Below are 72,089 nucleotides of genomic sequence, written 5' to 3'. Positions count from 1 at the left end.
GTCCAGCTTGTGATTGACAGGAGCTGAGAGGCTGGGGAATTCCAGGAGCCAGGGTGAGTCTGCCCGGTGGTGAATGGAGAGATCTACATGTAGATGGGAGGGACGAGTTGCACCTGGGACTTGAATAAGACTGTGCCTTCCCTCCACAATGCCGGCTCCGCCCCCTGTGGTGCGTCTAATCCCTGAGCACCCACCTGACAAAGGAGAGAGGAGCTGAGCAAAACAAAGTGCTCCAAAACTCCCCTGAACCAGTTTTATCTGGTTTCCCCAAACCCTGCACCTTTGCACAAAGGGAAAATGCTGTATAAATATAGGGGCCGTGACCCCATGTAAATGTTCAGTGTTCCTGTTCCTGACAGAGGGGGGGTTTGCTGCTGCTGGGGCCCAGGAGGGACCGCCATGGGGGCTGCCTCCCTGCTGGAGGACCCTGTGTGCTGGTGCCTGGGCCCATCTATGCCCCCTAAAACCTTAAGGACTTATTTCTGCCTGCTGGATTCCTTGAGGGACATCAAGCGCCTCATGAGCGCTTTATTCTAATTTCCCCAGGAAGAGGAGCGGGGGCTGTGCAGCGTCGCACTGCCTAGAGAGAGAGAGAGAGAGGGAATCCCCAGATTAGGTATTCCCCCGTGACGCCTGCAGCGCGGGTGCCCACCCCGCTTATTTCCATGATTTTAATCGGGTGCCCACCCCGCTTATCTTAGCTTGATTGCGGGTGCCCACCCCGCGTTATAACTATTTTTTGAATGGCGGGTGCCCACCCAGCATTATGGTGCTTTGTAGAGAGAGCAGGTGCCCACCCCGCATTCACCGAAGGAATCACCGTCACGGCCCGGGATGAGGAGCGCCGGAAGCAGAAGTCCGGCCATCCGCCTGGTTGTGGGCAGGGCCGGCGACGCAAGCCGGAGCCTCGCGGGCTCCACTTCCGCTTCCCCCAGCCGGGGAGAAGCCGCACAGAGCATTGCGGGCTCTTTTTTCCGCAGGACCCAGCCTCCGGTGTTGCCGGTGTGCGGGGCTCTCATAGTGAGGAGAGAGCCCTGCGAATTCCCTGCGCCAGCCTGAGAGGAGTCCCAGGTCCCGCGAGGCGACCCGGGTGAAGAGGAGACCGGGAGAGGCACCAGTGAGTCCCGGTAAGTGGGGGCTCGAGTTTTGTGGTGCCAATCGAGGCCCAGTGTACAGAGCCCCTCTCCTGAGCGGCGCCGCCTGACAGAGGGCCGCTCCAGCGATGCCGGGCATTCCGTGCGTCGAGCCCCCAGGGGAGGGGTACATCGGGGCACATTGTCGGTGCCCGTGCCGTAGCCCAGTGGTGTTTCACAGCTGCCCCACTTGCTAGAGGGCAGCTCCAATGATAAGGGGGCATAAATATTTTAGAGCCCCGTGCGCTCCACTGAGGGCCCCGTAGTTTAGGGGCCCCTGCGGGCCACAGTGCTTGGCGGCATGTTTATTCTTAGAGCCTAGGTGGCTCCAACGAAGGGGGCACATTTGTTTTAAGGGCCATTGAGACCCCATGCCTCATTTTAACTTTCCCAGCTGCCCAGCAAGTAGTGGACAGCTGCACCGTTTAGGGGACAGGGTGAAGTTGGGAGTGAGACGCACTCCTTCACCTCCATCTATTCCCAGCTGTGCAGCACTTAGTGCCAGCTGCAACATTTAGGTCTGCGCAAAGTGCGCACCCCTGACTCATGCTGTATTGGCAGCGCGCCCTGACTCTTTTGGACATAGGGCATTTGAGCTCCCTTTTTAGATGGCCAGTTGGCCAGGGGGACTGTAAGATTATAGGGTGCCAGGCCCTAATGTGATTGTGGTGCTAGGAAATGTGATTCATGTAGTATGATTTACGCACCCTGTTTTATACCTCTAAATGTGGTTCTTGTGAGTTTGAGGTTGTTTTGCATATTATGGTTTATGCTAGTGAGATTTATTTTCTAATGTAGTTATGCTTAGGAAGTTAGGGTCTAATGCGTTTTAGACTTATGAGAGAATTGCATAATGTGTTTATGCTGGTGAGGTTGGTGCAGAATGAATTCGCGCCTAATGTGATACTGTGCATAATGTGGTTTATGTACAGGCTGATGCTGAGTACAGTGGTTACCAGTAGTGACTGGTTGTGTTCTATTTTTATGATAAGTTCTACATCTACTAAGTTCACTTTGTGATGGTTCTGACAGTGGTCCAGTTGGCCCTGTCAGGTGTAAATAATCCCTTGTAAATATGACCTAGTGTCAGGTGGCACCATGTATATTATGTGATTACTACTCTAATGTGTTATGAGAATACAAAGGCTATTTTTGATATAACCTTGTGTGGAGTTCCTTTTGTAGTGTGCCTGGGATGTTGTTGCTGTGTGCGTGCGCAAATGCTTTACATATGGCCTCCGGGAAAAGCCTGACTGCTCGTGCCAAGCTACCAAGTGGGTGAGCAGGGGTTATCTTTGGCGTGTAACTCCCTCGCCCTGACTAGAGTGGTGGTCTCTGCCTGGCTTTGGCGCAAGCCTTAGCCAACCAGAGATCCCATTTCTAACAGTCCTGGTCAAAATGTCCAGGAACTGGAAGACTTTTTGAATGCTCTTAATGACACATCGAATGAGAATGAGAATACAGAAGTGAGTCAGGGAACTTTACAGTCCACACCGAAAGTACATTTGGTGCATGTGGAGAAATTAAATCTGGAATTGGACAAGATGATAAGTGGATGTATTACATTGGACCAAATAGAAACATATCAGCAGAATAAGTTTTTGTTTATGAGTAAGGATGCTTCTAGGAGGGCAAGACAAGCTCATGATAAATTATCTGATTTGGCTGAAAGATATGAGTTTGATTTGGAGCAAACAAAGGCTTTACAGAAAAGCCATTGTCTCACTTTTAATGAACAAGACATAGAACACGTGAGAGTATCAAGAATGAAAATGCATATTCCGGAATTAATTCACAGCATTAGAATTTGAAATCAATGAGAGAAGTGGGAGGCTAAATGGTCAAAGAGTGTAACTCCCAAGAAAATGGCGGGAAAGATACCTCCTCCTGGAAGTAGAGAGAAGGGAGCTATTAACTTCCCTTTAAGGGAAGTACCGAGTGGAGGAAATGACTATGTACCTTGGAGTAGGAGTGATATAGTGGCATTCAAAAATGAATTTCCAAAGTTGAGAGAGAAGCCTACTAAGAGGTACAAGCAGGTGGAGCGATTTGTAAAAATATTGAAAGTTTTGTGACCTGATTTGATTACTTTCTTTGACATTGTGGTTCTGAGTGATTTATGGACAGCATGTAAATTAGACATACAGTGGCCTGAGAAAAAGCCAACAAGATATCCTGTGACTAATGGTCCCTCGGTTATAGTGATGAGGAAATATGACCAGGTAATGATATGGTTGAAGTCTAAGGTGTCACCTCAAGATATTGATTGGGTCAAGATTGATCGAACAACCCAGGAACAGAAAGAGATCATTCATGCATATTATGAGAGACTGTTACAGGCTTTCAATCAGTATAGTGGAATGGAAACAATGGAGTCCAAAGATTTGGGGCACTTTGTGTCTAGGTTTGTAACGGGGTTGAGGCCTGAGATTAGCATGATGAGTCAACAACATTTGATTCGTTGACAGAATAAGTCAATGGACGAAATCTTGAGCTACGCTAAATATTACAATGATGAGATTGAGATGAGGCAGAAAAAGTTAAAAGAGAAGCTGAAGGTGGTACAAATTAAAGCTGCACCGAAACCCCTAAACCGGTCCTAAGATGCTTGCTTCTGGTCCAGGGAGAACATGGCTTGGCAGTTCGGGCTGGACTGTTCCCATGAGGCAATGGGTCAAGACTGATTTGCATATGGCCAGGTCTAACCCGGGGTGGCATGGTGAGCAAAAGAATGATGGGTTTAACCCAAATCTCTTGACTGGGGGTGAATGTTTTGATTTGTTCTGCATTCCGTCCATCGATTGTGTGTCTTTTGCTTTCTCGCCCTAAGTGCACTGTGTCTGCCCAGACGTGGGTCCCGGGCTCACTGTGCCACTGGATTCAACCTATCCTAGCTGATGAGGGGTGAAACCCTGAAACCAGTCCTAGGATGCTTGTTTCCAGTCCAGGGAGGACCTGGCTTGACAGTTTGGACTGGACTATTCCCATGAGGCACTGTGTCAAGACTTATTTGCATATGGCCAGGTCTAACCTGGGGTGGCATGGTGAGCAAAAGAATGATCGATTTAACCCAGATCTCTTGACTAGGGGTGAATGTTTTGATTTGTTCTGCATTCCGTCCATATATTGTGTGTCTTTTGGATGCTTTAAGTTCAGCAATGCTGCACTTATATCCCAGATAAGAGGAAAGACTTGAAGAAGTATATGAAAAATATAACTGGCCTGTCGAAGGATTTGAAGGAATTGGAAGTGAGAGGTGCATTGCTGCGAGTCCTTAATTTGATCATGTGAGGCTCATGTACTTGCACCCTTTGTAGCCCCATTTCTTCAACCACAGAAGATTGTGAGAGGCCAGTGTTGCTCTACCCTACATTTCTTTGTTTCTTTAAGTGACTCAAGATAGTGAGAAGCCAACAAGCCCGCATCCTGCATGGCTGCATTCCTGGAAGTCATAAGAGGCACTCGTTCTTTCATTGCTACATTTCATTTCTTCAAGCATCTGATGATTGTGAGAGGACCTTGTGCCTACACCAAGCATGACTTCATTTCTTTAAGAGCTTGATGATCCTGACAGACCACGCATTCCCACATTTATTAGAGTGACCAATGTTAGTGAGAGGTCTCTGTGCTTGAACTGATAGAAGTTTCTTCAATTGAGTACACATTGGTGCCTGAACTGCACTTCCCGTATGTGTCGCTGGAGACCCTGACCTCTCTCCAAGCTCCTGACCATCTGCCCCCAACTGGGGTAATCATATTCTTGCCTTGCTGCTGCTGGGTCTTCCCACAGGCTAGGATTCGGCTCCTGCCTACCCACAACCAGCACACAAGGAATTCGGGCCATCAACCAGATCACATTTCCCCGTAACCGGTTCCCACAGTCATTCCATGAGAATATGTCAGGTAGCAAAGTATGCTAAATTAACAGTTATAAGAAGGCATGGCTCTTGGCTATAAAAGTTGGTATAACCCCCATTATTCTATTGATTGTCCCCTGCTCACAAGACTGTAACATGCAAAAGGAACAGAGTATTGAGATGCGTTCTTGATTAGGTGATCATCTTCTAGACAGGTGTTCGGCGGTGCTACCTAATCCTACTCATTGGCACTAGCTTGGGCTGTTTTTTTAAGATGTCATGCAGAGACTCTTCTGTCCTGTCACTAAGATAGTGGTAGTTAGTAGTATTAGTGATTTAGGGTTCTCTCACTTCTCTATGCTTTTCTTTTTTATAGTTCATACAGTCCCAACCCCAGGCAAGTTCCCAGTGATGTGTAGTATGCATACATCTATGCATTAAAAAATGCAGACTGAGTTGGCCCATCCAAGAGGGTTGAGACTGAGAGATTGAGAATCAGATGAGAAGCAAAGATCATCCATTTAAATTTACTAGTAGTTCCTAAATGTAGTTTAGGAAATTTGGAAAAAGGATAAATTTAGGAAATTAGGAATAGGTCCACAAAACTAATAGAAGATCTGATTTAGAAAATGTTACTGCGTTTGCCTTTCCCTGTCAAATTATTTTTGGGGAGATTATTAATTGTACCACTAATCTTATTTTATTTTGTTTATTTCTTACATCAGCATCCAGGAGCAAGAGGGAAACTGCTGAGGTGGGTAAGGGAGCTGGAGGTGCCTCCACAAGTGCCACTGCGGATGGCTCTGCTGGACCCAGTAAGTCCTCATATTGCTAATATTATTATTATTTCCCTAACTTTTACCACTCCATAGCATTATTTTTCCTTCTTACTGTGCCTGTCTGCTAGTTTTTGTCCAACTCCTCTTTGTTCTATCTGTCTTTCAAATTCTCATTATCCCTGCATTACCCTGGCTACTAATTTTATATATTTAAAGTTTCTGTACTTGACTTCAGACAGTCTGTACTAGTCTGTCAGTAGCTTCCTTTCTTCTGCTTTGTCGGTAGGCTTTCACTCTCCCCTTAAACATCTTGTGGACAAGTGGTACTCTAAGACTCAGAGAACCCATTTTAGGTCAGGTACTCACTCTACTGTGAAGCTTGCATGCCCAAGTAAGGTAGTCTACAGATATTTGTTGAGAAGGCTTTTTTTTCTTGCTTAAACAGTAAACTGAGAGAGTGACCATGGTCATCGTGGACCCCCCCCAATGTTGTGTATGTATTATTATCATAGTATATCAGCAGTCGATGGCAGTGCAGCATGGCTGGAAGTATGAGGAGGACAGCCCCATTGGATTTGCCAACCAAGAACATATGTCCTTCATTGACAAAGTATTGCACCCCTTCATTGTACTTCAATAACTCAAATTCATCGCAAATTTGCCCCTCCATTACATTTTTTTGCTTGACTACCTGGCTTTTCACACATTTTCAACCAACAAAATGGCCAACAGAATATTTTTATTGAAGATGCTGTAACTGAACTGTAGTGATGTTTTGTGGTTGTATTTTGCTTGAAAAGAAATATCAGGGGGTGGTGTATCTGGCATCTAAAGTGTGTAATGTTTTTTCTAGTTGCTGTGAGAAAGAACGAGGAGTTGAGCAGAAATCTATCATGGCTCACATCCTAGGCCTTGCACACGAGGCTAGCAGTGTTCCCCGAAAAGGAGGCAGAGGAGTGGCCACCTGCGCAGCCACCTGTGCAGCTAACTCAGTAAGGCTTGCATCAAATTGCAATTTGCCCTGCGGGTGAGCTCAAAGCCCTGAGGCCTGTGAGGTAACCAGCTCATCAAAATCATTGCTTCCTGTGCTAAGCAGCAGGAAAGATTGTCCCTGGCGTTTCTGGCTGAAGCCCTGCGGCTTCAGGGGCTTCAGGTCCATCAGGGACTCGTCACAGGATGGGGTGGGAGCAAGCCTCACTGACCACATCCTGTGACGAGTTGTGAGAGGGTGGGTAGGGTTAGAGGATAGCGGCGGCAAGCTCAACCCTGGAATTTAGTCCCTGGCGCTGTTTATTTTCTACAGATAAGTAAGTGTGAATACATGGCTAGTTATCTGTGCAATCTCTCTGAATGCAGAGCAACTTCTGCAGCACCGATCAGCCTTTTCAAGTGAGCTTGATTGAGATCTTGCAGTTGTCAGTGCAGACAGTATGCTGTGGCACAATTGTATCAGGAACTCCTGGCACCTACTTTTAGTTTGGGATGCCCACATATGCGCATTTAATTATGTGTGACCAAAGTGACTTCACAACAGCCACACTGTTTGCTTTTCCTCACACCAGCCACAGTGCCTGTTTTTCTCTCTCTGACTTCATGGTGCTGCTGTACGCTAGCAATTATTTACAGTCAGGATAGAATGTTGCCAGTGAAATGGGTTTCAATACTTAAAAACAGATGCACCAATGAAGTGCCACTGCGTGGTGCGTGCAGCCTGCTTTTTCCATTAACCATCTGAGGAGGTGCATTAAAAGAGCCAGGGTTGCAGCGAGGAATCTGAACACCAACCATAAGAGAAGGATTGGAATTGTCTGTCTGACTGCAGAACACCATGCAAACCTTTTGACTGTCTCTTTGTGCTTGGCTGAAAGTCAACATATTTAGGTCCTGGTGAGCTTTTCCTTTGCAGTTTAAAATATTGCTGGCATTTCCCTGGCTGAAATGTTAAATGGCTGTGTGTGTGTGTGTGTTTTCTAATGAAGTGATTTGTAAGTCTTTCTTCTCATCGCTTTGCAGAGCCGAAGAGAGGAACTGGGTTAAACAAGACATATGAAGTGCAATAGGATGTTTTTGTCCTCTTGATCCGTCAAGAGTAATATGCTGGTTGACCCATAAAACGTATCAGTCAGTCAGTCATATCCACTTTATTCTGTTAATAAAAATAAATAAAAGTACACTACAAACATCTTATACAACAACAATAAATCCTATACAAAAGTCGTACCAAAATAAACTTAGAAACCCTAAAAATATAAGCAAATAAACAGTCCTGCGCCTTTTTGTTGTTTTGGAATAAGCATATACAAAAATTCATCAAAAAAGACTTTTCTAAGGCACAGAGGACAGTCATTCTAAAAAAACATTTCATCATGGCATTCATGAAAAGGATACAATTCAATTAAAAAGGACATCAGTTTAAAACACAAATCATCATAGTAGTAAAAAACTACAACATTTCATGACACAGTGGTCCTTCTTTTTCTTTCCCTAACGGCCGCAAATAAATAATTCGCAATATTAAAACTTTCCCAAGTATTCTTCAGCATCTGTAAGTAGACTAGGGCAGGCCTAATCTGAATAAAACTTTTTTCTTTAAGATAGGCACTAAAAAACTTTTACGAATAAAATGAAAATGGTCGCAAAACATAATAAAGTGCAAAGTGTCTTGGGTAGAAAAAGAATCGCACGAACAGGGGCCCAAATCTTTCACTTTTCTCCAGCCCTGAGGTTCAGCCAATATGCAGTGCAAAAGATTAAATCTGAATCTGGTTAAAAGAAAATGGTTGTAAGGCTTTGTTACTACACTTAAATAAGGTTCTATTGTTGGAGCTGTTTTCAGCAGAAGATAGGCTCGTACCGTGGGTTTCACTAGCTCTTTTGTCTCTCTTTCCATATGCATCATATTTAAAAAATGTTTTTTGACCCTAAGTAAGTCCTGTTTTCTAAGGTTTTCTGGGGACTCAAAGATATTGAGGCGCCCAAGTTTTTTTGTTATGTTCTTTACCATACCCTAACCACGAGATACTGCTGACTCTGAGTAGGGATAGACAATCTCAGGCAGTCTCACAATTCACCACCAGTTCTGTATTAACCCAGATTGATAACCAGCTCGTGAGTAACGCTAAACCTATCAAATCAGAAACAAAGCCTATGCCTAGTTCTTGATGGACAATATAAGTGGAAGTTGATTGCGGGACCGAGAGCAGATTTCTAAGAAACTTGTTTGCCACTGTTTATAGATCCTCAGCGTCCTTGTAGCCCCATATTTCAGACCGATATTTGGAAATTGCTACACATTTAGCTCTATAAATATTAAGCATGGCTTCTATTGGCTTGGCCCGAGCCTACCTGCAAAGCCCAGGACTGCTACTGTCGATTTTACCATGGCATGCCTTTTAGCTTTCTTCTGCAGAGCCCATGTTCCCCTCTCATCAAACAAGACCCCTAAATATGTGAAAGTTGTTACCCTTGTTATTTCAATTCCTTCACAAAAATACGTTTTTAGCTTTTTCGGTCTCAGACCCAAGGTCATTGTATGCAATTTGGAAAAATTAACGCTTAAATCCAGGGATCTCATAAAGACCGCATAGGAATCCAGGAGGCTCTGTAGCCCCACCGCTATGTGAGCTAATAGAACCTCATCATCTGAGTATAACAGGGCGGGGATTAGCTGATCCCCCACTCAGGGAATGTCTTTGCAGGCTGTACACAGAGAGAGGTTTAGATTATTTATATAAAGATTAAAAAGAGGGGGAGCTAAGATGCAGCCCTGTCTGACTCCCCTTCCAATGCGAATGCGCTCGGTATGATTACCTCTCTGATCGTATCTTACCATGGCGAAGAGGTCCTTATGCAAATCTGACAAGAAATTTACTATACTATACTCTGGTCCATTCCCATTTCAATTTACAGGACCCATTATTTCGATCTATAAACTCAGTCAAAGGCCGAGGACAGGTCCATAAAGGCCAAGTGTAAGGTCCATGTCTTCACAGCTGTGTATTTCCCCACTAATAGCTGGAGATTTAGGCATTGGCCCGTTGTACTCTTACCCTTTCTGAACCCATACTACAGATCTGATAATTCACAGCTCTCTCCTAGGCATTCTGTTAGTTTGTAAGGATCACTCGTCCCAATACTTTCACAGCAGAATCAATCAAGGATATGGGCCTATAACATAGTGGATCTCCTCTCTGCCCCTTCTTAAAAAATTGTTTTCTGTGTTTAAAAAAATTTTTTTTGTGACTGTATTTAGTAGATAAACTGAAGTGTTGTATATAAGAGTATGTCAGATAAAGAGGCACCTCTCTACACTGAGGAGTATATTGCAAAGGTCATTAGTGGTCCTTCACTCTTTTCCACTACTACACAGTTGACTAGTACTAATCCCAGAGTGGTTTTATTAGATAAGTTAGAACGGGCTAAAAAGAAACATGTCCGTACAGAACTACATGCCTGAATGTTAACTGAGTATTTAAGAGCTAACAGCATTCCACAGGGTTTAGTAGTGAGGAACATTCCAGGCATTTTCAGAGACGACAAAAAATTCAAAGGAGGTTTTTCTCATATATCAATCACATGCTCAAGACACTGGATGGTCCTGGGCATTGAGACGGCTTTAGAACACAGTAAGCAGGATTTGATTGAAATCGAGAATTTAGAAAAGGAGCTGTTCGGCTGTGATAACATTGAAGAGTCGAAAGCAGCCCTAGAGAAATTGAACAAAACCATACAAGAGTTCAACTCCTTTGAATTAAAGAAAAAAGCAGATAAGGTCCAGAAGGATATTAACGCCTATAGTAAAGAGAAAGCGTTCCCTTACCTAGTAGAGGACTTTTACGTCCAACCACAACAGTTCAAAAAGAACGTGACTTGGGGACGTTTTAAGAACAACAACCTGGTTGGTTTCTCAGAATCATCGGCAGGGTCGGAATCCTCAGACGACGCAGAGGAAGGCACCAGTGCACAAGCAAGGCAACAACAGCAACCTTTTTTAGGACAGGCTCAGAGGGGAAGGGGGTCCAATCGGAATCAGAGAAGGGTCTGGCACCAGTTTGCCGGAGAAAGACAAACGCGCCGCCAATACTACACATAGGGCCCCAACAGCTAATAACTCTGGACAGGGGAATAATACAGAACCTTGGCTCTGAACACACGACAGACATCTACACCGGAGATGTTGATCAACATCTGGGTCATGAGGTCATGGTAAGACCAACCAATCGTGATATCACCATGCCAGTTGAAACAGTATTTTCACATAAAGAAAAGGAATGCATACCAATTTTTAATCTGACCACGCATGTTATGAACATCCATGAATTATCGCTCCTGAGCAAGGGCCTGTCTTTTGTCTTGACTGAATCAACCAACTTTTTCCAGTTACAGACAGAATTACATAAATTTTTCAGATCTTTACGTCTGAGTCTTCTTCAGTGACCGTGAAGAAATTCCTATTCCCCCTAGATCCCAGATGCGCCCTAAATCCACCTTCATTCCAACTAATAATATGATGCCACCTGAAATTCTGGCATTTGAAAAGGGTGTCTTGGAAGATATTTCAAAATTGAAAGATCAGAAGAAATTCACCCCTTATAACATCTCTAAATCTGAACGTGATGCCTTGACTTCTTTAAAGAATAATGATATCATTTTGAAACCCGCAGATAAGGGGGGTGGGATCGTCATTCAGGAAAGATCTAAATACGAGGCTGAAATAATGAGACAAATAAGTAATGAAGAGCACTATAAAAGACTGCCTCGAGATCCCCTAAAAGATATCCAAAAATCAATAAAATCAATAACAGTGAAGGGATTGGAGGATGGTTTCCTGACGAAACATGAATTTGACTTTTTGAATAAATGCAGCCCAAGGACTCCGGTTCTATATACTTTACCGAAAGTACATAAAGATTTAGAGAATCCTCCAGGACGACCAATTCTTTCTGGCTGTGGATCGGTAATGGAGCCATTGGGACATTACATCGACAGCTTCATAAAAGAATTTGTCCCGGTCTTACCTACCTATGTCAGAGATAGTACGCATATGATCAATTTGATTGAGAACATGGAGTACAACCCAGAGACAGAGACTTTGGTTACAATGGATATCAACTCATTATATACAAATATCCCTCAACAGCAAAGTATTGAGGTTATCAAACAGATTTTGGAGAAAAGACCAGCACCAATAGAGGTCCCTACAGAATTTATCATTGATTTACTGAATATAGCCCTGACCAAAAATTACTTTAGGTTCAACTCTGATTATTACCAGCAATGCTCAGGCACGTCTATGGGCGCAATTTTTGCCCCAAATTTGGCAAATCTTTATGTCGGAGACCTAGAAGAAAAATATATCACCAACACCAACAATCCCTTCCACATGAATATCAAGTGTTGGAAGAGATATATAGACGATATTTTCTTTGTTTGGGCCGGCGATGAGGAAAATCTGGACTCATTTATAACATATCTGCACACATGTCAGTCTTCTCTCACCTTTACATATTACAAAAACAAAGAAATGGTACCGTTCTTAGATCTTAAAATTAGATGTCGAGATGATCATCTAAATGTAACACTGTACCGAAAACCTGATAGGAACACATTATTGCAGTACAACAGTTTCCACCCTAGGTCCCTCAGAGATGGCCTACCATATGGCCAATTTCTGAGGTTGAGACGGAATTGTACAGAAAAACAGGATTTCTTCCTAGAGGCAAACCTTTTAAGTTCTAGATTGCGTGAAAGAGGATACCCAAAAAGGTTGGTGAAAACCTCAATGAAGAGAGCCTGGTTTAGCCCCCGAGAGGTTCTATTAGAAAAAACGGTGAGAGAACCAATGAAAAAAGCTGTTTGTGTTACTACCTTTTGCCCCTGGAGTACGCAGATACAGCGGATAATTAAAAAACATTGGTCCACTTTAAACACCATGGATTGCTGCAAAGAAATGCCTTTGTTCTCCTTCAAAAAAGGAAAAAACATTAGAGATCACCTGGTCCATTCAGACACGAGCCTGTATCAGAATGAAAAGACTATACAAGAGCTTTGGTCATTACCGGCTATAACAGGACATTATAAATGCGGTAACTGTGTGGCCTGTAGTCTGACAAAAGAAACCAAATTCTTCATACATGGTAACATCAAGGCCAAACTGTATGACCACACCAACTGTTCAACATCCCACGTTATCTACTGTATCTGGTGTCCCTGTAATTTAATTTACATAGGACAGACCACACAGCCAGTAAAGACACGGATCGGCCAACACAGGAGCAGTATCCGGTGCAAAGTGATGAATGCCCCCTTGGTCGATCACTTTATTGAAAAGGATCACACGTTCAATGATTTGACCTGGCAAGTGGTTGAAAAAGCCAAGCTTCCGCGTAGGGGAGGTGACATCTCTCTTATTCTCCAATCCTTAGAATGCAAATGGATAGACAAGTGTGGGTCCATCAAGAATGGATTAAACAGCCTTGAGGAGTGGCGAAAATTCATTAGTTTACATTAGTGTGACTGTCCTTAAATCTCTGCACATCTATGTATTTGACAGGGCTCTGTCATGCAGTAGACTAATGGAAAGGATTAAGATTAGACAGGATCATATGTTAAATTATTTTGTGTGTCTTTAGAACATTTGTATAGTATGATTGCTTTTCAAACAGAGATAATGGTTTACGTATTGATGTATTGTGACCAAGGATCACACTATGGCATTGAATTTGTTCATTAATAGACTAGGACTATGCCATAAATGACACTGACCATCTTGAACAACTACCGGTACCAAAACGACAAGTTTTCCCACTCTAATGGCAGTGATTCCATTAAGATGTCCACCACACTTATATATATCTGAAATATTACTTTCCAATTTCAATCACTGCATCAAAACATTTAAATGACCTACAATTGGATTGCAATATATATTTATAACCATATTATGGAGACTGGTGTTCCCAATTCAAGATGGCCACAACCTGGGTATAGAAAATACCTCCAAGCCCAAAATTGACTTTCATAACGAAATAATATACTATACAGTCTCTTTTCCCCCGCCCCCGCCCCGCTTTTCATTTGTATGAATTCGAAGTTACACGACTAAGAGACCTGGATTTGGGTCGAGTAACGTTATTTTATCACTACAAGATGGCCGCCGCTCGTGCCGTCTCAACATCGGCAAACATTAAAATAGCGAGGGTCATGGCGGAATACATATGTGATCGACTCCGCCGTCCCAATGCTCCCCCATTTTAAAGCTTCATAGGTAGATTACATCTATATATCTTAAAAAGGAATGGGCATGCATATTTTGAGGAATAGAAGAATTAATAGATATAATTTTACCGTTATAAGATGGCGGCCACTAGGGCACATTTTTTTCATAGGATCGGCAGTTAAAAACGAGCAAGTTCCGGGCCCGACTGCTAGCTAGATTAATTCGGCTGTAAGCTCTGCGTGAAAGAACACGTATCGACCAAAGTGCCACGAAGTAAGTAGCCCCTTGCACACAGAGAGATATATATATTTTTTAAGCGACTATTATGATATAATGAGGGATAATGGCTAACTCATTAATACCCTCGTTTTTTACAGTGGGTGAGCACTGCCTCATTGAATATACAACAGAACCTTTATTGATCATATGAGTTGTCATCCTTTCTTCTGACACTGAACATGTAAGTAGACCAAGTGGTTTTTAAGCTGGATCAACCCCCCCCCCATCCCCGCCCATTTTTTGTCCTATGAACATTGATCACAGTTTTCAATACGTTACAGAAGTGTTAAAACAGCACTCAAAATCTCCCTAAATATCCGGTGCAACAATTGACTCTCACTCTTGGAGGATAGAAAAGAACCCAAGTAAGTGCGCTAACACTAGACACTCGGGTGATGATATGGAGTAATTAAGATTGAGTCTTTACTAAATGAGTATCCCTTACTTATAGGTTTGGATGTAACTTTCATCCGCCACATCTCTATACATACTGGATCCTATACGGACGATTGTATGTGTCAAACTGGTAAGCCAAGAATTTGTAAGTCTCGTAGGTACCCTTCTTTTAAAATATCAGTATATGACTCGTAGTATAGTTATTTTCCCTTCTTTCTTCTCTCTCAGCCCCCAGAATTACAGTCCTGATGAGACCCGGTATTTAAAAGTGGGTCGAAACGCCGTCGACAACAAAATAAGAGACAGCCTTGACTGAATCACTGTATATTGTATATAAACTGTCCTCATAATTTTTTCCAATAACCTTCCACCAATCCTTTTTTTGTCTTGTCACATTGTATGAGGTTATGGTTTGTTTCACTGGGGCTCACCATTCACTGTAAATGTAAGAAAGAGAGATTTTGTGTATAAATAAAATGTGTTTTTATATGTGATATATATATAAAAAAAAGTGATTATTAAAAAAAGACCTCGGCTGAGGCTTGGTAGATTTCAGTAGTTTAAAAGGGTCTTGTGTAGACTTACTGTGTTTATTATTGATTTGTCTTTGGTTTTTTTTAAAATTTTGTATTCCTTTTTCTTGACTTCCTGGTATGAGATTAATTCCAAGGCAATCATTGAGATTGTATGTAATTGAAAAAATTTTTTGAATGAGTTCCTTGTGAACGTTGTTTTACAGTACACAACACACCTTCTTAAAAACAGGTATGATAATAGATTGGGACCAGGATCTCGGGAAACCATGCTGACTTGCAACATTAAAAACATGAGTTAAAATTTTAGACCAAAGTGCCACATTCTGCTTAAAAACATCTGCCAGGACGCCATCCGGAACATGTGCTTTATCACTAGTCATCTGCATTGTTGCCACCCATGCTTCCTCTTCATTAATAGCCAGACTTTGTGTACTCGTAGTCAGTGTGGGGGGCGTAGGGATCCCACATCATCCTGGTTATCATATATTTGTTTAAAATGAATGAACCATTGATCCTCAGGTATCTTGCATTCCAGAGGGGAATTGCTGGTTCCAGTAAAAAAAGGTTTATTTACAATTGCCAGAACCTAGAAAGTGGATAATTCCAGGCTTCTTGTATAGTTACAGTTTTATTATTTTCTATCACATGCTTATATATCTTTCTAAGAACAGCTATTTGGGATTTGTCTTGGGGTACTTGCTTAAAGGCATTAAAAAGCTTTTGGCTGGCTTCAGTACATTCATGATTAAACCACCTCTTGCCCTTTTAGATGTAATACACACTTGGGCATGTGAGACCTCTAGCCACCTGTTTGCAGATCCTTTAAAGGCTGTGAGGGTTTCTACCCCCCTCTTGGCATGATCAAGACAGAGATCAATATCCTCCCAAGATATTTCACAAAGATCATTGAGAAAAAGGTCCGGGACTACCTTACTCCATTTCAGCCTACAATCCTGGTCTTTTAACTTTGAACACTTGCTGGAGGTTGCCTCCCCGGATTTTTCAACTACCCCTGTGCCCCCGCGCAATATTAAGTATATGGGATTATGGCCACTAAAATGAGACCACAGCGCATTGTAGGATACCACCTGAGTTAACAGGCCTGGGGTGATAAAGATATAGTTTATTATGGTATTTAAACCTCTCCCTTAAATTTGGGGATCCTAGATTCTCCTTGGTTTACACTTGGTTGTACTAAATCAGATTCTGCCAGAAGGTCATCAAGAAACCCTCCTTGCTGCATGTGCTCAAAATGCATGCTAGAACAGTTTTCGAGGCCCAGAATATCAATGACTTGACAATTCATTGTACATAAATGTATGTTAAAATCGCCTAAGATTATTACCGAGTAAAAAGTGGATTGCTTCTCTCTATATGAGTCTAAAAAACATTTTAAGTTACATAAGTGTTAATTCAAAAGAGTTATAAAAGTTTACAGTGACTAATTTCAGTGCATGAACAGGCGTTATTTCGATTACTAAAAAATTACGTGAGCCAGAGTCCAATATGCAAAGAGTTCCTGAGAGATTAAGGGAAATTAAAGTTATTAAACGCCCTTTAGCTCTTCCTGCTGAGGAGGGCCGTGTGGGTTCCCAATAGCTCTTATACCCATCCACCCAATAACTATTTTCCATATTTCTTGTAAACCCACCTCATCATACTCCCTCAGAATATCAGACCACCCAGGGTCATTTCTTTTATTTCTCAGACCTGCTATGTTCCAGCTAAGAACCCTTAGGCATGGTTTAACTCCCTCGTCATTCCTAATGGTGGGGCCAGGAATGGCAGTACTTAGGCCATCCAAGCTCTGTATCAGGTGGGGGAGATGATGCCAGTCAATCATTATTATCCAGCTAGCTCAAAGGAAGAAATGTATTTGTAGTTTCGAGCCCGTTTTCCCCTAGCCATCCTCCATTTAAATCTCCTAGTCTTGAGGGTAGTGTTAGCGCATTGGGAGGATCAGCCAAAAGAGGGAAGCCATCCCTAATTCTCAATCTGTTAAACGGTCTTCCCCTTGCTGACTCTGGAATTAATCTCCCCGAATCACTTGTGCATTTGACCTGGATACCCTCTGTTGGTGGATAAAAAATCCAAGAGGCAAAGCCTTAATACCCCCTGGGCCTTGATTTAGGCCTCCCTGAAACAACTTTCCTGCCATAACAATCTGGTCAGAATTTATAATAATAAAGTTTCCATCTCCTTGTTTTTCCATCCTGCCTACCCATCCCACCTGTTTAGCCATAATGATATGGGCAGACTCTAGAGCCCCGTTTCCTGACAGTTTTTTACACCAAAAGTTTGTTTTACGCATGAGCTCTTCAGTGGATTCAATAGTTTTGTCTATTAGCGGGGGTACTCCTATTAGTACCACTACCAGAGGGGTGACTTTGTTGGTAGATGTAACATACAGCTTTTTGCAATCCTCTTTGCATTCCTATTTGTGGGTGAATTTCCCTGCCCAGCATCACTTTGGTTTTCTGAGGGGATATGTTCTCCTATGCACTTGAGATTTTTGTCTACCATCGAGCACCTAAATTATCACCAGACTTAACCTTGATATAGGTAGCTAAGCCAGGATGTGGGGTGCTCTGGCCTTCCTGTCTCGGTGACACCCCTCCTTTTCTACTATAGGTGGTATTTGCCAAGATGTGTGCATCATGCGTGTTTTTAATTGCACCCCTGGTAGTCAACTCCACCAATTGAGTCTCCATTTGTTCCACCCTCCCTGCTAGCCCTTCCACCAATGTCTTCACTAATTTAGAGATATCCTGTAAAACAGTTGGAAAAATGGTTCCAAACTCGACTGAAAAAGATCACCCACAAATTGACTCACTGCTGAATCTAATAAGGGTCCCTCCCCAATCCTGGCGCAATGGGGGTTCAGCTGTGATTGATCTGGTTTCTATGCCTCTCTTCTTCCCTTTCTTTTCAACTGTGAACATGGTCTGGTGAGGTGGATATGGAGAAGCCCTATCCAGATTACCCCCCTCCACCGTCAAAAGCCCCCGCGATGGAACCTGCGGGCTCATCATTGAGACTGCCTGCTCTGCAGTGGTGATAGGTGCCTCACAGGGGGTTACGATCAATGGAGCAACAGCTGATGACATGCTAGAAGCTAAACGCTCCATCCCCAAACTAAGCTGTTCCTCAGCACTTTGGATATTCTCTGATAGGGCTCCCGCAGCCGTAATTAAATACGAAATAATAGAGGCGCAGTTTCAAGGATCCTTAGCTTTAGTCTTGCCCAGGTCAGAACTACGTGGTTGTTTTCGCTTACCCATGATGACTTCTGTGTGGCAGACGAAAGAGGGCTGGCCCAGCCTCTGCATGTAGCTGACTGGCACAGGCGGGCTCGCTCTTGGCCCGGCCTTTGCCCAGGCGTGCCTGCGCACGTCCCGCACAGCCTCCGGGCACAAAAGATGAACGTTAGCCGTGCCTGCAGCAATGCCAAGTGTGGGCTGTGGTCCCCAGGAAAGAGTTATATGCAATGAAGGGCTCCTGCGCAGTGGGAGCCCCAAGCAGGCTTTAAACACCGCCTGTTGCAAAAGATTAACGTTGGCAGCACCAGCCAGGTGGGGGCTGCGGTCCCCCAGGAAACTGCTACGTGTGATGAAGTTCTCCTGCACAGGCTTTGAGCGCCTCCTGGCGCGAAAGATGAACATTGGCAGCACGTTCCGCAATGCCAGGTGGGGACTGTGGTCACCTAGAAAAGTGCTACATGCGATGAAGGGCTCATAAAAGTACCTAGCACCAAGTTTCTTTGACTTTTTCTCTTTTGTTTAATATCACTGTTGATTTTAGTCTGCACCATTGGTACCAGACTTATCCTGTCCAGTCAACAAAATACCATGCCTCCCTTCAAGGTATAGCCTCTCTTTCAGCACACACTACAGCCTTCAAACATATTTAGCTTATGCCTACTCATGTTTGCTCACTAATAGAAAATTGGTGGCTTCATTTTACGCCCCACAATTTTCAAACTTTACCAGCAGCCACTGAGAGTGATACGGATGCCCCGGGTCCCAATGCCATTGCCGTGGCCAGAGGCAAGTACCAGCAGGGCGATCCTTTTTGTGGGGTTGCTGAAGACTCGGTTAACAGGAAGGGAAGAAAGGAAAGCATGCAGTAGCCCCAGGGTAATTCTCCCCTCACTACCCCTGTGCATATACACATCCTAACTAGTGAAGGTGGCACTATGATTGGGTGATTGTTATAAAATATGCCCTTCTAATAGCCTGTTTTAGTTTGCGTTTACCCATTCTTTGCCTGAGAGCCCTGAGGCCTCCGATACGCCTGGGAAGAGTGCCCAACACCGGTTTCGGAAGTCCCCAGATAGTACCTTGAGCCTTCAGATGGATTGGAACTGACAGAAATCAGATTGTTATTTTGACCCTAATTAAAACATCTTGTTATCACAATACCACTTACTTGTGTCTCATCTCTTTTCTCTACTTCAGAGGTGTCAAAAGTGGGATAGCCCCAGTGTCGAATCATGACCCAACCCATGCTTATAGAAAGGAAATAACCCAATTGGCAGAGGGGCAGAGACACCTGCAACTACTGATGGAGCAGCAGGCTCAGACAGCAAAATGGGATCAGAAGGTGTTGCAAGAAGCCCTAAAGGACCAAGCCGAGCTCATCCCATATAACCAGCAAGTCCAAGACACAGCCATCCTGAAACTGGCAAACGCCATTGTTAGCGCTAGAGTTAGGCCCAATGATCCAGGAACAGTATTGCAAAAATACCAGGAAGGCGATGACCCGGATTATTTGTTTATAACCTTTGAACGGGTAGCCACCACCGCAGCTAGGTCTGCAGAAAAGTGGGGCAAGAACATAGCTCTGTTACTATCAGGAGAATTACAGGCAGCCTACCACAGCCGCCAACCCAGAAGACACTAGGGCCTATGAAGACATAAAAAGGGCCATACTGCAAGACTAGGGTGTGACCCACAATATTATAGGGCCAGGTTCTGAAAGGAAAGGTAGGCTACAGGGGACAATCCGCAAGCTATTTATTACAGAATCAGGGACTTGGGGAATAGATAGCTATTGCTGCACACATCTAGCATGGATGAACTGACAGAAAAAGTGTATTTAGAACAATTCCTAGAAGTCTTACCAGTCAGCGTCCGTAAATGGGTAAAACAACACTCCAACCTCACATCTGTAACAGAAGTAGAGCTCACATGTGCCTTTCATAGGTCTCCTGACTTTAAAGCTACTATACCAGCTGCCTGTCACACCCACTAAGGGAACCACCCGCACAGTGAGTAAACCACTGATGGCTTCCCAACCCCTCCCTAAGCCTCTATCCGTACCCAGCGAACAGGGACCGCAATTCTACCACTGCACAGAGTGGGGGCACATAACTAGACAATGTCCACACCAAACACCTACCGCAGAACCTATGGAAGTAGTATAATCCAGGGGTCATATACACATTACAGGGAAAGAACCCAACCAGTACAGGAAGAACATTAACCTTAATGGTTAAACACAACAGGCTCTCTTAGATACCGGATGCCATTTTACTGTTGTAGACCAAAAATTGGTATCCCGACCTCAAATAAGGAAGGGCGAGCAGGTATGTGTCGCTTGTGTCCATGGTGATATTAAGACATATCCAGTCCTGTTACATGTGGAGGACGACCCCCAATTGAGGTGAATTGGGGTTATGCCTTTCCTACCTGAATCACTAATAATAGGCACAGGCCATCCCAGATTTGAACAGTACTTGAAAGGGACCAAAAGATCTAATCTTTCATGGTTACAGGAAGCCCCATTCAAAGTGAGTGAAATAGAAACCACTAAAATAAGAGACAGAAAAAAAAGTTAAGACAAGAAAGAAGGAATGCAAAAAGCGCATATAGCAATAATCGTAAATCACAACCCGCTTTTGTTCTTTCTATCTTAGAAAGAAGCTAGACTAAGCAGACAAGCTTTCAAGCAGCCCAGCAAGATGACAGCACGCTAAAGTATGCCTGGGAGAGAGCACAAGAACAGGAACCAGAACAGGTAGGACCCTATTTCACCATAAAAAGGGGTTTGCTTTATTGAGTTGTTAAAGGGGGAACAAACCAAAGTGTTCAGTTGTTAGTACCATCCGCCTTTAGAGAGAAAGACTTACATCTAGCCCATAACCAAATGGAGGGGGGCGCATTATGGTAAGGAAAACACCCTGAAATACCTGACAGAAAAATTCTATTGGCCAGGGGTCTATAGCGATGTCGCCAGGCATTGTGCTTCTTGTATGAGATGCCAGTATACGAATCCAGCTAATGTGAGGTAAGCACCCCTGTTTCCGCTGCCCATAATCGATATCCCATTAACGAGGGTTGTTATGGACTTGGTGGGACCCCTCATCCCATCCGCAAGAAGGCACCAATATATCCTGGTCCTGATAGACTATGCTAGTCGATACCCGGAAGCATTTCCTCTGACCGGTATGACCACAACTAATAGCCCAGACCATGATTTCTTTTTTCCAAAGGGTCGGGTTCCCATCAGAGATCCTAACAGACCAGGTAACCCCCTTTATACGCTGCCTTATGTCTCACATATGCAAAGTTTTGGGGATCTACCAGATCCAAACTTCTGTATACCATCCCCAAACCGATGGCCTAGTGGAACGCTACAACAAAACCATCAAAAGCATGCTTCACAAAGTCATTTCAGAGACAGGAAAGGACTGGGATAGAAAGCTGCCAATGGTTCTCTTTGCGATATGATCGCATGAACAAAGGTCCACAGACTTCTCCTCTTTTGAAATTGTATTTGGAAGGAACCCAAGGTCTTTCCTAGAGATGTCAGTAGAACAGAAGAAGAATGAAAATGAAGAGGGCAACCCCCTAATTAAATTTGTAGCGAATCTGAAAAACACAGTATCTCATTTATGGGGCTTGGTACATGATCATATGTAAGAAGCACAGGAAAGCCAAAAAAAATATTATGACAGAGCAAGTCATCTGAGAGAGTTTAACTAAATGGACAACGTACTCATACTTTTACCATCTACAGGCAACAAACTCTTAACCCAGTGGCAGGGACCTTTTATCATAGAAAAGAAAATAACCCCAGTTACCTATAGTGTCCTTTTACCCCTACTTTCGGGAGATAAACAGATATTCCATGTCAACCTCTTAATGAAGTGGGAGGAACCATTCCCCCTAAAGAGGATCATGTCCCCATTCACTTTGTCAATACCACCACTCCGGTAGACATTCCTTTGCTCTCCAGTCAAGAAACCAAAGCAGAACCAGTAAAAACTTGGATGGTTATGAACCACTCACAGAAACAACAGCTTCTTCGCTTATAAGATGGGTATCCAGGCCTTTTTTCTACCATTCCAGGTTTAACTTCCCTCATACACCACGATGTAGTTTCCTTGGAGAATGAAGTAGTGAAATGGAATCCATACCATTGTCTACTCTTGATCCTGCAAAGGGGTATTGGCAAATTTCCCTAACTCCCCATGAGCTTTACAAACAATATCAGTTAGTGTGGTTACTTAAGTTAAAAGTATTTAAAAATGAAGTGTATCCATTCATAAATCCACACCAACATAAACTTTCATGTACACTCAGGAAGAATAAGAAAATGCAACAACAACATACAGATGTCATTGTTTGTTTAGGTGCATCAAGTTGGGATGTGGCACTCAGGAAGGTGCAGGTGACAATGGAATAATCCTTTGAAAATAAACGCTGTTGTCCGGCTGTGCGCCTATAGCAGACATGGGTATGATGCTGGATGTTAGGATAATGGGAGAAAAAAAATTAGGAAAAAGTAAAACAAAACGGCAAAAGCACACTCAGTGGCTACACAGAATGGTCCCCGGCCACATGATCAAATAGCAGGCAAGGAGGCATGGCCACAACAAAGAACACGATGGCTGGCTACACAAAATGGTCGCTGACCACATGGTCAAACAGCAAGCAAGGAGGCATGGCCACAATAAAGAACACATGCAAGCCTATGGCAAAAGCACACTGGCTGGCTACCCAAAATGTCTGCGTCCACATGGTCAAACAGCAAGCAAGGAGGCATGGCCACATCAAAGAATACATGAAGGTCTATGGCAAAAGCACCCTGGTTGGCTACACAAAATGGCCGCCAGCCACATGTTCAAACAACAACCAGCTAGGAGGTGTGGCCACAAACGAAGAACGCATGGAAGCCTATGGCAAAAGCACACTGGCTGTCTATACAGAATATCCTCCAGCCACATCAGTGAACAAGCAGGAGGCTTGGAAAACAAAGAACACATGCAGTTCTTTGGGCATTGACTATACAAAATGGCCATTGGCCACATGGCATGGGGAACAAAGACAAATGGTGGGCTATGGCAAACACACTTACACACTGGCCAGACAAAGGAGGCATTGGTAACACAGGAGAACATTAATTCAGCAATGCAAAAAACAAACATTAACTGGGCTAAAATCTTTTACTCCAAATGCATCAAATATATTACCCCACCTATACAGTTATTGCAGAAAAAAAACATGAAATACCCCAAAACAAACCATATTTCGCAATTTATTCCAATGCCATCCATGGCCCGAATAATATTTCAATTCAACAGACACCACAGAAACAGTTGTTTCATGCACCTATGACTAGTACTGGGCATAAAGGCTGGAACGCCCATCTACAGACTAGGCCACATAGTGAATTAAATGAATATTGCAAATTTATTTTAAAAAAACATGGAGGAAATGGACTGAACTGTGCAACATTTTTCCTTTATAAACGAAGAAAGATTACATGCAAAAAAATAACTAGGACCCTACTGAAACTGCAGACCACCCACCACAATAAATTTAAAAAATCGAATATAAATATATCCTGGTGCATGTCCTCTATCAAACAAACAACACCCATATACAAGAGTTTTTTAACCTACTTGTGATATCACAACAAAGTCCTCAAATCCAATGGTATATATGAAGCAGACACACATAGTGATCCTTCCAGCTCCAAATCAAAATGAGATGTGACCAGGAGGTGGAAAAGCACTATGAGAAACCTGCTGGACAGGCACAGGAAGTTGGAGTCTCTGGGAAACATCTTCCTTGTTGAAAAAATAAGTATAATAAAAAATGGCTCTGTGCACAAAAACCAAACTCAAGGCGATGGGGGCCATAGGGGAGATTGTGAGAAATTTCCCAGAGTCACATGATGCTGATCTGACCCGCTGCCGGCGCTGAGGAGCCCCGCGCTCCGGAGTCAGCTGCTCTGGCGAGTGCGCCGCACCTTTTTTTCTTTTTAAGGACATTTAGCTGATTCTCGAGGAGAGGATCTTCCCTAGGTTGCAGCTGTGGTCGATCGGCCTCGCTTGTCTACGTCACAAAAGAAGCTTCAAAACTTATTGGCGCGGCCTAAAACCAGTGCTTAATTTGTAAAATATGAAATGCAGGTGCTGAAATGTTTTTCGGAGGCCACACCTACTTTTCGCTGGCTCCACCCACTTCCTCCACTGGCTCCACCCACTTACTCACAGCGCATTATCAAAAAGTCCGCAACCTTGAATTTTTCTTCAAAGGACTCAAAATCAGCCTCAGAACCTTGCCACCCAAAAGAACATACGTCAAAATCATCAAACATTCTCCTTGAAAACAGAGATGATTTCTCAAAGCACTTCATTTAATATTTCATGGACAGCCAAATGTTCTCCACAGAAAATAACATCCATGGTGACTTCAACATTAAGAGGGAAAAGAAAAACAAGAAGTGTTCCCGCAACATCAATGTTCATGTGAAGAAATTCAACTTTCATTGACCGACTAACACCAACCTCCCACAAAGCCAGAAAAACACTAGAGCCATGATCTCCAGTACAGGCACCCAATTATGTCTTTATTATAGACCTTACAGTAACGGAGCCGGTTTTCAGCATGTACCTACCCATCCCGCCATGTTGCCCACTAACACACGCAGTCAGTGGGAATTGAGGACGGCGGACCCAGAACGAGGCTCCACTGCCACGCACCCAAACAAAAAGCAGTGTTGATTGGTTTGGCATGGGCCCCACGCCACCGCCACCCACTGGGCCGCATATTCATGATCATGGTGGCATGGCGGCTACGCTAGCGCTACTAGTAGTTACTTAAAGTTTACCTAATTTAACTTCTTCCATACAGCTTAACAGTTAACTACTGTTAAGTAACTGTCAGTGCAGTGTCAAGTAAAACAGTACTTAAATTACCGGTTCGGGCCAGGCGGCCGGCCCAAGACACACACACACGACTGCCTGCAGCCTTAGGCTGCTGCGCAGCTTTATTTAACTGATTAGGAGTGGCTGCCAGGGCACACCACCCTCTAGAAACAGTACAAAAAGATCTTCCATCTGGCCACCGTACTTCTAGCTGCTTAGCGCTCTGAAGTCGCTGCAAGCAACACCGCAGCGCATTACAAAACGCAAATGCACTACAAATACGAAAAAACAAATCTGCAGTAAACGCAGGAATGCAACAGCAACAGCTTTAAGGTTGTTTCAGTCTGTGGGAGTGAGTACTAGCAGAGCATGTCTCGTGTCAGTGAAGGCCTTGTTTAGTTAGGAAGAAGGACATTGGACGTCACTTGGCCGCCTCTCATTCCGAGTGAAAGGCTTCCTGGAAATCTCTGGGCGCTGGTAATTAGTCCGCCATCAGCGGATAATTGGCCCTCGTGATGTGTGCTACTTCGAGCACCCAAGGCAGTGTCAATATGTCTGATGGAATAACGCGCACACCCCCTTCAGAGTCAATCAGTGAAACGCCCTTAATCAGTTGAAAATCATTGAAATGCACCCTCTCCGCATGGAGACCCGGCCGCCCCTGCCCCATCCCTACTCACCTGGTGGCTGGTGCTGTTACTGGCCAGTAGCAGTACTCACTGGTGGCAGCGGCTACTCCAGGCCTCAACAACGTCGTCCGTCCGGCCTGGCTGGTCACGCTTGCTGATGGCGGCCGTTGAACAACGATGACTCGGCACTCGGTGGTGGGTGAGGTGCGGCCGTGCGGGTATGCTGGGGCATGGCAATGCAGCGAATGCGCGCGCATTCTGATAAAATCTGCGCCTTCTGCCGCGCACAGCCCCAACCCACGCAGAAGACCAAATCCAGCCCTGCCCTGTGTCCCGCGTGCCCCACACCCACTGGGCGGCCGGCAACACTGAGCTTCTGCCGCTGGGCCACCACCGCCAGACAATGCTTCTGCAATGTGCCACTGCCAAGTGCCGTAGTGAGGTAAATCAATTATGTGCACTAAATGCGTGTAGACCCGGACCTGCTAATTAAGTGCCGGTGCTAAGCACCGGAAAGCTCCGGCACAAATTAAGCACTGCCTAAAACCATCCTAGCTGCAGCAAAATCTCATGGGTGGCTAGAAAATCTTGTGAGCACTCACAAGTGCCCGGCAAGTCTCTAATGGTGCCCCTGCATCCACAGAACAACATATTTCGAGTGTGCCAGCAAACAAAACCTTGGCTCCGTTGCGGAGTACAAAGTTTATTGGTAAGCGCGCGTTCCCCGTGGAACGTAGAGTTGCTGAATTCAACAAACTATGCGAGCGGAGCAGAGTTCTACACCCAGGCCTACTCTATATCCTATGGCACTTGTCATAAGGCAGATGGGTTATTAGTAATGTGTGTAACGAGGTATCTCCCCTGTCAAACTCTAAATCTGGCCCTTAATTCTTTATGTTGCGCTTCACATCCAAACAGATTCAGCACATGCCCACTTCCTTCTAGTGGTTTTTATTTTTCCAGAAGTGCCAGATCGGACCCTATTAAAAGTAATGACATACATAATTTATGATGTGGGTCATCTCGGACCCCATTCTCAAAGTAAATTATATTATTGCCTTTTATGCTATTGGTAACCTTTGATTCGTATGCACGCCCACCTTTCCACCTCCGACTATGTGAGAGACTGCTGGCAACCTCTGTGGAGGGACATGTGTTGCCAAAGTTTGCAGATTATGTTTGAGTAAAAGTATCAGACAGGAATAGACCCCGTCTACCTATCTCCAGAATATCTACTCCAGTGCCTCCACTCCTGAATGTATCAAAGGAAGCTTGGCTTTGCCATAAATATTTCTTATATTAAGCTTTCTTAGGGATATTGTTTTAAACATGCTAGACAGGTACTACTCATACAGCAACAACGTAAACTTCAGCATTCTTGTCTTTTAGTGGTAATGGTCCTGCAAACTATGTATAAACTGCAAGGCTGACTCTTGGCATTGTTTCTGCGACCTCATTGGGTGCTTAGAACATAGTTCTATGTTCAAGGACACATCTGCTCTGACTTCAGATTTAATGTCGTAAGATGCTTTTCTTCACTTTGTTTGCAAGAACACTTTTCGTGGGTGGCACAGTTTCTCGTGTTTTCTTTATGATGATCATGACAAATGTAGCTTGTTTGTTAAGGTTTCGGTCTTTTCCCATTAATCATCGGTTTGGGCCCCACTATTCTCCGATATATTGAACTGCAATAACTACCTCTCCTCCCCCTCCCCTTTCAGTCTTTTTGTGCACCAACTGTTCATATTAAACCATAATAATGGCCCTGTTCGTGCAGATCAAGTGTAGGTGACTGTATGCAGTCCTTCCCTTTACCTGCTCTATGCAAAGTTGTCACTTGCCTTTGATATCCTGTGTCTTAAGCTCCAGGCTCTTGTTTTTTTCTTGATAATATTTCACAATCAATGGCAGATCCCTGAGAAACTATATGACTGTCAATAATTCTTCACTGATTAGTGATTGGTTACTCGTGTGTGTTTTATTGTAGAATGGTGAGTGGGGAAATAATAAAATGAATGGGTGCATGAATTCAAGGATGAGTGGCAGAGTGAATGGCTCGTGAGTCAAATGCCAATATTAAAGAGGCCCTTGAGTTATAAACCAGGGCTCTGTGTTTTTCCAACGCGTGTTTAAGTAGGTTGTCCTTTTCACCTGAATCATCCAAGCTGATCGAACATAATATTCAATTAGTGCATTGAGTTTAATTCTTTACAGCCAATTAGAACAGTGATACTTTTAGCCTTTCATCCTTCTGATGTTGATAAATGGAGTTGGGGGTAACAAAGTTGGGTTCGCTAGGACTTTTAAGGGTTACCTTACCCTTTGTTGTGCTAATGGCAGATGAGCAGTGGTCGAGGAAAGCTCTCTTTTATAAAAATATTCTTGTCACTCCTTTGAACTTGAATAAACAATTAATTGAACAGCCATGAACACTGAGATTGTTAAAGTTTGAAACATCTAATACTGAGCCTGTCTTAGTGAATGTTGACTTTGCCCTGATAAAGAGCCATACTTAATTTTTACAAAACATTTGTTGAGAATCAAGTAAGGCAGGGATTAAATATGGTTCAAGGTCTCTTCAAGCATTAATATTTGTAATTCCAATCAAATTAGAACAAAAAGAAAGAAAGAAAGAAAGAAAGAAAGAAAGAAAGAAAGAAAGAAATAAAGAAAGAAAGAAAGAAAGAAAGAAAGAAAGAAAGAAAGATGAACAAGAAAAAGTGTTACCAGGGTTGCAAATTAATCATGATAAATGCTGATTTTCTGCTTCGGCAAAGTTTATTAAAGAACCATTAGTGAAATTGAGCCCAGAATAAATGTGTTCTGAAAAATTGTCTGCTTATGAATTCATGTGTAAAATATTGAAGCTCTCAGTTTGTGTACTACATGTGTAGTAAAAAGAGAGTAGATTAATACAGAACAGCTTCGATTGGATACAATCTGCCATGCTAATAAATAGCAGTATTATAACAAAAAGTGGGAAACCCAGTATTCCAGAGAACAAGGATAATAAACTAAAAAAAAAATGTGTTCTCTTAGGAGTCATTCAATCGTTTTTGTTTTACCAGGGGCCAAAAAAGTCACAAATGAAGAAATCAAAAACAACGATGATTAGAAGTTTGTATTAAAAGAATCTCTCACCATGAAATAAACTGGTAATCAAAAATAATCACATTCAATGCAGCACAATGCAAATGCAATTAAGGGAGCCATACAAAAACAGACATTTATAACATTAACAATATTTACAATATGTACATGCGATTCCTTGTGAAGGGGTTGATGAATCGTATGTACATATTGAATGGTTAAACCTATATTGTATGGTTAAACCTATATGTATCTTGAGTAAAATCAAGGAAATGAATTTGTTTAACGTTTGAAGAACTTATAACCAGTTTTTCTATTTGAACCTTTTCACAGTTGTCTTGTTTCTTTCCCTTCACTCTTATGATGGGATTCTAAAGTAAGTCTCCATGAGTGATTACAATTTAATATACTTCTTGCTGAGTCAGTCAATAATTACTGGGTCGCCTCCAGGAGGAGTAACCTAGTTTACCACTGGTGTCTCAGGACCTCGGATACAATTGCACTCCATTGGCTCCTTTGGCCTCGAGTAAGCAGGATACAGTTTAAAACCAGATGTACCTTTTATAATGTAAGGTATCTCAAACAGATAATATTGGAGCCAATGAACAATATTTACAGAGGGGGAAGGGTTGGGATATTGTCTTAGGTCTCACAAGTTTACTGTCGACTCTGTTTACTACAGCCAGCCAATGGGACAAGGGTGCCAAAATGAAAGGTATACATTATGAGCGGGCTGTGATAAGCCTGCTCTCTGTCATAGTTTCTCAGCGAAATGGGATATAACATTAGATAGATCAATGGGTTTGAGCCCAGGATTCTCAGAATCCTGTAAAATAGTATAGAAACCAAAGTAACCTAAATTATCACCACTAAAGAGGTCACACGAAAGCCAAAGTCGAAACCTCAATGTGCCAACTGGACAGCTCAGAAAGTCTTGGGGCTTATTTAATGGGGCTATCCAAGATTCAGTAGTTGACATGAAAGCACGGGACACAACTCAGGCAGAGATTAGTTGAAGTTCTAGTTAATCTCAGAGTCAGGGTTCAACACAGTGAGAGTGCTAGAGCCGGGTTTGCACCTGCAACACTCTTCCCCAGGAGTTCCAAACATTCAAATTAAAAATGAGTCAGTGGAAGCCAGAATCTTTGATTGTTGCAAGCACCAACAGGTTCAGTGGCACCAACTAGTCAGGCGTGGTATAGGGCGAAGGGATGTAGGGACAGCAGGCTTGCTTTGCAAGAATAAGCTCTGCATGTCACCAACCTTCGAGTCACTCCTGATGTTCTGCAGTCTTTTCTATTGAGATGACCTACAAGATTCCTGTGGCTTTTGTAAACACTCCTATTGTAGAGACAACCTTCGCCGAGGCTTTACTCAGCTCAGCTTTTCAATTTATCATCCTACCTGTGGACCTGTTCCTCTTCATACACCAGCAGTACAGCTTTATCTTCTTCCACAGCATGTCGCAATAGAAAGGTATTTCCTGTTCCTAGACCTCATCCTAACCTTGAGGGAGTACAACAACAAGCATTGTCTGCTCCCTTACAAATGTCTTTCTGGACTGGTTCACTGAGTCTCCTTACAAAGTTCTGATGACTTATCCATGCAAGCTGCATTGGGAAAGCGTCAGCATCCATCCTGAATTCAGCATCACTGGTGCAGCAATCATATTGTAACGTTTTATTTGATATTTAAATTTTCTTGCAATCAGGATTAAAGTGCATCTCCCTAAGATCTCTTTCGTGTTGCTGCTGATTTTCAAAGAAAGATGAGGCAAGCATCAAATGATCAATGGATTGCACATAAACTCTCTCATTCAAGGTCGTCTGGTCCCTCTTGTCGGGGGAGGTGAGCTTACGTACTGCTGTTGCTGGGGAGGTGAGCTTACGTACTGCTGTTGCTAGGGAGGTGAGCTTACGTACAGCTGTTGCGGGGGATGTGAGCGTACGTACTGCTGTTGCGGGGGAGGTGAGCTTACGTACTGCTGTTGCTGGGGAGGTGAGCTTACGTACTGCTGTTGCTGGGGAGGTGAGCTTACGTACTGCTGTTGCTGGGCAGAAGTGGACTTAAATATTTTTACTTCTCATGCATTTATATTTCCCTAAAACAGTAGGCGACTACAAAACCTCTGGGGCAGAACCCCAGGGTCGGCATCTAGCAGAGTGTGACAGCTACAATCTAGTGACAAAGTCAACCTGAATGTGAACCATAATTTTGTGCACCTATCACCGAGTCCTCCATAGGACTACTCCAACTCGTCACTATACAAAACACTTGTGTAACATGACACACCGCACACAGCATGCTTTACCATAGCATGTGTGAGGAGCCGTTTCATGGAGTGACCAGAGACATGGGAGTAAACCCTCCCCTACGTCAGAGGAACAGGAGAAGAGGCTTGTCCAGCTGTGGCTGCTACCACACTGCCAGACTTTACATAGTCTGCCATGGGAGTGTCAGGCCAGCAAAGACTTGGGTTGGGAGTATCCTTTGGGTTCACCCACTGATTATCAAAGTCTTTGGTCTGATGGTAATTTTTGTCAAACATATGGTGCAAATCAGATAGTAGGCGCACACGTGACATTCACTCTTCCCATTTGCCCAAGAACTCTCAGAAGCAGAGCGTGTTGTTCATGGCGTAGCCTTTTTATTCACGAAACAGGTAATTCACCAGTGACCAACACGAGAGTAACAGTATCCCTTTTGGATATAAAATTATCAAAGCATCACTCTTTAGTGGTATTAACTTGACGAAGGCTGACAGGCAATTAGGCACAACATTACACTTGAACTTGAGCTTGGCCGTACACTTTAGTGGCCTTGGCCTGTCAAAGGCAGTAAAGAAGATATGCACCAGATTACATTTGAACTCTTGAACTTGGCCATACACTTGAACTTGGCCGTCTCGGCCCACCAAGTCCCCACTCTGCTGTGCACATTGTGCCAGCAGGCCCCAACGCGCTACAGCGAACAGTTGCACTACTTGTAAACCAGGGCCCGCATGGCACACTGGCATGCCCACCGGGGTACCTGCACTCAGGCAGCCTCCCCAGGGTTCACCTCAGTCCATAGGTTGTGGGTTAGGGCAGAAGAGTCAGGGACCACCAGCAGGCCAGTCCCCCCTTCCGCCTACCCTCTGCACACGTGGCTCCTACCCCTTTCTGGGGGCCATCCAGTTGTTGAACCGCCATTGTTGTGCTTGCTTGTTGTTACTGTCACCGTTCCGCCCTCGCTCTCTTGCCGGGTGGGTGGGTGGTTGACGATGTGTCCCTGCAGCTTGCCGGAGGTTCAAAGGGACAAAGAGGCTGAAGATCGCAGGGCGCGGATTTAAATAACCTTCAGCGCACCCCGATGACGTCACCTCATTCAGCCCCCTTTTCGGCCCTGGGGAAGGTCCAGTCCCGTGGCGCTACTAAGGGCGCCCCTCCTCTAGGCGCGGGGGGCGCCGGTCATAGTAGGCGCACACGTGACATTCACTCTTCCCATTTGCCCAAGAACTCTCAGAAGCAGAGCGTGTTGTTCATGGCGTAGCCTTTTTATTCACGAAACAGGTAATTCACCAGTGACCAACACGAGAGTAACAGTATCCCTTTTGGATATAAAATTATCAAAGCATCTCTCTTTAGCGGTATTAACTTGACGAAGGCTGCCAGGCAATTAGGCACAACATTACACTTGAACTTGAGCTTGGCCGTACACTTTAGTGGCCTTGGCCTGTCAAAGGCAGTAAAGAAGATATGCACCAGATTACATTTGAACTCTTGAACTTGGCCATACACTTGAACTTGGCCGTCTCGGCCCACCAAGCCCCCACTCTGCTGTGCACATTGTGCCAGCAGGCCCCAACGCGCTACAGCGAACAGTTGCACTACTTGTAAACCAGGGCCCCGCATGGCACACTGGCATGCCCACCGGGGTACCTGCACTCAGGCAGCCTCCCCAGGGTTCACCTCAGTCCATAGGTTGTGGGTTAGGGCAGAAGAGTCAGGGACCACCAGCAGGCCAGTCCCCCCTTCCGCCTACCCTCTGCACACGTGGCTCCTACCCCCTTCTGGGGGCCATCCAGTTGTTGAACCGCCACAGGGCGAGAAGCTCCCTGGCGCGCTCGCCCTCCCCCCGCGCTAACTGTGCTCCCAAATGGCCCCTAGTATTGTTTGTATGAGCCACTGCCCATCTACCAAAATGATGCCCTCCATCCTGATTCCACCTCTCCCTTTTGTTATCTGGGCCGTCCTGTGATACATTACCTGCCCCCTTTCTTTACACCATCTCCTGTTTCCCCTGAAATAATCCATGACCCCCTGCCAGGAACCTGTCACCACCTGTATTTCCACCACCGCTATCCTAAAGGGAACTACTATCCCAGGCCCTCCATAAAATTTCCGCCCGTACGGGTGCCTAGATGCTAGCGCAACCCAATTAGACTCCCCATGTCTCCTGGGACAGCGGAGGACGTGTTGGACCCGCTGCCTTCCTCTTACTGGTCGCCCGGATCACTTTCTTCCCCAGCTTGTCCTTGGCCTTAACCAGAACCCCCTTAGCTTATACTGCCTGCGTTATCCTACCGACCACATATAGAAACTTCCCTTCAGACCATCGGTCATTGAGCGGTGGCGTAATAACGCACCCTCTTACAGCCTTGTGATAATTTACCAGGCCCAAGAATGCGTTAGATAAAATATCTTGGCCACTAACCTCAGTAGCTGGCACATTGTCCCGAAGCCTCTCTTAATGCCCACCGAGTTGGGAAGGCCCAACACTATCTCCCGTTTTTACTTTATGACATCCACCTCCCTCCCCAAGGAAAGTAATCCCTTAGGGCCTCCAATAGCAATTCTGCCCACCGGGATGCCTGCAACCTTAGTGCAACCCTAAGTGTACTCTCCCGAGCCTCTCCGGTATGCCTCTTCGGTATGCCCATGAAGTCTAGGACCCCCAGCAGGTCCGAATTCTGTCACCAGCCAGGTGACGTCCGGGACCACCGGCAGGTCAGTCCCTTCTGTCGCCAGCCAGATGCCCCAGAAGCTAATCCCTATAACCCACAGCATGTGTGGATGCCTGTGTTGTGACCCATCTCCCCGCAGCCTCAATCCTGAAGAAGAACTACTGCCCCATACCGTTACCTGCTGACATCAGTCATAGTTAACTTACCAACCAGGCACCTCCTTGTGCCTAGAAACTACTCAGCTATGCTACATATTTTGTGTCCCTCAAAAGACCCTCTTGAGCCGGACTTACACTGGCCTGGACTCCTGCACTGCCACCCTCTGTGCTATTGCTCCACCCACTGACAAGGCTGCTCCCTTTGTGAGAGGTGTTGCTTTGCCCCTTACTGGTTGGGACCTGTGGTTATAGGCCGCCACAGGGGTATAAATGGCTGGGTTACCATGATAATGTAGCACCTGCCGGGTATTTACCCTGTGCCTGAGGTGAAGTTTGTAAATTGTACTCCATAACCACCTTTACCAGGGAGCCTCCGGTTACCGTATCCTCTGCTATGTGCCTCTTTATTATAGATCCTCCCACCCCGCATGGCCAGCACTATGTGAAGATGGCGTTGCCCTTGGTCTAGGGAAGCAGCGGCTGGATGATTTAATATATTGCCTGGTAACTAGCCAGACCCGGTAGTCCACGCAACAATACTCACCGTTCAGCCCCAAACTGACTACTACCCTAACGGTTATTATGTCCCTCGCAAAGGACCCCCTACGTGAAAGGAATAAATAATGGTCCATATCGGCACAAACTGGTGATTGTAAACTTGGGTTTTGGAAGGGGTCCTCCTGCAACAAAGCCTTGAGAATGTTTTTGCACTGTCTCCTCACACTTATTGGCATCACCGTGAAAAAATAACAAGAAACTCCATCCATGCCAGAATTGGTTCCCCCGCACTAGCGGCTCATCTACTAATCTCATAAAGAAATTAGTAGAGTCTATCTAGAAATAAATACATATATATTTGACATAAATACCTGTGTGGTGTCTTTTCATTTGGTAATTCAAGAGATTATAAGGTAAAACAAGCTGCTTTACATTCCTTAGAGACTTAGCCACCAGGACCATTATGGCTGGCAATTTTAACCGTACCGTGTTACCCCCAGGAAACTTGGTTATTGCCACTGACGGGAGTATTGGGACCAAACGTACTAAAAGTGACTGAGACCAATGGCGGATTTCCTTATTGCTGGTAACATAAAACGGAAATGAGTATGTGCTGCCTTTATAATAACAGCATTGTCCGGTTTTAGATCTACAGAGTTCCTACTGGACTACATAACCTTTACTGGAGTTGTTGTAATGGGAGCTAGCCCGAATACGCAAAGTTCTGCTCAGCTGTGCCTGCAAGAACCTATTCCAACGTGAACCTTATCAATGAAGGAAAGCCAGTCCGCACATCCTGCTGTTTAAAGAACTTGTATATGCATTGTACCAGGTGACCTATAGCCGAGCAACGTAATGCCGCACATGGAGGCGCCTGGCTCGGAACGTTTAGGATGTTTCACACAGCAAACGCTCGGCCTATCATCCTATTTAACATAAGCCCCATAACTACTACCCCACTACAGCAAAAGCGTGTGGATTCAGGTACACATCCGGCGCCTATTGAAACTGGGCTGGATCAGCTCCCAGTATTTCCACGTGCAGCCCCTAACCCACTGTCTTATAGCAATGTACCGAGAGTGGTAATAAGCGTACGCCCACCCGGAGCAATGCCCACTACTAGCGTGCAGATGCTGTGCGCAGCGGTGTGCTTCCGCGCCATTTGGCATGAATTGTACACCCACACAGTAAGAATACCTGCTATTAGCATGCGGCTTCGGTATGCATCGGTGTGTTTCAGCACCATTTAGCATGAATTATACACCCCCCCAGAAAGAATGCCCGCTACTAGCGTGCGGTTGCTGTACGCGACGGTGTGTTTCTGCACCATCTGACATGAATTGTCCACCTTTGTGCAAGGAGTCACAGCATGCCTCATCATAGCCCAGGCCTGAAAACACACTTGCACGTGGTCGGAATGCAAGTCCAGTCCCATTTACAACCAATGTTGTATTGAGAAAAATCCCACCAACATCTTAACTGGGGATTCCGGGGCAACGACCCCCTATACATTACAACGCATTCTTATTCGAGAAAATAAAATAATGTTCGTAACTGTCGCCTGGAGGGCAAAGATCACCCCTTATTTAGGATGTGCAAGGCCGCAGCCCTTCCCATAACATGCATTTCAAACAGTGTAATTGTGATAACACATTGAGCTAAAATAGTGCTCTTATGACGCAAGTCTAACAAATTGCTCTTTTTATTATCTCGGCCATACTCTCAACTGCGTTTTCACCACTGCCCTCGATGTTATACAGTAATCTCAACAGAAACCTGAGCTTCTCTAATGCGCTTTATCCCCACGATCTGCCGTATCTCGCGGCCCGTCCCACACTTCATTCTAGTAACGAAATTATTAACGGACCGCCAGACGTTAAATACCTACACCCCCTGCCTTTTCACCGCAGGTATAGGAGTACTTACGTAGCACCGTATTCACTTTATACCTGTAGGCACGGAGAGAATAAATGATTTGCCTCGCATTCCAAGCTATGTACTCCTCCTCGGGCCTCGCCTGTAACCCCAGCGATATTAATCGACCTCGCCTGCACCCGAAGCCTTGTATCGACACTCTTTGCACTGCGCCGTATTTACATTACCCGTGGAGGCACAGGGAGATTAAATGGTCTGTCCCACATCACCGTACAAGCCCACATCCCAGGATGTGTACGCACCCCCGGGCCTCGAACATATTTATAATGCGCGAACTCGACTCGACGGTACTGGGGTTGCTTCACAAATTTAAACATTTACATTACGCATTCCGGCACGGGGAGATGAAATGACTTTCCAATGGCACCCAGATTTCCTCCCTCGCACTGCACCCAAAACGTCCGCCTTACGGCCCGCTACCCACCATATACATTTTTTAAACAGATTGCTGACGACCGCAGCCAGCCGTACTACTACCCACCTTGACACGCAGATCCAGCGAGAATCCACCACGCCAGTGAGGCCCTCTTACCTCGCAGATCACACCGGCACCGTCCACTCGGCTCCGTAACTTCGCGACGCCCGGTGCGGTCGTCCACGCGGTGAAAGGACAAAGAGGCCCCGTTCACACAGACAACAAATTAACCACAAACCACAAAAACACATAAACCTGCTCTTACTCGTTCAGCTCCGCCATTCAATTCAATACAAAGATGTGTATGCTATGCAGTCATTGGCCTACCCCCGCAGCGGTGCCACCATTGCAGCGCATCCAATAAAATGGTCTGTGCGAGCCTCACCAACCAGGCCTACCCAAGGGCCCCGAAAGGCATAAAATCAGCATGGAACTACTCCTGTGACTGTAACAACTGCCACTGACATGCGACTGACTCCGAACTCTATGTGACGAAGTGCGAGATCCAACGGCATATGTGCAGCGCCTCAATCAACCCGCGTTGGACTCGCAACCTTTGATTTTACCAGCGAACCATTGCAATGAGCGGATCGCACACCCCACGCTCACCTCCTAATCGCGACCCACGTGGCCCGTGACTGTGCCTCTCCACCCCCGATGTCCGCTGCACAGTCGGCGCGAGGGTAAATACTATGAAATAAAGGCGCGTCCCCCGCATATGGCAGCGGGACGAACTACAAAGGAAATATCGTGAAATAAAGGCGCGTCCCCCGCATATGGCAGCGGGACGAACTACAAAGGAAATATCATTAAATAAAGGCGCGTCCCCCGCATATGGCAGCGGGACGAACTACAAAGGAAATATCATTAAATAAAGGCGCGTCCCCCGCATTTGGCAGCGGATATCATGGAATACACGATCATAATGTATCTAAAACTGAACAACCCCCTACGAGCTACGCCTAAGCCCCCTCAAACCTCCTGTGCCACACTCAGCACACCACCGACTCAAACTCTCTCCTCGTCGACGATGTGCCCCTGCAGCTTGCCGGAGGTTCAAAGGGACAAAGAGGCTGAAGATCGCAGGGCGCGGATTTAAATAACCTTCAGCGCACCCCGATGACATCACCTCATTCAGCCCCCTTTTCGGCCCTGGGGAAGGTCCAGTCCCGTGGCGCTACTAAGGGCGCCCCTCCTCTAGGCGCGGGGGGCGCCGGTCAGTGTCAACAGAGTGTCAAGCGTAAGGATGGGAAAACATTAAGCATGCCAAGTAAATCAGGGGGAAGTTGGCACACTGTTGTGAGGTGCTTTGTCCCAGTATCTCGTAATGTTTAATAGTGTGTACGTCATTCTATCGTCTGATATACATTTTTTGTCCGCAATATAGTTTTACAAAAAGTGTCATCCCTTTTGTTGTAGATTTTCTAATATTAACTCTAATGAGGTTTAAATGTTGTCCTTTAACGAATTGCAACACAAAAACATGATTAGGCCTACAGATATTCAGAGCATAGAACTCCACTCTTCCCTGTATCTAATTGCGCAATGCTGTCAAACAGCAGGCACACACGCCTACTTGTCTTAGACAAATCCACCAGACTGCAGAAGTTCCATTTTCTGAGACAGCCGAGCATCTGCATGAACGAGGGCACAACAGTCAGAGCGAAAAACCCAGAGGGCTGTCAGATATGCTAAGATGCCAAGAAATGAAGTCCTGGGTTCATGCTCATGAAAGTGTGGAAAATATGTTTTCAGACTTTAGTGCTACTTGAAAGCATTCCACGAGAACATGTGGAGCAAAGTGACTGAATGGGGCTGAAGGCGCCGCAGCAAACCCTTCCATCAGGATGCTGACAGCAGATGCGTCCTTTTGATGTGATACTCCCGGGGACAGCGGTTCGAGACTCTGTGAAGACGCAGCTGAGGATAAATAGGTTAAGCGTCTGCTGCACTTATCGTGCTTAAGCAACACTCTGTCAGCTGTGTGACCTTAGCAATGTCAATATTCAGCTGTTGCGTTGCGTACACAGACGTGCTACGTTGACAGCACGTCCCGCCTGACGTTTTAGCTGCGCTGAGCACGTCCCCCGTGTCCAGTAATGACACCCCTGGTCAGACGAGATTACTTTCATTGAAATGGCATTTAACTACATTAGAAGTCATTATCGTATCAACAGGCGTCATCGAGCTCTTACAGCAAAGTCCAGAAACTAAGCCTGGTGATTTTAGGATGGCTTGAATTTGACCAATTGAATTACTTCACAAGATAAGAATGTCACTGATTACTGAGGATGATTTCAAAAGGAGTTCCCAATTACTGATGACTGATGAGAGTGATTTAAACATGACTATCTGATTACTTCAGAGACACCAACAAGATTGTTTCTTGAATTTGAGGATTGTTAGTTAATGACCAACAGATTGCCCACTATTTTAGAAATGTTGAGCCTTTTGCCTGATGTCAGATTTTTTTGCTGATTACTGAAAAATAAAACTGTTCAGCTACAGCATGCAAATACATTAATAATGTGCGTCAGAAAAATGTGCAGAGGTAATTTAGAGGGTAGTATTTTTACTGTTTTTATTACCTTTAAGTAGGGCGAGGCAATAAGTGAAATGTCCAAGTGCAGGCGTATTTTACAGTAATACAAATTAGTACATCTTGATTATAGGGGCGTGTGTATTTCCTGAAACTTTTACTGTCCTTATATTTCAAGTAATTTTCACTTGCTGTGGACTAGTTCAAACAAAAATTTCCTTACGGCATAATCCATCAGCTGCTGCATAATTTGAGATTGCAACAAAAATTAAAGAGTGAAAATAATTATTCATCTTTGTCTCAAAACATTTCTTACTGTAAAGAGTTTGTTGAAGAGTGTCCGACTAAACCTGATATGGAACACTCGTTGTAAAATATATTTGGAATGCACAGAATAAGAGGCCCTACGTGTGCACAGGAGGGTGGCTGTGTTTTGTGCTCGGTGAAATATTGTCCATTTTATGCAAACTATTATATTCTTAAAGTTCAAACATATATTGTTAAGAAAATGATGCTCCTGCTCTTTCATGTATTTCAAAGCATTCTAGGTGAATGCAATTTTGTTTAGATCCACTAAATGTGTTGTTAAATGTATTTCCTTTCTGAAATAAACTAATTAAGTCGTCCTTTGCTGCATAATTTTAGTGACTCTGACACTCTGCAGTATTTGTGAGTACAAAATTCTAATAAAGTTAAAAACAAGTTCTAAAGCAAAAAAGAATACGTTTAATTCTGAACACAAATTAAAATATTGTGTTCACAGCATTACCTACTTGTGCAACTAATATGAAATTATGGACTTTAAAATGTGTGTGCCCAGCACCACAGAGGTCAATGGAGGCACATTCTGATAGACATGTTAATCTTGTAGCAGTTAAGGCACAATCTGGAGGTACTATGGTAAGATAACGCCACAGATAAACATAACTCTTCAGATTGACTTTTATCATTGCTCTATTTCACCTTTTTCAAACTGGAAGTTGCCCTCTTGTCCTGGAAGTGGACCTGTAGCCAGTAGTGCTGGAACAATTTTCTGAGTGTGGGTGCTGCCATCAGCGTTACACTAGTGAAGACATAGGGATTGTGAAAAATCCAAAGGGCATATTCTGAAGGACTCATCGCCGATATAGTGGCACTTTTCTGCCACGAAAGTGGCGATAGATTTATCGCCCTATTCACAAGCCTGCACTACCAGCTGACATTGTCAGTTTACCTGCGATAGCTGCCGCTAAAAACATCGCCAAGGCTGACAGCGACAACTAACGCTAATCATATGCAGAGTAGGCGTTCCCATGCAAAAACTCACAATCACACCACTTCACGATATTCTCAACAACCAGCCAGATCGGCGATGCAGTCCAAAAACAGGCGATAAGGCACGTTAGCAGCAGGAACTTAAGACCTGCTTTTTTCTGGTCTTAAGTAGGATGAAAACCTGCAGTATTAAGGGAGCCCAGCCCAGAGCCACATCTGAAGACCAACAGATGCCATGGAGCTACTAATCATGCAGCTTGGAGACCCAAGAGGGCCACAACATCCACCCCCACCACCACCAGGACCACCCCCCCTGGACTACCACCAAGGCAGCGCAGAACAAGACAGCGCACTTTCCGAAAACACACCAGCCTCAGAGACTTAACGCCAGAGGATGTCATTGCCCACTACAGGCTCAAAAGGACAACCATCCTCCACATTGCCCACAGGCTGATGGTACCAACACAGCAGACAACCAACATCCCCCCACAGACAAAGCTGCTGGCTGTGCTGCACTTGTTGCCCTCTGGTGTCTTCCAACCAACAACTGCTGAGTCGGAGGTGTCTCACAGCCAGCCCTATCAAAGTTCCTCACGCCTGTCTTGGATGGCATCATCAGCTTGATACCCCAGCACCTTCACTTCCCCCACACTGCGCAGGAACAGCTGGAGACCAAGCAAGGCTTCTATGCCATAGCTGGCTTCCCGCACGTGTTGGGGCAATTGACTGCACACATGTCCTACTTGTGCCCCCTGCCGACACTGCACACAATTACCGCAACAGAAAGCACACACATTTCATCAATGTGCAGGCAATAGTGGGCCACCGGGGACTCTTCACCAATGTAGTCGCCAAGTTCTCAGGCAATGTTCATGATTCCTACATCTTCCGACAGTCCATCATCAACCAGCTCTTTCAGGATGGCACCTATGGAAATGCACAGCTCGTTGGTAAGTACCAACGGAACACACCACACACCTCAACACCACAATCATACAACTCACAACTGAGGGAATGCACACATAACAAAATCACATACAACATGCTAACCAACATGCCCACCTACCAGACACAACAACACAAGTAGCTGTGGTAACAGGGGCCGGACATGTAGACAAACCATCTACAAAGGCATAGCCCCTCTGCCACACAATTACAGAATGTGGGGAGAGGTGAGAACCAAGAATGTGCGAAGAAGGCATGTGACCCATGAATAAGAATGTACACAATGCCATGTGTGGTGGTGATCTGCTGGACAGTCGTGAGAATGCAGAGCACAGATATGACCATGTGGACATATACTACTGGTGTTTGTAGTGTTGTGGGCAGTGGACGCAACCATGTTACCTCAGGCAGTGGGGAAGACCGTGGACATGTAGCTATGTTGCCCCCCATAAGCGTTAGCGTAGTGGGCTGGGCCAGCGTATGCCAGTCCAGCGTAGAGTGTGAATAAATAGCCTGGGGCTCTGTGCATGGTTCACTTCCAGGATGGCCACCAAAGTAACTACTGCTTGTGTCTCTGTGTCTGCCATATCCTGACCATAGGCCTACACACACGTGGCCGACCACCTTCAAAGGCCACATTTACACCGGCGACGAGGTGGCTATGTCATACGTCACCCGGCGCACATCTCGTCATCGCCTGTAGGGGTGTGTCTGCCAGGGCGGCACCACTCTACCACGAGGCCGCCACGGTGACCGGTGGTGCCTGCGCGATCCTGTGCTCCTGCTGCACCCCAGCCCGCTGGTCCCCAGACCCGTCCGGCGCCCAGCGGTGATTGCCCGAATCTGCGCACCCAGGTCTCACTGCTCACCTGCCACCACCGGCGTGTCTCCAAGATGGCCCACCATGTGCCGGTGCAATCTTCAAGCCCGAGGCCCGCGAGCTTGGCAACCTCCTCAGCCGATCGCTGGCTTCCGCGCAACAGGCCCCCAGCGCACCCTGCAGCACCAAACCGCGGAGTTCTGTGTGTGCTGACTGCTCCCACCGGCCTACACTGCGGTCCAGCTGGTCTCACACAAATCAAATCCATTCCAGAGCTCCAGGCCTACTGCATCATCGCAGGTTGCACACCCACTCAGCTCTTCAGGTGGGCCTACCTTAGTGCACCGCAAGTCATTGCCACGTGGCAGTAGGCCCGTGCCGGACGCAGTGCCTCAGGTGCCACTACCTCTGTGCACCACAAGTCATCGTCCCGCGGAGCTACCCCACAACTCCGCCTCCAGCAGCCAACAGCATGTCCTCGATAACACCACTGGAGCCCTTCACAGTCACAGGGCCACCCCCGTCCCAGGCAGGCCGCTGGAAAGCCTGGGTGGAACGTCTGGAGACGTACTCTGAAGGCACGACATCCCAGCGCCGCCACGGCGGCCCACACGTAGGCATGTGAGGAGTGTGAAGAAATGGCCCGGGGCTCTGGGCGTGGTTCAGTTCTGGGCTCTGGGCGTGGTTCAGTTCCGGGTTGGCTACAAAAGTAACTATGGCGTGTGTCTCTGTTGTAGTGTTGGCGCCACCCGGCCCTTAATCGACAATGTTGCAATGTAGCATGCACCCGGAGGGCGGGCTCACCCGAATGGATACATAAAGGAGCGCAAGACCGCTTGGGGTCTTGGCTCATACATGTCAACTGTTGTGTGTGTATCTTCATTGACGCAGCATAAGCCAAAGGCCTAGCCTCAATCACAACGCAAGTTCAGCCAGGCCTGAACTCTTCATCTGTGTCCGCCCTATCCTTACGATAGGCCTATTCACACGTGGCCGCCCACCTTTAACAGCCAACATTACAGTGTTGTTGTCAGGCTTGCGGACATGCACAGACAGGCATAACAATGGTGTGCCGTAGGAGTGCAAGTGATGCAACCCTGCAGCGCACACAAGTAAATAGGCTCGGGGGAGGGAGGTGTGCATGTCAGTCCTCTGCATCAGCACATCACTCTGACAAGTGTAAGTGCAACATTAAATGCTATCAATCTCAGAAATAGGAAATAGATGGTGGGTATGTCACCTCTGTACAGAGAGGCTGTTTAGGGTGTCACATCAGAAGAAAGAAGTTATGGCTATGTCAAGGGAAAACTTGCGGAAGCTGGGACTGTACGCCATTGACTGTCCCTTGGAAGTGTGTTGCCACCAGGATTGCAACCCCGGCCTTTTTTCCTTGACCAGAAAACCAGAAGTGATGGTCAAACCATCTCGACTGCATTCTGTGCCAGTCTTGTTTCAAAAGGTGGGTCTCTTGTAGGAGGCAAATGTCACATCGGGCCGCCCTAGGCTGGGTAAGGATTACTATTCTTTTGGCTGGTGAATTAAGACCTCTTACATTCAGGCTAATTATACGCATCATGTTTCTGAGACGATAGTACCGCTGTGGGAGCCCCCGGCAACTCCTTCAATGCCCCAACCCCCAACCCGTGTGTGGAGTGTGACAGTCTGATTAAGCTTTGAGCACAAATACATGAAGTAAACATGAGAACAAAAACAGTGAATGAAACAAAGGCACCAGTTGCTGCACAACTTGCAGTTCTGCAATGAGGGTCCATGTCATTCATCGTCCATGGCAGTTGTGAAGAGAAGTAGGGGTCCACAGCCCCCGCCGCAACCGGTCAGTTATGACGAGAATGCATGTATGTCCTGTGTGGAGCCCACCCGCTCCCTTCTATTGAAGTCGACGTCTGCTCAATTTGCCATTAGTCGTCCTCCCGCTCAGGAGATTGGTGGTGTTCTGAAAGTTGCTGTAGCAGGGCTGAGCGCTCCTTAATGCTTTCGGTTTTCGTAGGCTTGCTAAGTTGGTTTAGTGGGAGATTTCTGGTGCGTCATCTTCTTCGTGGCTCTTGAGATGATAGTAGCGTGCTTGATCATTGGGGGGAAGAGTCCTGGTCGAGCTCTTTGCCCAAGATGTCTACTACCTCCAAGGGTGTGCGCATCACTTGTGTCTCGCCCTGCCATGCGTAGACCAGCCGGAAAGGATGACCCCACCTGTACCGCACTCCTTTGTCCCTCAAGAATTCCGTCACCGACTTCATTGCCCATCGTCTCTGGAGTGTAATGACCGACAAGTCCTGGTACAAACGAACTTTGATGCCCTCAAAGAGGACGTGTGGCTGATCCTGCACCGCAGCCTTTTTTAGGTCCGTTTGCTTATAATTGAGGAGGCATGCAAGGTTGCCTTGTGGGGCTCCTGGTGAGGCAGAGGGGGATCCCGCCCTGTGTGTTCGGTCCAAGAGGAGCTCTTTCCCATCCAAGGCTGGTACTATGTGACGGAAAAGGCGCTGCACTTAGACCTCCAGGAGACCCGCATTTGCTTGCAATGTCACCCCCTCTATTCAGATGTTTGATCTGCGGGATCTGTTTTCTAGGTCCTCTAGATGAAAGTTGAGGTCAGTATCGCGGTCCCTAAGCTCCAGGATCTCTCTGCGACATTCTCTATTTCCTCTTCTCTCGAGGCCCCGGCACGCTCTACTGAGTCCACTCTCTGCTAAAATTCGCCCAGATCTTTCTTCATATATCGTCCCGCAGCGTGCCAAAGAGCGCTTCCATAAAGCCCCGTGTGATCGGGGCCTCCTCGTTCACCTCTTGTCTCATTGTGGGGCTTATATCCCCTTCATCTAGAGAGGTTAAGATGTTCCCAGCTTTTTTGGTGGCGCCCTTGTCTAGGAGGTCCTTAATTTTGGCAGCGTCCTTTTTTGACCTAGAGGTGGTCATGGTGGTGCCGAAGAGTTTGCCTTGGAGACCCTGCACTCTGAGAGTGTTCAGCTCAGTGAATGCCAGCAGGTATGTCGATACCGGGTAGCGCTCCCACCTTGGCTTTTGAATCCTTTACCACCCCCCTTGTCTCCTCTTCCCGTTGGTGAGATCACCTAATCTTGCGAGGAGGCCCTCCATTCCACTATTTCAGTGACCAGCTCTGTGTCCCCTCCCCTGCTTACTTCTGCTGTGCAGCCGTTTCCCTGGTTGAATCTCCGTCCTTGGGCCTCTGCTGGTAACTGTTTCCCAATGGAGGTATTCCGGCCACTTATTTACGGCCCTCCAACGCTGAATACACATACCGCGTCCTCAAATGCTCGGGTGTCCACGTGTGGCTCCAGCTTTGTAAGGCTCAGCAACTTCTACGCTCCAATACCCAAGTGTAGCCCCAAATGCTGGTGTAGGCCCCGAGCATGCTGTGAGTTTGACCCCCGCCGCCTCTCTTCTTCTGGCTGTCAAGATTTGGCTGTGCAAACACCCCGGTGGGCCACCTCACTCTCCCAATGCTGTGTGCAGCCGTCACTGGGCTGTGGGGCTGATGGGCAGGGGCCGCTCCGTGTCGTGCCACTCGTGGATTCCTCCAGAGCTGTTCTGCTAGTGTGCACCGGTCGCCATCAGCCCAGTGACGCCATTCATACTCGAGCCTGATGGTCCCTTACCCTTTGCGGGACTGCTGTGCTGCTGTGCTGCTGTGTCAAACTTACCCGGGCATATAAAACACTCTCTGCCGATTCCGGTCACTCCTGTGAGCTCAGTTGGAGCCGCGTGGGCAGCCTATTGCCTGCGGAGCTTCCCCTAGTCTGCGCGGCTCAGGAATTCATTTGGCCGCCATCTTGTCTCCTCTCCAGCCGGCCGTGCATCCTGCGCCATAACCCAGAGCGGCCCCGGCAGGAATCGCCGACGACTCCAGGTGCCCTTAAACGAGTCCACTCACCTTCCGCCGTCGCTGCTATTAGTTTGGGGCAGGCATTCCTCTGGGAACCGCTAAATCACATGACTTTGCTAACACACGGGTGCCATCTTGGACACGCCCCAGCACTGGCCTATTAGACAACAAATGTTTCCATTCTGGAACTTGTAGCTTGACTTCCTATAATTCACAGTAGGGAACTAATTAACAATTTAAAGCCATTGAATTATTAGAAAGGGGCAGATCAAATGTTAAGTAACTATTAAAATATTGCTAACATTTGATTTGTGGCAAGACTGCTAACAATGATTGTAGCGAGACCTAAAATTGTGTGGTTGTGGCCGACACCCCCATCCTGTTTGACAGAGTCTTCCAGTACACCCTTAGCTCAACTCTTAACTCCCAACAGCCATTCAAACCTCTTCACTCACTAACTCTAAATTCCTAAGCCGCTCTTGTATTTCACATTCGAGTAGATCAGACTCTAAACTAGCCAAATATTAATGATGAAGACCCTAAAACTGTGGTTTCCACCCAAAAGGTGTCTGAACTACTCCGGACTATAAGACAACCTACAACACAAAAAAGACAATTCAATTTGTAGTGTGTGTGCATTACCAAAAATATAATAATTCTTTAGAAAAGTGTGAGTCACTAAAGTTAAAATGGAAATCAGTGCCGTAGTAAATCTAAATTGCTCTTGAGCAACAGTAATGAGTAGCCACAGGAGGATCAGTGCACTCCATCAGACCTCAGCAGGGACCTTGTGCTTTAACTGAGCAAAATTAATCTCCACAGCACAAATCATAAAACTGATGAACAACCAGAGAACACTGCCCAGGTCAAATAAAAGCGAAATAATTCCGTCTGCAGCAAGCACTACACACTGAAAGTGTCGAAAACGTCTCATGCAAGTGATATACCTAAAATGAATAATTGTATTTTTTCGGAACTTTGCCTGTGTTTAAAATGTATGTTTTATGGAACGTTTCCTAAAGATTTATCAATTGTATACACATCACTTTAAAAAATAACAGTGTGCATTTATTGACATTTGACATTAATATGTGTAGATAGAGTGTGCTACATTTACTTCGAGGCCTTACATCTGGAGTCATTACAGTGTGGTAAGCACATTTGGAGTCATTACTTTTCAGGTAAGTCCATTAAAAAAGGTTTTAATGTATCTAATCTTTATTATGTGTGTGTATACATATATATGTAAATATTCACTGTAAAAGGGCTACAGTGACGTTATTATTATGTGCTGTAATTACACCAGATTGTCTTTTTAAAAACTGCAAAACGACTGAAATTCACCAGTTATAGTTCAGCGAGCTAACTATAACTTGCTCCCCTGTCATGCATTGCTTATGACTTCACGTATTAAATCGCTCCTGTCATGTTAAGTGACATCATTGATGCCACTTGAGTGGTAATGGGAAATTGGCCATGTGTAGCTTGTAAAACCAGTTCCAGTCCAGAAAGACTTTAGTACACTGTCGCATTCATTGCATGATTTCATCAGTGATGTCATCAATAATGCCATTTGAGATGTCATAAAGGATGGTGACATCCATTATGACATCTTAAATGGTGTCATTAACATGTAATGAGTGGTGTCATTTTAACCTTTGTTTTTTCAGTGAATAACGTCTAAAAAAATAAAAAATGTATGTTAAGATTTTATTAGAATACCTATTAGACCTAGCGTCTTTGGATTGTTTTTCCCCTGTCTTTATTTGCTTCGGGCCTCCTGTTTTTAACTGTGTGCTGCATTTAATTTTTGCTGTTTTTTGGACTCTGGTCACTTTACCACTGCTGACCAGTACTAAAGTACAAGTGCTTCTTGTGTAAAATGTATCTGTAATTGTTTTATCCATGATTGGCATATAGTCCCTAGTAAAGTGCACCATTGAATGTAGAGCGAACCAGCCTACAAGTAAGTGATTATTGCTGTTGACATTGTTTTAGGTGCCATGGAAGCTTCGTCCAAAAAAGTAAAATGGTTAAGGGCAAGGCTGGAGGTACTAAACTCCTGTTGAGCCAAGTGTTGACCATAGATTCTTTCTTAGCGCACGCAGTGGGTACTTTAACTAAGGAGATAGACCAGGCTGAATGACGCTTATTGTTAAGTGCACCTGGGTCAAATAGGGAAGGCGAATTGGTGGTACCTATTGTGGAGCACCCAACAACCAGGAGTGCCAGAGTAATGAACTTATGGAGGGCCGGGGGCGGGGTATCCCTGCTAATCAATCACAGAACACTCCAGGAGGGGCGGTACCTCTGCCATCTCAACATCAGACATCCATGACCCCAACCCTTCCACCTGCAGCAAAACGCAAACGGCCCAGAATATTTTGAGACCCTACCGGACCCGTCACTTCTTCAGGGACCCATTGATCACTATAACGACATGGATAACCCTTCCTGGAAAGCATTTTAGGACAAACTAACAGTTATTGTAAATGAGTTACTCTTGCCACTTAAAAAGAAATTGGTCAAACTGGAGGGGAAAATGGAAACAGTTATCTACTGTTGTAAATAACCTACCTAGTAAACAGACTTTAGGGAATAAGGAGGTACGATCTAAAAATGCCAAGTTGTTCAATAATGATACATCCGTGGGGATTGGTCACCAATCCGGTGCGAGTTCAGCTCCCAGTCAGATTCAGTCGAATTTTAAGGCCGACCAAGGCTAGGGCCCATTAATATGATCCCTACCCAGACACCTATTGCAAGCTAAAATCACGTAGCCCAAACAGATACATATTCATCCTATAAACATAATCACTTCCAAGAGCAAGCAACTATTAATCTCCCCCCAGCATGTTGTCCATATGTGGCTGATCTGGTAAATGTCCCCCCATTGAAAACCAGAACTAGAGAGTCCGTAGAATGCTTAAAGAATAAAGTGGTTCACTGGCTTAGCTCTAAATGTTTGTTTTTACCAGCTAATGCACAACACATTTTATTTGTTGTGAGAGTGAGGTGGATTGGCCCACAAATGAAAAGTTTTGAGGGAGATTGCATTGTTGTTATTTTCCAAAGTCCCAGTATAGTCCTAGTATAGTCCAAGATATCCACATTCTTCTCAGTATTATGACAACAGACGAGTAACCTTCTGCAGTGTGATTTCCATTTACCACACTCTTCTAAATTCCATTCCCGGGATTCTCAGGTATCTCTATACCTGTGCTTCCAGACAACATAGAACAGGACACTAACTCTTAGTGTTAAACATATAGTCAATTAGTCAAACCGATAATCAATAATCACCAAACTAATCGATAATAACCATCACTCTGCTACCAGAAAAACTAATCCAGCGAACGACCGTGGATGAACATTTCACAATCAGCAAATTCCTCTAAAACGTGCCCATATACACATTCAAGTTTCCTGACTGTTTCGCTGGGGCTCAAGTTTTATTTTCACTTTAATCTATATTAGCCAATACCTAGCTAACCTTCACAGATCAACACTCTTCCTTTGGTCGATGGACCATTAGTCGAGTAGTTGATGGTGATATTAACACATTTATCAATTTTATCTTGTGTCTCTCAATAAAATAATCACAGACTCTGGGTAAGATTCAATGAATTTTATCTAATAACTTAGTCAAAATGAATGCTCATTTGTGCAAACTCCATCAACTTTCATGGGAGAGAAAAAATTAATTATTAAAGTGTATTCAATGTATAGACTCATTCAACAAATTAATGCATTTGGAGTGATAGATGAAGAGACAAAAGACATGATGAATTATACATTTGCAAAAGATATGCACATTTAAGACAGAATAATATTTACCAAATGGTGAAACGGGGAAACTCAACCCTCTGCTCAAAGGACTGGTGGGAGTCTCCTGACTTAAGAATCAGGTGACAAGAGAGCGCTAGGTGGCGCCTGACCGTCATGGACGCCTTTCAGTAAGGCTCCCGGCGCCGGTCCCCGCAAATCCTCCTGATTCCTTCCTGGACTGCCCTGGCCGGCTCGCTCTGGGTGCTGAGGCGTGTGAAGCTGCCCTGCTGCCCCAAGCCTGATCCTGGGGCGCTGCGGACATCGGGGGCCCGCCTGGGCATCGCGGAACCCGGCCGGCGCCGGACGGTGGCGGCTGTGGAGCTGCGGCCCGGGCGAGCAGTAACTTTAGCCCGCGGCGCCCACGAGAGGCACAGGCCGGACCCTGCCGGAGACGAGGAGGCGGCGGCCGCGAGGCTGCCGCGGGCGCTGTTGGTGCCGGCCGGGTGCTGCCCTGCTCCGCTGGCGCAGTACGGAGCCCCAGGAGTGGTGTGACGGACCCCCCCATGCGGACTAAGGTGGCGGACCAGGCGGTGAGTGCGGCTGCGTGGGACCGCTTCGCCGGGGCGGCTGTGGGGCCGGGTGCGGAGGGGAGACCCCCCCCATCGGGCCGTGCGTCGGTGGCCGGGGACCTGGGCCCCCAGCCCCCCCCTTCTCTCTCCCTTCTCCTCCTGGCTGCAGTGCTGAACCGGCCCCATCGGTCCGAGACTGGTTGCGGATTCCGGGTGCGGGGGGGCCCTCCTTGACTCGGGCCGCGCATCGGCAGTCGGGGGGTGTGTGTGCCGTCCTTCCCCCCCCCCTCCCATCGTTCGGGGCCCCGGCCGAAGATACCCGACAAGTGGCAACGTGCCCCCCCCTTGGGGCTGTGGGGAGACCGCGCTGGTGAGGCGTCCCCTCGGAGAGGTGGGCTGTGCACAGGAATTGCGGCCTTGGCGACTATCGGCTGCGGTGCTCTCGAGGGACACTCCAGGGGCCTGGGACCGTGAGCTACGTTGCTGGGCCTCGCCTTGTTGGGGGGAGACTGCGGGTGCGACTGTGGCCAGGGGCTAGACTGGCTGTCCCGCTGAGAGGCCCATCGGGGCTTGACCGCTGGGGCTGGTGGTGCCCGGCCATTTCCAGCCGTGGGACCCCCCGGCCATACCTCCTGCTGGTCCCACGTCAGCCCGAGCACCCGTCGACATCCTGCAGGTGTGTCTCCAGCCCGTTGCCCCGCTTCGCTGACTGCCGCCCCAGAAATGGGTAAGGACAAGGCCACTAAGCCGGCGTCCGGGGCCACCCAAACCAGGATGGACAAATTCACGACCTCTGATAAGGGGTCCGGCCCCACGGGCGAGCTGGCCCCGGCCCCCGCTACGGACCTTGCTGCCATCCTGCAGGCCATCAACTCATCCCGCGCCTCCCTCGAGGGCATGGTGGGAGAGGTCAAGGTGGACGTTGCTCTTCTCCGGCAGGATCTGAGGAATGCCACCGCCCGCATCTCGGAAGCCGAGTCCCGGATATCCACTGCTGAAGATGACATCCGCCATCTACAAGACCAGGTTCGGGAGCTGACCACCCACTCTAAGGTGCTATACCGCCGGGTCGAGGATGCAGAAAACCGCGCTCGGCGCAGCAACCTGCGCTTAGTGGGATTCCCGGAGGGAGTCGAATCGGGCCGGGCGGACGACTTTATGGAGCGCTGGTTCCGATCCTGGATGCTGGCAGACAGCCTATCTGCTTCGTTCGTGGTGGAGAGAGCCCATCGCTCCCTGGCCCCCAGGCCCCCCGGTGCGCCCCCCCCGGCCGTTCATCCTCAAGCTCTTAAATTTCCGAGACATGGACGCCATTCTCCGCGAGGCCCGGCGCACGGACACCCTCCACTACCAGAACCACAAAATCATGATATTCCCGGACTACACTCGCGAAGTCCAAGAGCTGCGCCGCTCCTACACTGAAGTGAAACAAAAGCTGCGTTCCCTGGGCCTCCAGTACCAGCTCCAGTTCCCGGCCCGCCTCCGGGTTGTCTTCCAGCATACTACACTGTTCTTCGATACACCACGGGCGGCCTGGTCCTGGTTGACAGAGGAGCACCCCCTGCACCGCTCTGGGCGCGGATCGCCTACGGGTATGCGGGGGGGGACGGGGGAGGCCCCAGACATCAAAGACCCGTCGGCGGCATCGCACCTTACCCCGGGAGCACACAGCGGAGGAGGCGATCACCAAGCGCTCTGGGGGACAGCCACGCCGGGGATCGAGAGCGTCATCTGCCTCCTCGGCCGCGCACGCCAGTCCCGTGGCTGACGGACGGCGGGCCGTGTCGCCCCGGCTCACAGGCCCTGCAACCCAACCGGCCGAGTTGGTGGACACTTCGGACCTGTCTCGCAGCCCTAACATTTGACTCTCTATGTTTCTTTGGGGGGGGAGGGGTGGGGGGTGCTCCGGCGGGGGTTAGAATGCTCCGCTGTCAGTGTTGCTCTTGGCCAGGGCAGGTAAATCAGGCTTGACTTCAGTTGTATCAGGGGTCCACTAGCGCTCAAGCCCGAGCGTTTTAGCTTGGTGGTTCTTCCATTTGGTTCGGGCGACAGATGCTTCTGTTTTCGAAGTATAGGGTGGGGGGTGGGGGTTTGGGGTTGGTCTGGGGTTGTTTCTTCCTCGTTGGGGAGGTTTTGTTGGTGGGGGATGACTCCCTCTTATTTGTTGTGCCAAGGTATCATGTAATCTTTGACCTGCTCTCCTGCTCTCCTGCCCGATATCCCGCTGTCCTTCCTCTCTGGGGGCGTGCCCAGCCGCGCCTCCACTGGCCCCCTCTTCTGTCCTGGACTATGGCTGACCCACCTGTTCCTAGGGCGCATATTATCCTGGAACGTCAATGGTCCTCTTGGACCGTTTTAAACGCATGGCGGTCCTCAAATATGCGCAACGTGCGGAGATTGATGTGCTCCTCCTCCAGGAGACTCACCTGTTGGGCAATAACTAGCCTTTCTTGGCCGCTATGGTTATGACAGGGTATGGCACTCAGGTTTTGCACGGGGATCCCGAGGGGTGGCTATTCTGCTTCGCAAGTCCTTCCCCTTTGTCCTGACCCAGGTGCATTTGGACCCCCAGTGCATGATAGTGGTGGTATGTGGTACTCTGGAGGGGCGACACCTTACCCTGATGTCCCTCTACGCGGCTCCATCCCTCCTGCCGCCGGCCCTCTCCCACACTGCGGGTCTCCTCCCAACGCTTCCGGCGGGTTCCCTCATTCTCGGCGGGGACTTCAACGCTGTCTACACGCCCCACCTGGACTCGACGGGTCCGGTCTCCCTGGCCCACGTCGCTCGCGCAAAGCAGCTCTCGTCCTGGGCTGAATCTCAGGGCCTCTGCGATGTTTGGAGGATCTGGCACCCGCAGGCTCGCCGATACACCCACACATCGGCGGCCCATCACTCCCATGCCCGGATCGACCTCATCTTCGTACCGTCTACCGACTGCGCAGGGGTACAGGATGCGCGCATTCTCCCGAGGGGCCTTTCAGACCACTCGCCAGTGCTCCTTGCTCTCGGCCCCCCCCCCCTCTCTGCCCGTCCGATGTGGCGTTTGAACGCCTGGTTCCTCCACGACAAGGCTTTTCGGAAGGTGGTAGGTGGCGAGATAGCCGATTATTACTCTCACAACGAGGGCTCTGTCCACTCCCCTGCCGTCCTGTGGGAGGCCGGCAAGGCGACTATTCGGGGCGCCGCTAAGGGGCATCTGCAACGGCAACGACGTGCTCAATCCCAGAAGCTCGCGGACTGCGAGGCTCAAGCCTTGGAACTGGAGCGCAATCTGGGGGAATTGGATGACGACACACGGACTCGTCGCTTGGCCTTCCTGCGGGAAGAGATTCGCTTACACTCCCTGGAGGCGGCAAAGATTCTGTGGCGCTCCTCGGTGGCCCGGGTATACGGCTGGGGAGACAAAAACGGCACTCTTCTCCACCGGCTGGCTACTTACCCCCGGGCGGGTAGGATCATTCCAGCCATCGCGGACTCTGCGGGTGGCCTCCACACAGCCTCGGTGGCGATGGCCCAGGCGTTCGCTGACTAATATTCCCGGCTGTACCGTCTCCGGACGTCCACGCTCTCCCTAGAGGAGTTGCTGGGGACGAACGGGGCGACGCTTGAGCGGCTGCAGCCTGAGGTTTCTGAGACCCTCGATTCGCCTATCGAGCTGCAGGAGATTGAAGAGGCGATCGGCCGCCTGGCGCCCGAGAAGACCCCAGGACCCAACGGGTTCCCTCAGGAGTACTACGCTCACTATCGTGAGACTCTGGCCCCGAGGCTTCGGGACCACTTTGCGGACGTGGTGGAGACGGGCTCGTTCCGGCCCGAAATGGACACAGCAACCATAGTTGTCCTCCCCAAGACACAGCCCCCCTCGCGGTCCTGCTCCGACTACCGGCCGATATCCCTTATCAACACCGACCTCAAAATCTATGCCACGGTCCTAGCGCAGCGGTTGCACCCGTCTCTTGCCTCCCTGGTCCACCCGGATCAATGTGGGTTTATGCCGGGCCCCTTTCCGCGCCCGTGGTTCCGGGAACTGGATAAGATGGTGATCAAATTTCTCTGGGGCGGCGGCAGGCCTCGGCTGGCCTTAGATCGCTGCAGGGTCCCCTCCTATGACGGCGGCCTGAGCATGACTAACCTATACCTCTATTATCTGGCCACCCAGCTACTGGTGATCCATGACTGGTTCTCGGGTGGTTGGGGCGACCCGGCTTATCGACTCGAGGTGCAATGCCTCGGGTTCTCCTCTATCCAAAACATGCTCTATGGAGCAGCGGTCCCCCTGTCGCTCCCCGGCGTCGTGCGGGCCCCTTTTCTCGCGTGGCGCGCAGCCTTGAGGCACACCAGATGGTCGGGGACGAACACGCAACTCACTCCGTTTTGGCACGGGACATGGCTGCGGGAGGTGGTGGGACTAGCGGGCTTTCGGCAGTGGGATCTTCTCGGTGTCTCCTGTCTGGGCGATATATGGCGTGGGAGCCACATGTGTTTTTTCCAGGAGCTTCAGGCCCGCTTCTCGCTACAGCCTTCTCAATTTTATCGCTACCTTCAATTGCGCCATGCGGTCCGGGCCCACGTCCCTCTAGACTCCAGATTGCCTTCCCATAGCCCACCTTAAGCTCAGGTGATGTTAGGGTATCTGGGGAAGGGGGGTATATCCCGCATTTATAAATCCCTGATTAACAATACCTCGGTAGACTGGAGCGGGCTAAAACAGCGATGGGAGGCCTGGGTGGGACCCCTGGATGACGCGGACTGGAGGGACGCCCTTATGGCCCCTCGGTCACTTACCACCTCCGCTAGGCTGCGGCTCATCCAACTCTATTACCTCCACACTGCTTACCTGACCCCGGACCGCCTATATCGTGCGGGCCTCCGCGTGGATGCCTTCTGTGCTCGCTGTGGGGTGGCTCCGGCGGACTTCTTCCATATGGTGTGGTCTTGTTCCCGCCTGGAGGACTATTGGGCAGCGATTGAAGCCGACCTAGCGGAGGTCCTGGGATGGGAGGTTCCCCATGAGCCTAGAATGGCCCTGCTGGGCATCACGGACGGGATGGATGGGTCCCGTAACGAGAAGTACTTCCTCACTACTGCCCTAATGGTGGCTAAGAGGGATATAGCGGCCGTGTGGTTACAGCCAGACCCGCCCAGAAGGGCTACCTGGAGTAGAGGGGTGGATTGGTGTGCGGCCCAAGAGCGGTCGCTATACGCTGCACGGGGCTGCCCCAAAAAATTCCGCAAAATATGGGGGAAATGGCTGGGGGGCCTGTTTTGAAGGGTGGGGGCGCAAAGGGTGGGGACGGGGGATGGGGGAGGAAGGGGGGGTTTTTACATTCGTTTGTTGATGCTTCCCTGATTGAAGTTACTGATGCCATGTTCAATGCACTGCTGTATATCATTCTTGATATTGTCCTTTATGCCGCAAAACATAAAAATTTGTTTATCAAAAAAAAAAAAGAATCAGGTGACAAAGACTATAGAACAGGAGCAGGATAGGATAATACTTAATACACTTCTCTAGAACCCCGAGGCACCGGTGCGCATCCCTCTCTTACACTCTCCCCCTCCTCGATATTCTTCAGCAAATCTTCAATCTAATCAGGCTGTCTTTCAGGAATGAATCTTCCCAGTCTGTTCTCTTCTTTCCAGCAGCAGCTCTCGCCCACACCTCACTCAGCATCGACGTCAACCCCACTCTTAACTTAAATCACTCTAGTTATACTCTATAATTCTGCATGTCCCACCCTTAAGGGGAGTTGTCATCACCCCATGCTGTCATGTTTAATTTCTTAACTAATTCTTTGTTTAGCAAACCCTTCCCCTTTAGCTCATTTATTATTCTGCCTTATTATTTTCCCAGGCATCTGATGTATCAATTTTAAGCAATTTTTCAATAGAATTCTACAGTCGATGACTGAGTTCCCACAACTACTTGTCCTTGGCTCTTGGCAGGCCTGTCAATGATCGGTCAGGGGGTCACAATTTTACCACACTGCGCATGTCTCAACTGACGTACATCTTCACCGCCATCTTTTTCTTTGACTTCACACATTAGGCCCAAATATACACTATTAATAAAAGAAACATAAACAGTTGTTAATTTCTTAGATTTGTGATTGTCACTGTTCCCCATCCACTTCTACTCTATCCCATGTTAAATTCTCTTTCTTTAAGCAAAAGCATTAGCAGCAATGTCTTCTTTTGAAGTTCAGGCAAGCATATGCCAAGCATGCGGTGCCTCAAGACCCTAGATTAGCAATCTTTGCGCATGTGTGAGAGTTTCCCTCTCAAACCAGTTAGTCACATGGTTATATATGCGGTACTGGTTTGCACATGCGCTAAGCGTTTTTCGGTTTCAAGCGGGATTTCAGTTACGTAGCAATTATTCTTTGTTATTCAAGTGTGCATAAAGCTCTTTTCCCCATATGTAAATGTCGTGTGCATGTTAGTTTTCTCTTATTTATTATTTTTCTGGTTACTAGTACTTACTATTGAGAGATTGACCTGAGTAAGTTTCTTTTTCTTGAATCCTTGATCCATCAATCCCCCCTCTGATGGCATTTTAGAGCCACCATAAAATACCCATCATTACCAATTGCCAACTTTATTATTTAATCTTGTTGCCTACGTTGTTTTCTACACATTCTTTATTTTTCTCTTTTATGTTCATTTCTTTTAACTCTATTTCCTCCCTCTTTCTCTTTCTCCCCATCCTTCTATTCTTTATTTCAATCATTGTCCCATTTCTCATTTTTCCCTTGCAACATTTATAGGTCATTACTATTATTAACTATCATTAACATCACTAATGCTATTGAAATCACAAGGAGTAATATTTTTCCTAATAAACTACTTCCAAAAGTGGAAAACCAGTTACCTATTTTAGAAATTCTTTTACTAAATTTCTCCCATACACCATCAACCTCCAGTTGGGTCAAATCTTTATGAATCTTTGTAATATTCTTAATATATCCCTCAATACCCTTACTTTTGACCTGGATATATGTACAGAAGTGTTGAACTTTCAACATGCCACAGACTCCTCCTTCTTTTGCCAATATGATATTAAGGGCAAGTCTATTTTGCAAAACCATAGATCTGATCGCAACCATTTCAGTATTGATCATTAAGAATCCTCCAGTAGTATCTGTTGAGAAACGGTCAACTACAGCGGACAATTGACGTATCATGTGAATTTAATATGACTCCAACTGACGGTATCAGTGCACCAAATATATCACCTATTATTTCTGAAAAACTTGCTCTTTTAGTTCTTGTTAGTCCTTTACTTATGTCATACATTTCATTGTTCTTAGTGATGTGGTATACCTTAAGAAATACACTGGCAATGTAACAACTGCCATACCATCGTGCAGGTAACCTATAATAGGCATTTTTACCACCCTTTTAGTCCCCATCCCCCTATTATTAGGAAGGTATGTTCACATTTGCTAGTACCAATGAAAATATTATTATACTTTTTAATCTATGTAGACAGAATTTCCCCACTTTTGACAAGTCCAGGGACATTGCAGCGTGAGTCTCGCCTTTCTTATAATCCGCTTCTAAAGCAGCCTGTGGGGGTAAATGGGACTTTTGCTCAACTGCTTTCTTTTGGAAATCCTGCCTTCTTTCTTCTACTACATTTAGAAAATCTTTTTCTTCATCACGCAAAAGGCAAGTTAGATTGTTCTATGGGCACCTGTTATGTCTATGGGATTCGTTGTTAAAAAGAATTCTCTCATGAACGCTGCACTTTTACCATTAAGTACTGGATTCATATTTCTTCTAATAGGGATTTCTGAAAATACTAAATCCATGGTGCTATAATAGTATTGCAACTTACCAGTAGCATAAAACAAACTAGTTACAACACTACAAGACACACCATAAGTTAATGGAAGATGATGATATGTCACGCCTTCTGAGACAGAAGTAGGTAGTTTGATGCAAACATAACAGTCACTCACATCCATTGTGTTAACATATTGGTAAAGGAGTTTAGTAAATACATTTAATGACGAATCACTATTTGATATATCATGATAATACATGCAGGTATCACAACTGTTAATAATAACAACATCAAAATTAATATTGTAATACCACATAGACAACATTTAACACATCATCGTTTTAAGTTAGATTTTGGATGTTCAGTCACTTTTACTTCCGCCATTTTAGTATCTAAAATGTATTTCAAAAATGTATTTTTCTAAAAAAAAAAAATTGAACATTGAAAAAATAAAAACTTTGTGTGATACCACACTTCAAAGGCTTCCATTTCGATCTTTTCTTCTTTTGATAATTTCTCAATGGATCCACCCTTTGTACAAAAGTATTTTCTTTAAGGTGGTCTCAAATCCCTTTCATCAGATCATTTGACAATGTTATTTTCGGGTTCTCCATTTAGGTCAAGATTTTTAAAATCCTCTAATATAATATAGGTTCACTATGGAGCCTTATATTTTCTATTTGGTACCCTCGTTCTTTTCACCAATCTTAATGATCTTCTTCTTGTTTGTTCTTTCTCATCCTGACTTGATACCTCGTTTACTTGCTCTAGTTCTTTCCCTGTTTTCCTTCTTAGAAAGTATATCAGTCTTTTCACTCCACTCGGCCAGTGATCTCCCTTTCTAACTCTTTTTGTCTGTACTGCCTTTTCATCGTCTTCACCTATTGCAAGTGTCCTTTTATTATCTCTTTCTTTTGGTTGGACTTGTTCTGAATTTTCAGCTTCTTTTTCTTCTGTTGTTTGTATTTGCACTGAACCCTCTGGTCCTTCTTTTTCTTCTTCTGACTGAGCTTGATCTGGATTTTCTATAGAAGATTCATTGAGTCTTTGTTCACTTTGTCCTGGTCTTTAAAGCTCTAATTCTTTCTCAGTCTCAATAGCAGTCTCTTCAGTCCCTGTAACTGGTGCCCACTCTTTTTGACTTGTACTTGGTTGTTCTTCGTCAATGCGTTCTTCAGAGTTTCTCTGATTTCTGCGACTTCACAACTCTCAGCTTCTGGTTCTTGTCTTTGTTCTACCAGATGCTGCTCTTGTCGTTCAGGTGGACTTGGGACTCTCTGAGAATGACTGGCATGGATCCAATTCGTTAAGCCAGCACACTTCATTGCTGTTGTTGTAACCAATATGACTTGATGAGGTCTTTTCCACCTGGGTTCCAAACACGACTTCCTGGTGTGCTTCTTTATCATGACCCAGTCTCCAGGACACAAATTATGAGCTTGATTTGCCTGTGCTGCATTTGCATTTTCTCCAACTTGGTGAGACACTGAATGTACCAGATCAGCTAGTCCTTTACAATAGTCCAACATTAAATCATCAGTTATATACATGAATTTGTTTCCAGGTACAAATGCCTGTCTCATCGCTCTTCCCATGAGAATTTCATGTGGACTTAATCCTGTTCTTCGACCAGGAATGCTTCTAAGGCTCATCAATACAATGGGCAAAGCATCGGGCCATTTCAGTGAAGTGGATGCACACACCTTTCCTAACCTGGATTTTATTGTACCATTGAGCTGCTCGGTTCCATGATGGAATATCGTTAACATAAATATCGTCAGAAATAAATATCGTCACTAAAATATCGCTTACATTAATATCGTCATCCTATACTTAAACAAGGATTCACACAAATATCGATGTTTTTTTATCGACAACCCTAACATCGTTCACACTAATATCGACAACATAAATATCGACTACTACATGATCTACTTTATTTTAAATAACATGATCTTAGACATATATATCGACTACAGTAACATCGACGACCTATCTGCTGATAGAAATATACAAAAAATATCGTCTTTTTATTACCAACTGGATATGCACTATTCTTTTATTTTACTCACTTTTTTTAACTATTTTACTTTACAAAACTATTCACACATATAATTATTTAACGGTTTTCTAATTCTAAATAACGTTCTCGACCAATGATTTTGAAATTTCACTAATTGAACCAATCAAAAGCTACCATTAATTAACTCACTAATATAAAAACAATTATACACTTAACGTAATTTACCATTTTTGGGCCAAACTTGGAGAAAAACGGTTACCTTGCTGAGAGAACAGAATACAAACCTACGACTACAACTACAAAACGTCATACTACACTTCAAGTAAGTAAAATCCCATTGCTTTTTTCATTCGAACTTAGCAAAAAGTAGATAAACTCCCCAATTTAAAAACTGTTCTTCTTTAGAGTGAAAACAAAACATGTTCAACTTATCAACAACGACCAGAAACTTAGATGTAAAAACATTTATAAACTACCTTATCCATGTCTACTTAGATAGCTGATAAAAATTATTTAAACTTGCTAAGTAAATGTACAATTTACTTCATATGTTAACAACTACTATCATCCAAATACTATAAGTAACATAATGATTAGAAAAAAAAAATGAATGCTGCGCTAGGTTGCTGTCCAGTAGCACAGGCGCAAAGGACGATAGTTCAGTTAATCCATGAATGTATATGCAGCATACGTGGCAACTGCTTCCAACAAAAAATCGTTTGCAGGGCCACTAAAAGTCTCAGCCATCCAATTAATTAAAGAAAAGGAACATACGTGTTCTTCAACCATCGGAGCCTCTAGCACAATCAGAGGGCAACCGGAATGTTCCTCTAAATAGCTCATAGCCAAGAAGTCGTAGGCAGCCGTTGATATGTCCCAATTACCCAGGATACCATGCGCCGCACCACAGGCCATAATCCGGACACCAGAACAGGCCAACTCGTGAGACACTAAGGGCCTCATCAGTCGATCGAAATCCGGCACCGGAGACACCCTGTTGGTCAAGCACAAATCCAGAGGCCATTCAAAGGGACAATCCAGGCAGTGAAATACAGGTTGCACGCAGGTGAAGTAGGAATACCTGAAGGATAATCCATATGCCAGGCTTAAAGTCGCCAATGGCAGAGTACCATAATAGTCAAGCATCCTGTCACGAAGAAGATGCAGACGGGACAGGTTGTCGTGTGGCACAGAAAGAGCAGCCATTCTGTAGTATGAAAAGTAAAAGCAGCACACCTGCCACCAGCGCCAGAAGCAGCAGAACACCTCCAAAGATGCTCGAGAAAATCGAATGAAAAAATGCCGGAATCACACCAAAAATAGTTTGGAAAGAGGTCACGAGGCCTGAGCCTACAAGTTTAAAAAAATGAGCCAGGCCGGTCGTGGACGAGGCATTGAAAATTGTTTGGATCAAAGCTCCGAAATGTAGGGGGAGGTCAGTATTCAAAACCGCCTGTACCTCAGTGCGCGTATTAACAACGTGAAGGACAAATGTTTCACGAGAGGAAGTCAATGGCACCTCTTTTTGGGACAATACAGCTCTTATTCTGCTAAACTTGTTGAACTCTGCTTTCAAGGTTGGAATCGAAGGCCAGATGGAAACATCCAGCCGCCCGTGCGGGGGTGAAAAGAGAACATTATTGCAGCAGACAACCCTCTGCGAAACAGTTACTATATATGGGATTCCCACTAACATCCCGCAGCAAGCTTCATTATTCAAAATTGAATAACTACCGTTTGCAAACAGCGTGAAACAAGGCGTAATCACAGGCACTGGGACACCTCGTAGGACGCAGGCCGAAATCGGGGCTTGTACATTGCATACACCGTGTAATTGAATGTGCCTACATACCAAGGAATGATCTGGTGTCGTGGTACATTCCTCACCCTTCAGAAAAACCTCAGTTCCGTCCCTAGTACATCTATAAGTAAAGGAGAGGGACCAAACCTCATGTATTAAAGCGGTGCCCAGCTGTTCATATCTACCCAGAGCATAATGTTTCATACAAGACGTAAACTTAAAAAGTGCGAAAGGTAGAGTTATCAACCCGTGTATAATCCACGTGGCTGAATTGATTTCCGCCACAGAGAAAGGTAACGGTTCTAATTTTTCAATATGTAATAATGAATATGTCATATGTATGTAAAAATGTTATAAAATTTTTTTAAATTTATATTGTTGAAATGAATATTACAACATGACATATATTATTCTTATTGAAAATAGTAAATAGATAATGCTGGATAATAAACCATAATAATTAACTATTCTAACTCCTATCCTACGTAAGTCAGGGTAAATGGTGGATACTAAACCATTATAATTAACTATTCTAACTCCAAACATAACATAAGTCAGGGAAAGTGCTGGATAGTAAACCATAATAAATTACTATTCTAACTCCAATCCAACATAAGTCAGGGAAAGTGCTGGATAGTAAACCATAATAAATTACTATTCTAACTCCAAACATAACATAACTCAGGGAAAATGCTGGATAGTAAGCCATAACAAATTACTATTCTAACTCCAATCCAACATAAGTCAGGGAAAGTGCTGGATAGTAAACCATAATAAATTACTATTCTAACTCCAAACATAACATAAGTCAGGGAAAGTGCAGGATAGTAAACCATAATAAATAACTATTCTAACTCCAATCCAACATAAGTCATGGAAAGTGCTGGATAGTAAACCATAATAAATTACTATTCTAACTCCAAACATAACATAACTCAGGGAAAGTGCTGGATAGTAAACCATAACAAATTACTATTCTAACTCTAATCCAACATAAGTCAGGGAAAGTGCTGGATAGTAAACCATAATAAATTACTATTCTAACTCCAAACATAACATAACTCAGGGAAAGTGCTGGATAGTAAACCATAATAAATTACTATTCTAACTCCAATCCAACATAAGTCAGGGAAAGTGCTGGATAGTAAACCATAATAAATTACTATTCTAACTCCAATCCAACATAAGTCAGGGAAAGTGCTGGATAGTAAACCATAATAAATTACTATTCTAACTCCAAACATAACATAATAACTCAGGGAAAGTGCTGGATAGTAAACCATAATAAATTACTATTCTAACTCCAATCCAACATAAGTCAGGGAAAGTGCTGGATAGTAACCCATAATAAATGACTATTCTAACTCCAATCCAACATAAGTCATGGAAATTGCTGGATAATAAACCATAATAAATTACTATTCTAACTACAAACATAACATAACTCAGGGAAAGTGCTGGATAGTAAACCATAACAAATTACTATTCTAACTCCAATCCAACATAAGTCAGGGAAAGTGCTGGATAGTAAACCATAATAAATTACTATTCTAACTCCAAACATAACATAACTCAGGGAAAGTGCTGGATAGTAAACCATAATAAATAACTATTCTAACTCCAATCCAACATAAGTCATGGAAAGTGCTGGATAGTAAACCATAATAAATTACTATTCTAACTCCAAACATAACATAACTCAGGGAAAGTGCTGGATACTAAACCATAACAAATTACTATTCTAACTCCAATCCAACATAAGTCAGGGAAAGTGCTGGATAGTAAACCATAATAAATTACTATTCTAACTCCAAACATAACATAACTCAGGGAAAGTGCTGGATAGTAAACCATAATAAATTACTATTCTAACTCCAATCCAACATAAGTCAGGGAAAGTGCTGGATAGTAAACCATAATAAATTACTATTCTAACTCCAATCCAACATAAATCAGGGAAAGTGCTGGATAGTAAACCATAATAAATTACTATTCTAACTCCAAACATAACATAACTCAGGGAAAGTGCTGGATAGTAAACCATAATAAATTACTATTCTAACTCCAATCCAACATAAGTCAGGGAAAGTGCTGGATAGTAAACCATAATAAATGACTATTCTAACTCCAATCCAACATAAGTCATGGAAATTGCTGGATAATAAACCATAATAAATTACTATTCTAACTACAAACATAACATAACTCAGGGAAAGTGCTGGATAGTAAACCATAACAAATTACTATTCTAACTCCAATCCAACATAAGTCAGGGAAAGTGCTGGATAGTAAACCATAATAAATTACTATTCTAACTCCAAACATAACATAACTCAGGGAAAGTGCTGGATAGTAAACCATAATAAATTACTATTCTAACTCCAATCCAACATAAGTCAGGGAAAGTGCTGGATAGTAAACCATAATAAATTACTATTCTAACTCCAATCCAACATAAGTCAGGGAAAGTGCTGGATAGTAAACCATAATAAATTACTATTCTAACTCCAGACATAACATAACTCAGGGAAAATGCTGGATAGTAAGCCATAACAAATTACTATTCTAACTCCAATCCAACATAAGTCAGGGAAAGTGCTGGATAGTAAACCATAATAAATTACTATTCTAACTCCAAACATAACATAAGTCAGGGAAAGTGCAGGATAGTAAACCATAATAAATAACTATTCTAACTCCAATCCAACATAAGTCATGGAAAGTGCTGGATAGTAAACCATAATAAATTACTATTCTAACTCCAAACATAACATAACTCAGGGAAAGTGCTGGATAGTAAACCATAACAAATTACTATTCTAACTCCAATCCAACATAAGTCAGGGAAAGTGCTGGATAGTAAACCATAATAAATTACTATTCTAACTCCAAACATAACATAACTCAGGGAAAGTGCTGGATAGTAAACCATAATAAATTACTATTCTAACTCCAATCCAACATAAGTCAGGGAAAGTGCTGGATAGTAAACCATAATAAATTACTATTCTAACTCCAATCCAACATAAGTCAGGGAAAGTGCTGGATAGTAAACCATAATAAATTACTATTCTAACTCCAAACATAACATAACTCAGGGAAAGTGCTGGATAGTAAACCATAATAAATTACTATTCTAACTCCAATCCAACATAAGTCAGGGAAAGTGCTGGATAGTAAACCATAATAAATGACTATTCTAACTCCAATCCAACATAAGTCATGGAAATTGCTGGATAATAAACCATAATAAATTACTATTCTAACTACAAACATAACATAACTCAGGGAAAGTGCTGGATAGTAAACCATAACAAATTACTATTCTAACTCCAATCCAACATAAGTCAGGGAAAGTGCTGGATAGTAAACCATAATAAATTACTATTCTAACTCCAAACATAACATAACTCAGGGAAAGTGCTGGATAGTAAACCATAATAAATTACTATTCTAACTCCAATCCAACATAAGTCAGGGAAAGTGCTGGATAGTAAACCATAATAAATTACTATTCTAACTCCAATCCAACATAAGTCAGGGAAAGTGCTGGATAGTAAACCATAATAAATTACTATTCTAACTCCAAACATAACATAACTCAGGGAAAGTGCTGGATAGTAAACCATAATAAATTACTATTCTAACTCCAATCCAACATAAGTCACGGAAAGTGCTGGATAGTAAACCATAATAAATGACTATTCTAACTCCAATCCAACATAAGTCATGGAAATTGCTGGATAATAAACCATAATAAATTACTATTCTAACTACAAACATAACATAACTCAGGGAAAGTGCTGGATAGTAAACCATAACAAATTACTATTCTAACTCCAATCCAACATAAGTCAGGGAAAGTGCTGGATAGTAAACCATAATAAATTACTATTCTAACTCCAAACATAACATAACTCAGGGAAAGTGCTGGATAGTAAACCATAACAAATTACTATTCTAACTCCAATCCAACATAAGTCAGGGAAAGTGCTGGATAGTAAACCATAATAAATTACTATTCTAACTCCAAACATAACATAACTCAGGGAAAGTGCTGGATAGTAAACCATAATAAATTACTATTCTAACTCCAATCCAACATAAGTCAGGGAAAGTGCTGGATAGTAAACCATAATAAATTACTATTCTAACTCCAATCCAACATAAGTCAGGGAAAGTGCTGGATAGTAAACCATAATAAATTACTATTCTAACTCCAGACATAACATAACTCAGGGAAAATGCTGGATAGTAAGCCATAACAAATTACTATTCTAACTCCAATCCAACATAAGTCAGGGAAAGTGCTGGATAGTAAACCATAATAAATTACTATTCTAACTCCAAACATAACATAAGTCAGGGAAAGTGCAGGATAGTAAACCATAATAAATAACTATTCTAACTCCAATCCAACATAAGTCATGGAAAGTGCTGGATAGTAAACCATAATAAATTACTATTCTAACTCCAAACATAACATAACTCAGGGAAAGTGCTGGATAGTAAACCATAACAAATTACTATTCTAACTCCAATCCAACATAAGTCAGGGAAAGTGCTGGATAGTAAACCATAATAAATTACTATTCTAACTCCAAACATAACATAACTCAGGGAAAGTGCTGGATAGTAAACCATAATAAATTACTATTCTAACTCCAATCCAACATAAGTCAGGGAAAGTGCTGGATAGTAAACCATAATAAATTACTATTCTAACTCCAATCCAACATAAGTCAGGGAAAGTGCTGGATAGTAAACCATAATAAATTACTATTCTAACTCCAAACATAACATAACTCAGGGAAAGTGCTGGATAGTAAACCATAATAAATTACTATTCTAACTCCAATCCAACATAAGTCAGGGAAAGTGCTGGATAGTAAACCATAATAAATGACTATTCTAACTCCAATCCAACATAAGTCATGGAAATTGCTGGATAATAAACCATAATAAATTACTATTCTAACTACAAACATAACATAACTCAGGGAAAGTGCTGGATAGTAAACCATAACAAATTACTATTCTAACTCCAATCCAACATAAGTCAGGGAAAGTGCTGGATAGTAAACCATAATAAATTACTATTCTAACTCCAAACATAACATAACTCAGGGAAAGTGCTGGATAGTAAACCATAATAAATAACTATTCTAACTCCAATCCAACATAAGTCATGGAAAGTGCTGGATAGTAAACCATAATAAATTACTATTCTAACTCCAAACATAACATAACTCAGGGAAAGTGCTGGGTAGTAAACCATAACAAATTACTATTCTAACTCCAATCCAACATAAGTCAGGGAAAGTGCTGGATAGTAAACCATAATAAATTACTATTCTAACTCCAAACATAACATAACTCAGGGAAAGTGCTGGATAGTAAACCATAATAAATTACTATTCTAACTCCAATCCAACATAAGTCAGGGAAAGTGCTGGATAGTAAACCATAATAAATTACTATTCTAACTCCAATCCAACATAAATCAGGGAAAGTGCTGGATAGTAAACCATAATAAATTACTATTCTAACTCCAAACATAACATAACTCAGGGAAAGTGCTGGATAGTAAACCATAATAAATTACTATTCTAACTCCAATCCAACATAAGTCAGGGAAAGTGCTGGATAGTAAACCATAATAAATGACTATTCTAACTCCAATCCAACATAAGTCATGGAAATTGCTGGATAATAAACCATAATAAATTACTATTCTAACTACAAACATAACATAACTCAGGGAAAGTGCTGGATAGTAAACCATAACAAATTACTATTCTAACTCCAATCCAACATAAGTCAGGGAAAGTGCTGGATAGTAAACCATAATAAATTACTATTCTAACTCCAAACATAACATAACTCAGGGAAAGTGCTGGATAGTAAACCATAATAAATTACTATTCTAACTCCAATCCAACATAAGTCAGGGAAAGTGCTGGATAGTAAACCATAATAAATTACTATTCTAACTCCAATCCAACATAAGTCAGGGAAAGTGCTGGATAGTAAACCATAATAAATTACTATTCTAACTCCAAACATAACATAACTCAGGGAAAGTTCTGGATAGTAAACTATAATAAATTAATATTCTAACTCCAATCCAACATAAGTCAGGAAATGTGCAGATTAGTAAACAATATAAATTTTTCTATCGAAATTATTTTTTAGACCCTATTCCCCTATAATAACAAAATAGCGCTTCTTCAATATTAATTTAATATTTTTTAATAATATTAAAAAATATATTTCGTGTAAAATTTTAAATTTCGATGTTAAATTTTGATTTCATGATAAATATCTAATTTATTAATATTTTATACAATTTTTTAAGACTACATTTTTAAATTACTACCCACCCTAATCCCCTATAATACCAAAAACCCGCTCCTAAATTTTTTTTTTGAAATTTTAAAATGTAATTACTAATTTAATTTCGTAAACAATTCGAAATTTAAAATTAAAATTTCGATTTCTTAATTATTTTCTAATTTGTTTATATTTTATAATAATTTACTATTCTAACTCCAATCCAACATAAATCAGGAAATTTGCAGGTTAGTAAACAATATACATTTTTCTATCTAAATTATTTTTTAGACCCTATTCCCATATAATACCAAAATAACGCTTCTTCTATATTAATGTAATATTTTTTGTTTATATTAAAAAATAAATTTCGTGTAAAATTTTAAATTTCGATGTTAAAATTTGATTTCATTATAAATTTCTAATTTATTAATATTTTATAAAAAATTTTAACACTACATTTTTAAATTACTACCCACCCTAATCCCCTATAATACCAAAAACCCGCTCCTAAAATTTTTATTTGAAATTATAAAATTTAATTACTAATTTAATTTCGTGAACAATTCGAAATTTCAAATTAAAATTTGGATTTCTTAAATATTTTCTAATTTGTTTATATTTTATAAATTTTTTTAAAATTTTTTTTTAAATTACTACCCACCCTTATCCCCTATAATACCAACAACCCGCTACTAAAATTTTAACAATTCTTTTGTAGAAAATATTTTTTAACACATATTATTACTACTAGGAGTTTTGTAAAAACATAATACATATTTTTTTATAAATTTTATAACAACTTATATTTTTCTGTCGATATTATATAAAACAACTTTTTGATCAACGATATTCTGTTCATCGATATTTTTTTATGACGAAATTTTTGTCATTCTCACGAAACGATATTTTTTACAACGATATTTTCTATTACAATATTTTTCACAGTCGATATTCTTACCACGATATTAATGCTAGTCGATATTTTCCCGTCGATATTCTATCTTTATACCAGCTGCTCAACCACTCCAGAGGCTTCTTGCCGATAGGCACAATGTAATTTCTGTTCAATTTTTAAAGCTTCACAAATTAGTTTAATTATCTCATTATTAAAATGAGGTCCTCTATCTGATTCCAAAGTGACTGGAAATCCAAATCGCAGAATGAGCTCTCTCAACAGTAGTTTGACAACTGTGAGACTGTCATTTCTCCTCATAGGATAGGCTTCCAGCCATCGAGAAAACAGAAACACAATGACAAAGACATACTTCAACTCGTTGCACGGTGGCAACTCAATGAAGTCTAGTTGCAATCTTGTAAATGGTCCTTCTGCCTTTCCAATTTTTCCCCAAATGACCACTGTCTTCCTCATCTTTGGCAGAGACTTTCTGCAACAACCCTGATCGTGGGATTAAACCACATCTGTATGAAATGTCTAATCATGGCATCCCTCCCAACGTGTGTAGTTCCATGATATACCTTAGCCATTTGTGACAACAAGCTATCTGGCATTATTGGTCTACTATCTGGACACACCCACACTTCATTGTCAGCCCTTCTTGTGCAACCTGTTTTGATCCAGTGTTCCTTTTCTTTCATGTCTGCCTCATCCTGTAATTGTCTAACTTCATTCCATGTTTCAAAAGCAGAGAAAAACATTTGTTGGCAATTGGTAGCTTCTTTTTCCATCCCTCTGTTCAAAGACATTGTATTCCTTGCACAAAATTGTGCCACTTGGTCTGCGTACTGATTACGCAGTGTAACAATCATTTCCTGACTTATGTGCGTCACATTTGACCACTGCAATATCTTTTGGTAAATGCAATGCTTCCAATAGTTCTTTAACATCTTTACCATTTTTTGTGGGAGATCCTGAAGAAGTCAGATATCCCCTCTGTAGCCACAATTGGCCAAAGTCGTGCACAACCCCGAAACCATATTGACTGTCCGTGAATATGGTTACTCTCAATTTCTTTCCAATTTTACAAGTCTTCGTCAATGCGAAAAATTTGGCTATTTGTGCAGACTTGACTCCTCTTAGATAGGAAGCTTCTATGATACCTGATACAGTACATACAGCATAACCAGACATCAATTCTCCATTCTCCCTTCTCAAACATGACCCATTAACAAACAGTACAAAATCTAACTCTTCCAGTGGAACGTCAAGAAGGTCAAGTCTGGGCTTTGTACACATTTCTGTCACTTCCAAGCAATCATTATCAACTTCTTCTTTCACTTCTTCACAATAGGAATCGGGCAACAAGGTTGCTGGATTCATCATGGTGCATCTTGTCACACTTACATTCTCAGCACCCAAGATTACTCTTTCATACTTAGTCAGCCGACTAGGGGTCAAATTTTGAGTACAAGTCTTGTTAAAAGGATCACAACTGAATGCAGAACATATACCTTTACAGGATGTCCCATCACAATCGATTCACTCAGCTCCAGACTCACACAAGTAGCAGCTACTGCTTTTAAGCAGCCAGATAATGCTGCAGCCACTGGATCAAGAGTAGCAGAAAAGTATGCTACTGGACGTCGAGACAATCCATGTCTCTGGGTTAACATCGAAAGTGCATGCACACGCTTCCCTTTCACAACAGAACAAAGCAAATTATTTCATATAGTCTGGCATTCCTAATGCTGGTGCTTGACACAAACAACTTTTCAATTTTACGAATGCTTCTTCACTTTCCTCATCCCACTCTATCAGATCCGTCATATCTTTTCGTGTCAACCTTATTAAAGGTTTTGCAAGTAGTGAAAATCCACTTATCCATTGACGACAGTATCCAATCACTCCCAAAAACATTTGCACTTCCTTTTAAGTTTTAGGTATGCTCATTTGTCGAATCACTTTTATTCTTTCCGGTGTCACCTTTCTGACTCCTCTCTCTATCTTATGTCCAAGATATTGAACTTCTTGTTTACAAATCTGTAATTTCTCTGGGGACACCTTGTGTCCTCCTTCTGCCAAATGCTTCAGTAAAGCTATTGTGTCAGTGACACAAGCTTCTCTTGTCTTTGATGCCACCAATAGGTCATCAATGTACTGAACTAAGACTGAGTTTTCTGGCATAACCAAGGTCTCTAAACATTTTTTCAAATCTGATTGAATATCAACGGACTTTCTGTGTACCCTTGAGGAACTCAGCACCATGCTTAAACACAATCTCTGAATCGGAAAGCAAAAAGATATTGGCTATCCGGATGCAGTGGAATCGTAAAGAATGTTTGGCACAAATCAATCACAGTATACCAATGAGCATCCCATGGTATCTGATAAATAATCACTGCAGGATTTGGTACTACAGGACAACAGGGTACTGCTATTTTATTGATTTTCCTCA

The sequence above is a fragment of the Triturus cristatus genome, chromosome 10 (assembly GCF_964204655.1).
Source record: "Triturus cristatus chromosome 10, aTriCri1.1, whole genome shotgun sequence".
In the NCBI taxonomy this organism is placed as follows: domain Eukaryota; kingdom Metazoa; phylum Chordata; class Amphibia; order Caudata; family Salamandridae; genus Triturus; species Triturus cristatus.
This window is presented reverse-complemented; position numbering follows the sequence as displayed.